The 72,089-nt window shown below is 46.2% G+C and overlaps 1 protein-coding gene across 1 annotated transcript; it reads right to left on the reverse strand.

Moving 5' to 3' along the window:
• Positions 1 to 8,807: 8,807 nt before the first annotated feature.
• LOC148136028 (beta-1,3-galactosyl-O-glycosyl-glycoprotein beta-1,6-N-acetylglucosaminyltransferase 3-like) lies at positions 8,808 to 23,701 on the reverse strand. The gene is made up of 2 exons (XM_087983928.1): positions 23,114 to 23,701; positions 8,808 to 9,344 (listed from the first exon to the last, which is right to left on the reverse strand). Exons 1-2 carry the CDS (start codon positions 23,582 to 23,584, stop codon positions 8,808 to 8,810), a joined length of 1,008 nt encoding a protein of 335 aa, XP_087840054.1. The 5' UTR covers positions 23,585 to 23,701.
• Between the last annotated feature and the right edge of the window lie 48,388 nt (positions 23,702 to 72,089).

A 72,089-nucleotide genomic window follows, 5' to 3' on the forward strand; every position in this document is an offset into this window, starting at 1 on the left:
GTCTTAACTTCTGTTTGTCCCTGTCTGACTTTTCCTCTTCTCTCTATCTGTGTCCTTTTGTCTGCCTCCCTCTTTCTATATCCCTCTCGCTGTCCTTCTCTTTCTCTCTGTCTCCATCTTTCTCTTTCTCTCTCTCTCTTCCCTATCTCTCCCTCTGCCCTTCTCTCTCTCTCCCTCCCTGAGATTCTCTAGCACTTTCTGTCTCTGTTCTTCGCTTGCTCTCCTCCTCCTCGATCTCTCTATTCTCTGTCTGTTCTTGTTTCTTCAGCCCCACTCTTCCTCTCTTCTGTCTGTCATTTATTCCCTCTGTCTCTTTCTCTCACATTCTCTCTCACCTTGTCTTTTTCTCTTAGATCTGAAATTGCATCCTCCTATTCTGTTCCCATTGTACTCCGCTCCCAAATGTTTGCCCTTCCCCAATTATTTTGCCCTCCCAATTATATTCCTCACCAAATATGTACCCTCACAAATATTTTGCTGTCCTCCATATCATGCTGAGCCCCACTTCCCAAGCGCAGAGATTAATGAGTTTGTCTGGACTAACTGGCCTGTAACTGACTGCTTTTGTGCACAGCAAGATCCCAGTCCCAGAATTATGGAAGCTTCACATCACATAGATAATCCTTTCAGCCCATCATGCTTCCCTACCACCACAACCACCAACAACCCCCCATCCTCCCCCCACACCCCCCATTAAATGATCCTGGTGCTATCCAGCTACTCAGGCCTTGCCCTGAAGGGCATTATTACTCCCCTACCTGGGGAGACCGCTCTTCCGCCCTGTCTCATACTCTGCCTCTTTGTCCTCTCACCCCTCCATCTCTCTCTCTCCGACAACAGCCCCTTCCCCCCTCAAGCCCCATCAAACACTCCCCCTCACCCTGGCTCTCTCTCACCACCTCCTTGCTTCCCATTCCTCCGCTCAAGAACTCAGGGGCATGGCTACTCCACCTCCCCTGGCAGACTCTCAACCCCTGGGCTGAAGGACATGGTGAGTATGTTCAGAGACTAACTGGTCTTTTGACTGCTGTAATGCACAGCAAGATTCCAGTCTGCAGCCACTCAATGAGAAAGGTACTTTATGCCCCTTCCACTCATCCCTCCACTCCCTGGCCCGGTTTGGACAACAGGTGAGGGTAAAACCTGGGAGCGAAAGGGGAAATGTGTATCCTACTGCATTAACTGTACAGCAACTTGTGGCACTAAGTCCAAATCTTCCCAATCCCCCTTCCCAGGGTGAAAGAGGGAGAGAAAATGCTTTGAGAGAAAAAGAGAAGAACCAACAGACAGAGAATGAGATAGTGATAGTCAGAGAGAGGGAAGGAGAGAAAGAGAGTTCAAGGGAGGAAGAGATCGCAAGTGAAAATCCCAAGGACAGAAACAAGATGTCAGGCTAATAAAAGCAAGTATATTATCTCCATTCTTTATCTACCTTCAGAGACTGGTGTACATTCACCCCAAATCTCTCTAATTGTAAATGCTTCCCAGGGTCCTATTGTTCATTGTGTATTTCCTTGTCTTGTTTGTCCTGCCCACATGCATTACATCATCTCACCTCATTACTGCTGTTTCCTCGACATGAAGGATTACTTTCTGTTTAGATATTTATTGTTAAGTTTCACCATTTTAACATGAAATTCAGTGGCAGTGCTATTACTGAGTCCTCTTTATCCATATTTTCTGGGATTGAGGGACAACTGGGGGGGTATATGGGCCAAACACAGGCAAATGGAACTATTTAACAGTGAAAACTGAGTGGCATCGTCCAATTGGGCCGAAAAGTCTGTTTCCATGCTGTAGACCTCTAGGATTCCATAAAACCTTCACAATCACAGCTCCATCTCCCTCTGCTTGACAGTGACTATCACCCACACCCCAAAGCTCACCAGCTGCTACTGAAATTTTCCACTGAATCTTGTTGAAACAAGGAAGACTCCACATCACTTCCTTTTTATTTCAGGAATTCCAGGAATTGCTTTTCTTGAGTCAGTGTAATGTCTCATGCGTTTTGCTTTATCCTTTATAGAGGTGAGAGAAATACACCACACTGTAATATCGAGTCCAAATAGTTGGCAACTTCTTGATCCTTTGATTACACAAATACTCAGACACCAGCCCTGCATTCTCTCAGTGCTCAGAGCAACCTCTTTCCATCTGAAATGAACTGAATACTCCATTATCTAAGAATGAAATAAATGATTAATAACCAACCAATAAAGTTAAAATGACAGAATCATTTGTATTTTTCCAACTGAAATGCACACATTTTGAGATCAAACTGTAGCAGCTACACAGTAACAAATGGGTGTAAGTGGTGGGGGAGAGAGAATCAAATGAGCTGTTGCACACACAGACAGTGCTGTAGGAAACTAAGGTGTTGATATTTGGGGAATAATGTAAATTGTGATGTAGTTGGACTGGGGGAACCTCACTGGACTTGTAATGCAGTGACCCAGAATACAAATACCAGCAATTGGCAGAATTTAATCTCAAATAATTAATCCATCTGGAATTGAAAGTTAGTTTCATAGTCCCATTGCAGAACCAAACACCAATTGCTGTAAATACACATCTGCTTCACTCATGTTCTTCACCAAAGGGAATCTGGGAATCTTACCTGGTCTGGCCCAGAAGTGTTTTCAGAAGACATTAAAGAGTTCTGACTGATCATTAATGCATGGTTAAAGATGTATGTTTCAGACATGAGTGAGCAATGAAAACAGGAATGCTATTCGGTTTCAGCTTCGACATTGAAATTGGCAACACACACAATGAACACAGTAAAGTACTTCTTCCTAACAACTGGTAGCAGGACAGACATGGTCTAGGTTGTTTTTGCTGATTATTACATCACTTCACTCCTAAATGTTGATTGCCCTTTAAACACTACCTCAAAGACGTGCTTCAAATGGCAAGGGCGGAGAACAGATTCTGACTGGGGAGCATCAGATTCGCAGCAGCAATACTGGGGACCAAATTCGTCAATTCGTGCGGAGATGGTCAACCAGATTAGACCTGAAACTCGCCTGAAGGGAACCAATAAGAGTGAACAACTTACTTGTGTCCCACTCCTCCAATAGATGGAGCCCAGAAAGAGAGAGAAGAGCAGTCTGGCAGACAAAGGGATGAATAATTGTGAGGCAGGGAGAAAGACAAGCTTACCATGGATCTACAGGTGAAAATGGAGTTGGCTGTGCCTGAAGCAGCCCGTGTCATGACCAGGGCCTGGGTTGTGGAGGGTCGATGCAAACTCAGTGGGCCAAATGGTCTCTTTCTGCAGTGTAGGGATTCTATGATCTTTGCTGAAAATGTGTTGTTGGAAAAGTGCAGCACATCACGCAGCATTCAAGGAGCAGGAGAATCGACGTTTCGGGCATAAGCCCGGCTTCCTGAAGAAGGTCTTATGCCCGAAACGTCGATTCTCCTGCTTCTTGGATGCTGCCTTACCTGCTTCGCTTTTCCAGCAACACATTTTCAGCTCTGATCTCCAGCATCTGCAGTCCTCACTTTCTCCTTCTCTGATCTTTGACAAGTTGAGTGACGATCACAGATAAGTACCTAATGAAATTAATCATTAAAGCAAACATTAAAAATTAGAGCTACACAAACCCTGTTAATTGAGCTAAATGTTGAACTGGGAACTGAACTGAACTGCATTGCCAAATAATTCATCAATCTTGGAGAGTTGGCAAAGGAAGATTACCAGGAGGGTACCAGAGCTGGAGAACTTTATTTAATTTGTTGGGCCGGCATTATTTTCCATCCCCAATTGCCTAGAAGGTAGTTAAAGGTCAAGCACATTGCTGTGGGTCTGGAGTCACATGTGAGCCAGACCAGGTCAAATGGCAAATTTCCTTACCTAAAGCACATTAGTGTATCAAACTATGTTCACAACAATGTTCTAATGGGGAAGACTCCTTCCTTTTCCCCTGAAATTGAATTCAATTCCCACCATCTGCCACTGTAGGATTCAAACTCATGTCCCCAGAACATTGACTCGATTTTTTCTGCTCTTGCCCAGTCCCTTCCCACTTCCACCTGTGATTCCTCTGACACCTTACTTTGGTTCTGGATGTTGCCAGGTTTATAGTGTTGTCAATCACAGGGACCCTGTTTCCAAAACTCATTCAACTTCCACGACAGAATAATCATCTCAATCCTTGTGCTCCTCATGTTGTGGCTCAGACTGGGAACACTTCACAGTTCCCATCTTCATTTCCCGCAGTTTGACCTACACTGCTGTCCCACAGGGACAAATCACCTTTGGGTGTAGAAGGATGGACTGGGCAAGGAATGGGAATTTTAATCAGTCACTAAGTTAGCTTGGAAATATCTGCTGCACATTATATTCCATCAGCTAATTCCTTCCTCAGTCAGTGAAGTTGCCCGTATCTTTGGTCGTCCCCACAGCTTTTTCTCCCACCCACTGTAGATCTTTTCGGTGAACCTGGAAACATTACATTTGTTCCCTTCAGCTACTCATTGCTATCAATTGAAAGTGTCTGTGTCTTTAGCAGTGACCCTTCAGGCAGTCCCACTTGCTACTAACTCGGAGAAAGTGAGGACTGCAGATGCTGGAGACCAGAGTTGAAAAGTGTGGTGCTGGAAAAGCGCAGCAGGCCAGGCAGCATCTGAGGGGCAGAAGAATTAACGTTTCGGGCATAAGCCCTTCTTCAGGAATGAGGCCAGTGTGCCAAGCGGGCTGAGGGGGGGGGGGGGGGGCGCTGGGAATACGATAGGTGGAAGGAGGTGAGGGTGAGGATGATAGGTCGGAAGGGGGTGGGGGCGGAGAGGTCGGGAAGAAGATTGCAGGTCAAGAGGGCGATGCTGAATCCGGGGTTTGGGACTGAGATAAGGTGTGGGGAGGGAAATGAGGAAGCTGGAGAAATCTACATTCATCCCGTGTGGTTGGAGGGTTCCTAGGCGAAAGATGAGGCGCTCTTCCTCCAGGTGTCATGTGGCCAGGGTCTGGCGATAGAGAAGGCCAAGGGCCTGCATGTCCTTGGCAGAGTGTGAGGGGGAGTTAAAGTGTTCAGTCACGGGGTGGTTGGGTTGGTTGGTGCGGGTGTCCCAGAGGTGTTCCCTGAAACGTTCCACAAGTAGGCGGCCTGTCTCCCCAATGTAGAGGAGACCACATTGGGTGCACCAGATACAGTAAATGATGTGTGTGGAGGTGCAGGTGAATTTTCAACAGATATGGAAGGATCCATTGGCACCTTGGAGGGAGGTGAGGGGGGAGGTGTGGGCACAAGTTTTGCACTTCTTGTGGTTGCAAGGGAAGGTGCCGGGAGTGGAGGTTGGACTGGTGGGGGGGTGTGGTCCTGACGAGGGAGTCGCAGAGGGAGTGGTCTCTCCGGAATGCTGATAGGGGTGGGGAGGGAAATATATCCCTGGTGGTGGGGTCTGTTTGGAGGTGGTGGGGTCTGTTTGGAGGTGGCGGAAATGACAGAGGATGATACGATGTATCCGGAGGTTGGTGGGGTGGAAGGTGAGGATCAGTGGGGTTCTGTCCTGGTGGTGATTGGAGGGGCGGGATTCAAGGGCGCAGGTGCGTGAAGTGGAGGAGGTGCGGTGGAGAGCATCGTCGACTACATCGGAGGGGAAATTGTGGTCTTTGAAGAAGGAGGCCATTTGGGCTCTTCGGGAGTGGAATTGGTCCTCCTGGGAGTAAATGCGGCGGAGGCGAATGAATTGGGAGTATGGGATGGCGTTTTTACAGGGGGCAGAGTGGGAGGAGGTGTAATCTAGGTAGCTGTGGAGTCGGTCGGTGGGTTTGTAGTAAATGTCTGTGTTGAGTCGGTCGCCCGAGATAGAAATGGAAAGGTCTAGGAAGGGGAGGGAGGAGTCTGAGACGGTCCAGGTAAATTTGAGGCTGGGGTGGTACTAGCTCACCAAGCTGGAAATGATCTTGTTTACTGCCCACCAGCTAGTCCTCCACCCTCCAGGACACAGCAAACACCGTGACATTCATGGTACAGTCTCTCTTAACATCGCAATGGTGTCATGAACCCACAGAAAGCAGAGATGAGGGAGGGAGACAGAGAAGTGAGATGCAAAGAGAGAGAGAGAGAGGAGAGAAATGGTGAGACAGAAGAGGAGAGACAGACACAATGTCTATGCCTATGAGGGAGAGAGAGCTGTGAGCGCTCACTGGGCTGAATACATCCCTAAATGATGAAACAAAATTCAGAGACAGATCTATAGTCAATGACAGTGTGGCATTTCAAACCCATGGCCAAAGGAACAGTGATGGGAACAATGTCGAGGTGAGTTCTTCCTCTGTGCCTAACACCATTCTGTCTCTGTCCTGTGAGTGTTTGATGAGGATGGAGTGAGGGAGATTTACTCTTATCAATCCCAGGATTGTTCCTGCCCGAGATGTATACAGATGGCATTACATGTGGTATTACAGAGACAACATTTCTCTTTGTATATCTTCTGCTGTCATTGCCCTGTCAATTTTGGTGGGAGACGGATAAAATTGAGATGTCTGAGTCTTTGAAGTATGAAGCAAGCTCCATTAAACAATCCCTGAATGTTAGACTAACACGAGACATTCAAACACATAGGTCAGCTTCCGTCATTTGTATAGAAACCACCGTGAACCCCTCGATTAGATTCCGGTCTGAAACTCACTCCCGCATATTCTTTATACAAACCACCCTGAGACCCTCAATTAGATGTGGACATCATTGCAGTGTTCTGATTTCTGTTCATTAAACAGCCATAATCATTCTCACTCAGTCCCATTTAGTTCCCATTTCTACAAGTAGATTCTATCTCATTTGTTTTCTTTTTGACTGTTTTCATTTCTATCTGCATCCAAATGACATCCAATGTCACTATTTCCGGTGCTAGTGTCTATAGTTAAAACATCTGACATCGCAATGTCCAGCATTACACTGTCCAGTGTCACAGTCTGATCTCACAGTATTTAGTGATAGTGTCCAGAGTGACAGTGTTGTAACCGGAGTGATAGTGTCATACAGGGAGTGACAATGTCCAGAGTTATTGTGCCTGGAGGTACGGTGTCCGGAGTGACACAGGAAAATGAAGCTGAACCAAAACCAGCCTCCCGATCACTGGATTTGCGACACAGTGACATTCAACCATTCAATGACCCTCAAAATCGTTCAATTGTTCCTAAACAGAATTTACAAATAACAGATCTTGGATATCAAGTTTATAACTTAATAAATTGTTCATTTCTGTTTATGTCACTTTAGCAGAACATAGATGATCATAAACCCATGCACCACTCCAATTCGCAGACAGTTAAGAGATAAACTTGTTCAGAAATTTTAATTTGCCAGTTGATAACAGTTTCAATGATCAATAGTAGGCCATCATGAAATCCTTTGATGCTGGGTTGTATTACAGGCACAAGAACTGTACACCATGTTTGAACTTAAAGTCACCAGTCAATGTGAACAAATTCTGCAGACCTGTGGAGACTAACACTCATTCCCGAAGACTCACATTCTCATCTCTGACCTTTTGACAAGTTAACAACTGGGGAAATAACTAGACAAAGTCAAACCAAAAAGAACACCAGACCAGTCCAGCAGCTTCCAAAGAAGCACTTTCACCAAGCCCAAAATCCAGTCAGAGCGAGGTCACTCATAGTTTTTGCTTTTTTCTCACCATTCTCTTTGGTTACCTGCCTGGCAGCATTCATCTCAATAACTGACCCATTCAATATCCATCCAGCTGTCAGTCCCTGAGCATAACGACATCTCGGTGCTGAAGCATCTGCTGTTTTCAGAGAGCAGTAATTCACCTGAATTACCTTTCCTGGCCAGATCCTAACAGCAAACATCAGTCTTTTGTCTCTCCAGTTTTTTTTTTAAAGAAGAACTAGCCACTGTTCAAAGTTCAATTCTCAATTTGGACTCAGTTCCAAACCAAAATGAGAAAAATAAAAAAAATAGTGATGGTCACAACACTGGTCTTGCAGTGTCCAGCTGTACATGCCCACTCATGCAGTGTTCCAGTAATGCAGTGCCCACTTGTGCAGTGTTGAGTATTATTGGCGGATGTGTCCCTGTGAGACTGGGCACAAACAACCCCATTGACCTGTGGCCAACCACTTCAACACAATGACACTTCCTGCACCACCAAATCCAAGCTATCCGACGACTGGAGGAAGAACACCTCATCTTCTGCCTTGGGACCCTCAACCACATGGCATCAACATTGACGTCACTAGTTTCCAAATCTCTCCTCTCCCCCCAACTCATCCCAGATCCAACCCTCCAAGTCGGCTCTCCCCTCTTGACCTGTCCATCTTCCTTCTTAACTATATGCTCGACCTTCCCCACTGAACAATCACAATCACACCCCCAACTGGATTTACTGAGCACCTTCCCAGCTACGTTCCCCAAAAGCCCCACCCTCACTCTATTTATCTCTCAACCCCCTTACTCCCCCACATTCCTGATGAAGGGCTTATACCTGAAACATCAGTTCTCTCCTGCTCCTGGAGTGCTGCCTGACCTGCTGTACTTTTCCAGCACCACACATTTTGACTCTCACAGTAACTAATGTTACAGTGCTAAGTCTCACAGTGCCCAGTGTTACAGTGGATAGTATTAAGGTATCCAATCTCCACAGTGTCCAACACTATAGTGCCCAGCCTCACACTGACTAGTGCTACAGTGGCCATGTTACAGCATGCAGTTTCACAGTGCCTGGCCTCCACAGCAGCCAGTGTTATAGTATACAATCTCACTTTGCCGAGTTTCACAGTGCACAGTCTTTGTCTTTCCTAATGTCTCACCCACCATCTCTACCACCATCACCGAGGTTTACTTTGTCCCAACCTCCAACACAGCCCCAGTTTTACCAAGTGTCCTGTTTCGGAGATATTCCTCCATGCACTGTACTGCCATGTTGTCCATGTTGGGGTCAAACTTATTTGCAAAGAAACATCTCTGACGGACCACCCAATGTAGATCTCCTGCCCCGTACACACAAACCAAATGGCGATACTTTCCCGTGCAGGGAGGGTACAGAGCACCCCTCGCAACGTCACCAGCCTCAAAGGACCACTTTACTGCCCGGCCAAGTGTCCTGGTGGCTCCTTGGGTGTACGGGATGGAGCCAGGTACATTGGGCATTCTGTGCAGGGTAGCCCACACATGCTCGTCCGGGCTGTAGGTATCCTCCGACCACTTGAGGAAGGCCTGGATCTTGGCACTGTCAAACACATGGCCGACAAACTCTCTGGAGGCCAAGAAGTAGGCGCTGCCCATGAAGATGGAGGTGCTGATGTTCGGCTGGTCTTTCAGTTGTGCCGTCAAGACGACTTGGTCGAGGGTATCATGGTGGTATTGCCAACGTTTCTAAAAGGCAAGTGCAAGAGAGTGAGAGAGACGAGAAAGTAGAAATGATAGCTTTTCAACTTCGCCTGTGGCTTTTTCCCTCCCCAACTCCTCTGCACTCTCCTCGCCCCCAGCTCCAGCAAGATCCATGCACACTCCTTCTCTCAGTTACTCACCTTACAGTGGAGAATAAGGCCATTCAGCCCCTCAGGCCTTTCTCACTCCCATTGCCTAGTGCCAGTCACCTGCCAATTTCCCCATATTCCTGCCTCCCAAACCATCTCCCAATGTTCATTCGCTGAGCAAACATAAAACTTATCCTCAAGCTCTCCCAGTGGATCTGGCTTCAAAAATACACTTCAAACTGTGCCCTCTGGTCATAAAGGTTGAGAGCACCAGAAAAATAGATCCTTGAGCCCATCGTGACTGCGCTGGCAAAACAGGCTCCTTGCTACTCCAGTCTCATTTTCCAGCACTGGAAACATCACCTTTCATGCCTCACCAGTGCAATGGAGACACTTTCCTGTGGTCATCAACTCCTGGAGTGGGACTTGAACACAGAGCTTTTGCCTTAGAGAGAAGGACATGGTGTGCAGGGATATAGTTCTTTGAAAGTTGCATTGCAGATAGACAGGGTGGTGAAGTAGGTGTTTGATAATTTACCTTCATTGGTCAGTGCATTGAATATAGGAGTTGGGATGTAATGTTGCAGCTGTAACAGAGATGGATAGAGCTCTGAAAGATAGTGGAATCAAGGATTATGGGGATAAGGCAGGAACAGGATACTGATTGTGGATGATTAACCATGTTCATAGTGAATGGTGGTGCTGGCTCGAAGGGCCGAATGGCCTACTCCTGCACCTATTGTCTATAAGTAGGAATATCTTTGACTATCTCTGATATGCCTTTGCCATTACCAAGTGTGATCTATTGTCTGTCGAGGACATTAGTGAGGCCATTTTTAAAATACTGCATACAATTCTGGTCGCCCTTCGAAAGAAAAGATGTTGTTAAACTTGAGAGCAGAAAAGATTTACCAGGATGTTGCCAAGATTGGAGGGTTTGAGCTACAGTAAGAGGTTGAATAGGCTAGGGCTATTTTCCCTGGAGTGTTGGATCCTGAGGGGTACCTTTACAGAAGTTCATAAAATCTGGAGGATCATGGATAGATGTTGAAATGATCAGCCGGATGATAGTACACTTCACACAGCTTCCTTTATCACATACATGCAAGAAGACTCAACCAGCCGGGTCAAAGCCCACCCTTGCCTGGAGAGTCTGAAACAGGCAGTTGCAATCACACTTTTACACACAAATCGGCGTTCCCCTTTCACAAATTACATTTTGATTCCAAGCCTTAGCAACACAACTGATCAATCAGATCCTGATCTAGGTGCGTGACGTTTAGCATTAGATCATTGATCTTAAACTTCTACAACACCTGTTGAGTGTTGTTTCGGTCTTCCTGTCTTCTCACTTAACTGGAGCCAGTTTCAGTAAGCTAGCTCGCGTACGTACGTGCTTGGCTGCACTTTTCTGTTGCTGGTCAGAATTGTTTAGCTGACCTCCTTTTCTGTTCTTGCCCCATTTTGATTCCTTCCATGTCAGCTGTATAGCCAAACGTCTTTTCCCGAGGGTGGGGGAGTCCAAAACTAGAAGCATAGGTATAAGGTAAGAGGGGAAAGACCTGAGGGGTTACTTTTTCATGCAATGGGTGATGTGTGCTTGGAATGAGCTATCAAGAGGTGGTGGAGGCAGCTGGTACAATGACAATATTTAAAAGGCATCTAGATGTGGACATGAATAGGAATAGGTTAGAGAGATATGTGCCAAAGGCTGGCAAATGGGACTCAGTCAGATTGGGATGACTGGTCAGCGCAGACTGGTTGAACTGAATGGTCTGTTCCATACTGTATGATGTTATGACTCCGTGCTCTCTGGTTATTGAGGTTTAGAGGACTAAAATAATAAGTTGCCCTTCAGCCCATCATGTCTGCACTGGTCAAAAAGACAAGCTCCGAGCTATTCTCATCCCATTTTGCAGCACTTGGCCCATACCCTTGAGTGTCTCACAATAGCAATGAAGACACCTTCCTATGGCCATCAGCTCCTGGAGTAGGACTTGAATCCAAAGCTCCTCCCTCAGAGTGAAGAACACCACACATTAGATTCTCTACAGTATGGAAACAGGCCATTTGGCCCAACAGGTCCACACCAATCCTCTGAAGAGCAACCCATCCACACCCATTACCCTACCCGATATGAGCAATTTAGCACGACAAATTCACCTAACCTGCACATCTTTGAACCGTGGCAGGAAACCAGAACACATGGAGGAAACCCACGCAGACGTGGGGAGAATGTGCAAACTCCACACAGACAGTCGCCCAAGGTTGGAATCGAACCCAGGTCTTTGGCGCTGTGAGGCAACAGTGCTAACCACTGATCCACAGTGCCACCTCTTCCGCAAGACACGACACTTTATTCATATTGTGTCAAAAGATATCTTTTATCCTCGGTCCTTGTGGCATCATGTATGGGAGATATGGATCCTTGGTTACCAAGGGGAGGATAGATTATCGATGGTATGCAGGATGTAGATGGTGGAACAGGATCAAAAGGGTTAATGGCCTACTCTTGTTCCTTGTATGTATGGGAACAGATCTCTTTTTTTTAATCCAACTAATAGCGGAACTTGCCATCATCTCATACGAATGTAGTTTAGGCTTCATTTGCGTTTCAATTCCTCAGATCTCCCTACCATGCCTCTAACCGAAAATCTTACATCTGCATTCCATTGCATTTTTACAATCGGTGAACAGTGAAGTATATTTCCTTGTCTTCATTACCGAGTGCTCACCCTTTACCCATTGAATAAACCTCACCCCAATCTCCTTTGTTCCATGGGAGCATCGTTGACCTTTCCAACTGAGCCATCCAACTTAAACCCTGGCACCATTCCGCGAAGTCACCTCTTCTCCCTGTCCTGAGGGCCCTCACATCATTTTATAGTCACCGGAAATGACCACAACAATCCAACTGAGGCTAAACCAATTTGACATGCAGCATAACTCAACCATTTATTGGCATCAATGCCTCTATTTATTAAGCCTTCTGCTTTTCTATCCTCTTACGGCCTCGTTCATGTTCTAATGTTGATGAATGTTTATTGCCAGATCCCTCTAATCCTGCGCACTCTTTACGATCATGCCATTACATTTCTATTACCTCTCCACATCCTTCTCCCAAAACATATCACCTTACACTCTTCTGTATTCCCCTCTGACTGGATGCTGTCTGTTCACTGTGGTGACTCTGGACAATTCACATCATCCTCACCATTTGCCAATCCTCCAGGTTTATCATTGCCCCGAATATGGGCATTTTTCCACATACTCCAAGATTGATATAAGACCATAAGACATAGGAGCGGAAGTAAGGCCATTCGGCCCATCGAGTCCACTCCGCCATTCAATCATGGCTGACGCGCATTTCAGCTCCACTTACTAGCGTTCTCCCCGTAGCCCTTAATTCCTCTAGACAACAAGAATCTATCAATCTCGGCCTTGAAGACATTTAGCGTCCCGGCTTCCACTGCACTCTGTGGCAATGAATTCCACAAGCCCACCACTCTCTGGCTGAAGAAATGTCTCCACATTTCTGTTCTGAAATGACCCCCTCTAATTCTAAGGCTGTGTCCATGGGTCCTCGTCTCCTCGTCTAACTGAAACAATTTCCTAGCATCCACCTTTTCCAAGCCATGTATTATTTTGTACGTCTCTATTAAGTCTCCCCTTAATCTTCTAAACTCCAACGAATACAATCCCAGTATCCTAAGCCGTTCCTCATATGTTAGACCTGTCGTTCCAGGGATCATCCGTGTGAATCTCCGCTGGACACGTTCCAGTGCCAGTATGTCCTTCCTGAGGTGTGGGGACCAAAACTGGACACAGTACTCCAAATGGGGCCTAACCAGAGCTTTATAAAGTCTTAGTAGTACATCTCTGCTTTTATATTCCAACCCTCTTGAGATAAGAGACAACATTGCATTCGCTTTCTTAATCACGGACTCAACCTGCATGTTTACCTTTAGAGAATCCTCGACTAGCACTCCCAGATCCCTTTGTGCTTTGGATCACTGACATATTGAATAAAAGCAGTCGTCTATTTAGGGCTGAGATGCAGAAACATTTCTTAACTTATAGGATAGTGAAGTTATGGAATTCTGTACCACAGAAAGCTGTGGAGTTTGAGGCTTAGGATACTGGGATTGTATTCGTTGGAGTTTAGAAGATTAACAAATATTTACGTTTCAAAAGCATCAAAGGCATGGGAGAAAGTCTTAGTATGTCATTGAGATAAAGGATTAGCCAGGATCATATAGTATGGTGGGCCTCATGTCGGGCCAAATCATCTTCTCTTGCTCCGGGTCTTGATGTTTAAAATGTCCCAAAACCCATCATTCCCACCTACCAACCTGCCAACCTCTCGTCCAAAACAAAATCCATGAATCAGGGCTTGTGTTGTCAATTTTGTTGTCCTGCCATTTTTATCTAGTGCCTAGTGAAACACTTCATTGAATCCAGTTCAGATGATGTTCTCTGCATTCAAATTCTCAGCTACTTCATCAATGCATGATGCGAGGTTGGAGACTTATCTTTTGAAAACATGCACTGGCTTCGCTTCATTAATTTGATCTAAGGCTGCAAATTGCAGCCATAACTACCAGCATCAATGTCAAGTGCATGATATAAAGTAAACTAGGATCCATGTAGTGTGAGCCTCGGAGACCCAGGTTCAAGTCGCTTCTGCTCCAGAGTTGTGCGATAACCCCTTTGAACAGTTTCATCAGTAAATGTAAGACCATTAACAAGTCGGGACAGGAGTTGGCCATTTGGTCCCTCAAGCCAGCTTCACTCGGATCATGGCTGATTCAACATTCCTCAAGTCCATGTTCTTGCCCTGTCCCCGTAACGCTTAATTCACCAACTGAGCAAGAATCTATCCATCTGAGCCTTAAATATATACAAGGACAACTCTCTGTGGCAAGGAATTCCAAAGATTCACAACCTTCTGAGAGAGGAAATTCCACCTCAGCTCAGTTTTAAACTGGTGCCCCTTTATTCTGAGACAATACCCTCCCTGGTCCTGGACTCTCCCATGAGGAGAATCATCCTTTCAGCATTTACCCAGTCAAGCCCCTTAATCCTGTCCATTTCAATGAGGACATCTCTCATTCTTCTAAACTCCAGTGAGTAGAATCCTGTTTAGCCTTTTGTTTTTAAGACAATCCCTCCATAATGGGGGCCATCCTAGTGAATATTCTCTTAACTTCCACCAATGAAACAACATGTTTTCTTAAATAAGGTGACCAGAAGTGCTCACAGTACTCCAGATGTGCTCTCACAAGCACCTTGCACAGTTGCAGTAAGACTTTCTGACTTTTATACTCCAACCCCCCTTCAAATAAGGGCGAACACTCCACTACAGTTCTGAAGAAAAGTCACCAGACTCAAAACATAGACTCTGTTTTCTCTCCACGAATGCTACCCGACCTGCTGAGTCTCTCCAGAAATTTCTGTTTTCGTCCAATATTCCATTAGTCTTCCCAATTACCTGCTGCCCCCGTGTGCAAGCTTTCCATGTTTCATTCACTAGTTGCCCCAAGTCCCTTTGTGTTGCAGCTTTCTGAAGCTTTCTCCATTTAAATAATATTCTATTCTTTTGATTTCCCATCCAAATGAACAACTTCACATTTTCCCACATTGCACTCCATTTGCCAACATTTTTGCCAACTTAACATATCACTATCTGTTTGTAAAGCACATAAGACAACATTTTTTACTGTAACTTGATTATACATGACAGTAATATATCACCAAGGTTTGAGAAGGTTTGTAGCTCAGGTTGAGGTTCTAGATGTAGGTTTGCTCGCTGAGCTGGAAGGTTCACTGAAGATGTTGCCTAATATGGTGACAAAACATTTGCTCAACGGGCAAACCTACATCCAGAGTAATATTTCAAGTCAACCTCAGAGTACAACGGGATCTTGATCAGATGGGTTAATAGGCCAAGGAGTGCCAGATGGAGTTTAATGTCGATAAATGTGAGGTGCTCCATTTTGGTTTGGCAAATCAGGGCAGGAATAATACACTTCATGGTAAAGTCTGGGGAGTGATGATGAAACAAGAGATCTTGGAATGCAAATTCATAGTTTCTTGAAAATGGAGTCGCAGATAGACAGGGTAGTGAAGAAGTCGTTTGCCACGCTTGCCATTATTGATCAGTGCATTGTGTGTAGGAGTTGGGAGGTCATGTGGCTGAACAGGACATTGCTTTGACAATTTCTGGAATACAGCATGCAATTCTGATCTCCCTGCTATAGGAAGGCTGTTGTGAAACTTGAAAAGGTTCAGAAAAGATTTACAAGGATGTTGCCAGAGTTGAGTGTGGAAATGCAGGAAATTGGTACTAGATGTGGAATAATTACAGACATGATGGGCTGAATGGCATCCTTCCGCAAGAATTCTTTAATTCTGTGACTGGCGCAGAGGGAGATTAACTTCAAGGTTCATGTTATCAGGAGGAACACCAAAGCCCTTAGCTAAGTGGTCAGAAAATTCCCCAATCTTTACTTGAACTAAGGCATAACCTGTCTCCACCAATATCATAGCAAAAGTCAGCCATTCGTCCCTTCAAGTCTGCTCCACCATTCAAGAAGATCACTGCTCTTCTGGTTGCAATTTCAATTCCACATTTCTATCGGTTGCCCCGGGGTCCTTATCTTTTTTTAAAAAAAGTTCACCTTGCTCACCCTTTCATAACTTCATCATCTCAGCCTTCACAACTTCGTACAGAAGAGATTTACACAGTGCAACAACCCTCTCAGGGGAAAATAATTCTGCAAGGCATTGGTGAGGTCACTTTTGGAGTGATCGCCCTGCTGTTGGAAGGCTGTTGTTAAACTGCAAAGGGTGCAGAATAGATTTACAAAGATGTTGCCAGGACTGTGAGGTTTTAGTTATAAGGAAAGGCTAGATAGGCTAGGACTTTTCGCACTGGAGTATTGGAGGGTGAAGGGTGACCCATCAATCACCTTATCATGTCCCCTCAGAGAAACTTATTCATTTCAAAAAGATCTCTCAGATTTCCAAACTTAAATGTGTAAAAGCCAATTTGTTCAACCTTCCTTCATAAGATAAACCCTTCATCCCAGGAAAAAGGCAGGTGAAACTTGCTGTCAATGTAATTATTTTATGTTTTAAATGAGAGAAAAATGTACAGACTGATTCTGATGTGGTCTCATCAAGGCCTTGTATGGCACTCTCTCCACCCCTCAGGCCTGGAAATGGGCTCTACATTTTGAAGAAAAATGTCTGTACTAATGGACTCTGGACTAGAAAGGACTCTGTTTGTTGGTAATTAACTGTCATATAGTTTGTTGGGCTTATCACCTGCACTGTCTTGTGTATCCCTGGGTCTGTCAGGTCTTACTGTGAGCTGGGAGGCTCATGGGTCGACCTGAAAGCTGTCACCCCGAGAACCGGCGAGTGGGTAGGCCATCCTGTGAACCTGAAGGTTGATAGGCTGTCCCGAAAGCCACATGGTGGGTAGGCCACCCTGATGACAGTCTCCCCGAGAGCTAGATGGTGGGTAGACCATTCTGAGCACAGTCATCCTGAAAAGGTGTAATCGGGACGGGCTGTCCTAGAGGTGGTCGAAAGCTGTGTCAGAGCAGCTGAGAGCCAGAAAGCGCATGGGGCGGGCTAAAATCCAGAAGGCTTGTGGGCTGCCCTGCACGCTGTCAACCCAGGGAAGGGGACAGGCTGTCCTAGAGGTGGCCGAAAGGTGTGCCAGGATAGGCCACTGGCCAGATTGGGGTGGGTGAGAGCCCAATGGTACGTAGGGGCAGACCGAGAGCTAGAAGGTGTGCAGCCATCCTCAGCGCTGTCACCCCAGGTGGGTACTGGGGCGGACAGTCCTAGAGGTGGTCGAAAGGTGTGTCAGGGCGGACCGAGAGCCGGAAGGCGCGTAGGGGCGGGCTGCCTTAGAGTGGTTGGAAGGTGGGAGGGACGGGGGCTTGCTGGGTCTGTATTGTCTGCACTTTGTCTCGTCCTTAAGCATAAATGTCATTGTTGCTGTCTTTTCATATTTGAAACTGGGATTTGTGGTTTGTCCTCAATTCCCTGTAAATTGGTTGAACAGGATGGCTTGAGGCCTAGCTTTGCTGCTCCTCTCCCTTGTAAAATTGCTGTTGTATACAGCTGTAAATGTTAACTGTTGTGCTGTAACCTCTTTTTTGTACTTGTTTAATAAATTTTTTAAAAAAGGGGAATGCTCCTCTCCCTTGTAAAATTGCTATCTCTTGTCTACAGTTGTAAATGTTAACTGTTTTTGTAAACTATTTTGTAACTGTTTAATAAAATTTATAAACAGGAGATTCAGCGGTCTTCTCAATTTAGGGGACTGACTCTGTGCTGGCTGGGTCACAGTCAGTGTGTTACTTTGGTTTCTGCTTGTATTTTGTGTGGGGGAAACCTGATTCCTGAACTGGCATTCCTTTCGGGAGGACTAATTGTTAAACTCCTGATGTACATAATGTGTTTCAGGTGTAACTCAGTTCTCATTAGGCGATTGTTGTTTCACTGGCTGGTTATAGTCTGTGTGTTATTCTTTTCTTCACTTTTGAGAAAAGGACAATGTTAATATTGTGGTAGGGCTTAGCCCTTGGACACTAGTTTTCTTTGTTTTTTGTATGTGCCCTCACTGTTTTTGGTGTTTGGACTGAGCCCTTGTGGAAGACTGAGCCCTTGTGGAAGAGGAGCTGTTCCTGTGGGGAGGCCTAGCCCTGAGACTGGGCCTCTGAAGATTGAACATCTGTGTGTGTGCTGGGAGGTGAGCACTTGCTGTATCCTGGAGTTTGGGAGAAGACCTTCCCTTCAGGAGTGGACCAAAACCCCTGTGAGTTAACCACCTTTACAATGTACTGTGTTCCTGTGAGTGGGCCTGGCTCTCCAAGGATGTGCCAGGACTCCATGGAGACTGGACACCTGTGTGCTGTGGGGTGTGCAATTGCTGTCTTTGGGAGTGGACTCTGCCCTTGGTTGTAGACCCTGTTTTTAGCAGTGGACTCTATTTCTGCACTGTCTTGTGTGTTCCTGGGTCTGGCAGGCCTTACTGTGAGCTGGGACATTCATGGGTCATCCTGAAAGCTGTCACCCTGAGAACCAGAGGGAGGGTAGGCCACCCTGATGCCAGTTGCCCTTAGAGCCAGTAAGTGGGTAGGACATTCTGAGCGCTGTCGTCCTGAGAAGGGGTAATCTGGATGGGCTGTCCTAGAGGTGGTCAGAAGGTGTCTCAGACCAGTCAAGAGCCAGAAGGCGCATAGGGGCGGGCTGAGATCCGGAAGGCTTGTGGGCTACCCTGCACTCTGTTGTCCCTGGGAAGGGGACGGGCTGTCCTAGAGGTGCCGGAAGGTGTGCCGGGGTAGTCCACTGGCCGGACGGTGCATTGGGGTGATGAGAGCCCAGTGGTAAGTAGGGGCGGACCGAGAGCCAGAAGGTACATAGGGGCGGGCTGCCTTAGAGCGGCTGGAAGGTGGGAGGGATTGGGGTGGGGGTGGGGGGGGAGACTTGCTGGCTTTTTGAGGGTCTGTATTGTATGCGCTGTTTCTTACATAAGTGGACTGTCTTATATGTATGAATGTCATTGTTACTGTTTGTAATGATTGAAATTGGGATTTGAGGTTTGTCCTCATTTCCCTGAAAACCCGGTTGAATGTCAGGGTTTGGGGCTTGGCTTTGTCATTTCCCTCCCTTGTAAAATTGCTGTTTCTCTGTATACAGCTGTAAATGAAATTGTTTGTATAAACTGTGAATTGTTTAATAAAATATAAATAAACAGGACTGTCTGTTTCCTTTCTTCCTGGTGATGGAATATAAATTGTGAGGAGCAATTATAACTGTTATCTGCAAAAATCACAAAGCTGAATCATGAAAGAGGAAGGGGAGTGTAGGTTAAGCTCGATATGCTTATACAAACAGTTATAAGCATCTGTTTCCCGCTTCTGCAAAAACAAAAACCACAATCAAGAGGTCATAAGGCTCAGTGTGGACGAAGAATTAGAGGAAATGTTGCTTTAGCAAGCAAGGAAGCAGATGGCAGTGATAGGATATACGCTAACAATAGACCACAGAGGGATATGGTGAAATGGCCAAGCAAAACCTGTACTGTTACGCACAAGGCCAGATAAGGCAAGAGATAAACAAGAGGAATGGGCACTGGGTTTAGAGTAGTGGGAGGAGGGAAAGAGAAATGTAATTGTACCAAGGTTTTGTACTGTGCGCCTACCTTGTAGACACCACTCTTGCAAGAGTATATCAAATGATACTGCTGCTGCAGATCTTGTCTTGGACTGAAATTATTGAAGTGAGTAGGTTCTATTTCCCACATAAATTAAGATTTAAACACTTGTTTTTCACTGCATCTGACACCTACACACATGACATGGGTACTAGGGAAAAATAAGCATGACTGCTGTCGGGTGGTAATGGAAGAAAAATAAACAGGCATGTCAAGGGATCTGCTCACTGAGAGCTGGCTCTAGGGAAGCTGGATCAGCATATGAAGGACTCTTCAATCCTCTTGAGGAGCGGAGACTGACTTCAAAATAGCCTCAATGTGTCTTATGTGCTGCTGTTGGTGTCTTCCTACTGAGGAGTTTATTTTTAATTTTTTTTTCATAGTTTGTTGTGATTTGTTTTCTGGGGTTTCTTTCTGCTTATTTCTGTTAATTTGAAGCTGTGCTCAGCTGCACAGGCAGCTACTACCACCACTGCTGCTACAGTCTGGTCCAGCTCCTGCTACTGAAGCCTAGGCCTCGCCTGCACCCCTGCTGCTGCTGCCTGGGCCTACCTACACCTGGGGACGACTTCGACCGCTACTCCTGAGGCTGCTTCTGAAAAAAAAATAAACAGGATGATCAGAGCTGGCTCTGAGGAAGCTGGATCTGTGTCAAGGACTCCATGTGTAAGCAAAAGGGTGAGTTGGTGACTGGATAATGGCCTCTGTGAAGTTATTCCTGATGTCGGGGTTTCCTGCTCCTCGAATGCTGCCTGACCTGCTATGCTCTTCCAACACTGTTCTATTTTGCCTGTAATCTCCAGCATCTGCAGTACCCACTTACAGTCATAGACATGTACAGCATGGAAACAGATCCTTCCATCTTACTAGATATCCCGACCCAATCCAGTTCCACCTGCCAGCACCCGGCCCATATCCCTCCAAATCTTTCCTATTCATATACCCATCCAAATGCCTATTAAATGTTGCAATTGTACCAGCCTCCACCACATCCTCTGGCAGCTCATTCCATACGCGTACCATACTCTCCATGAAAATGTTGCTCCTCAGGTCTCTTTTATATTTTTTCCCTCTCACCCGAAACCTATGCCCTCTAGTTCTGGACTCCCTGACCCGAGGGAAAAGACTTTGTCGATTTATCCTATCCACACCCCTCATAATTTTGTAAACCACTATAAGGTCACCCCTCAGCCTCCGACACTCCAGGGAAAATAGCCTCAGCCTGTTCAGCCTCTCCCTATCGCTCAAATCCTCCAACCCTGGCAACATCCTTGTAAATCATTTTGGAATCCTTTCAAGTTTCACAACATGTTTCCAATAGAAAGGAGACCAGAATTGCACGCAATATTACAACAATGGCCTAACCAATGTCCTGTACAGTCGCAACATGACCTCCCAACTCCTGTAATCCATAGTCTGATCAATAAAGGAGCATATACCAAACACTGCCTTCACTATTCTATTTACCTGCGACTCCGCTTTCAAGGATGTATGAACCTGCACTCCAAGGTCTCTTTGTTCAGCAACACTCCCGAGGACCTTACCATTAAGTGTATAAGTCCTGCTACGATTTGCTTTCCCAAAATGCAGCACCTCGCATTTATCTGAATTAAACTCCATCTGCCACTTCGCAGCCCATTGGCCCATCTGGTCCAGATCTTGTTGTAATCTGGGGTAACCCTCTTCGCTGTCCACTGCACCTTTAATTTTGATGTCATCTGTCAACTTACTAACTGTACCTCTTTTGCTCGCATCCAAACCGACTAATCGTGGACATCTACTACAAACCCACCAACTCCCACAGCTACCTGGAATACACCTCCTCCCACCCTGCCCCTGTCAAAACACTATCCCTTATTCCCAATTTCTCTGCCACTGTTGCATCTATTCCCAGGAGGATCAATTCCACCACAGAACATCCCACCTGGTGTCCTAGCATAAAAACTACAATTTCCTCTCTCACATGGTTGACAATGCCCTCCAGTGCATCTGCTCCATTTCCTCTACCTTGACCCTTGAACCACACCCCTCCCAATGCAACGGGGACAGAACCCCTTTGTCCTCACCTTCTACCCCACCAACATCTGGATACATTGCATTATCCTCCACAACTTCTGTCACTTACAAACAGACCGCACCATTAGGGACATATTTCCCTCTGCACTCCACCTGCATTTCAAAGACTATTCCCTCTGCAACTCCCTTGTCAGATCCACACCCCCCACCAACCCACCCTCCCCTTCTGGCACCTTCCCTGGCCTCTGAAAAGTGCAAAACTTGCACCCACACCTCCGTCCAATGCTCCAAAGGATCCTTCCACATCTGACAAATATACTTGTACCTCCACCAATGTCATCTACTGCATCCATTGCACCCAAGGTGGTGTCCTCTACATCGGGGAGACAGAACTCTTACTTGCGGATTGTTTCAGAGAACACCAACCAACCTCACCACCCCGTGGCTGAACACTTTAACTCTCCCTCCCACCAAGGGAATGCAGGTCCAGGGCCTCCTCCATCACCAAACCCTTACCAGCTGATGCCTGGATATTCCACCTTGGAACCCTACAATCAAGCGGATCAATGTCGATTTCACTAGTTTCATCATTTCCCCAACCCAACTTATCGCAGTCCCCAGCCTCCAACTCAGCACCACCCTCCTGACTGGTCCATCTTCCTTCCCACCTGTCCACTTGACCTTTCACACCCCACGCACACCCCTTCCGCATACCTTCATCTATCACATTCCCATCTACCTTCCACCCCCAGCCCCACACCCATTCCGCTTCTCTCTCGGCCCCCTGTTCCACAAGCCTCATTCCTGATGAAGGGCTTATGTACGAAACATTGATTCTTCAGATGCTGCCTGACCCGCTGTGCTTTTCCAGTGCCACACTCTTGACTCTGATCTCCAGCATCTGTAGTCCTCACTTTCTCCTGCACTCTTAACCTACCGACATTCCTGTATACTCTCGTAATCAGTTTATATCCCTCCTTATCCCAGGCCCAGCCCTCTCTTTCTAACCCATCCCTTTCACCTGCCCATCTTCCCTTTCGCTCATCTGCTCCACCCCACCCACTGTCTAATCACAGCCACCTTCGCCCTGCATCCACCAATCGCCATCCCACCCACCTTTCCCCAGCACCACACCCCCATTTATTCTGCAGCCCCTTCCTCTCCCGGATTCTGATGAAAGTTTCCGACCTGAAACGTCAATTGCTCTTCTATTCTGTTTGCAGCTCAACTCTCCAACTCCTCTATATTCCTTTGTACATTCTGAACCTCCCTCCATGCAATTGAACTGTTTTAACAACCCTGTCTCTCTTTGTACAGGCAGGAGTGAAGGACTGGAAGAGAGAGAGAGATGATGGAGGGAGGATGGAAAACACTTGGATGAAGAGAGGCCCAGCAGACAGGAAGGCGGTTACCTTTTTGAACCCTGGTGCAGGATCCGACTCAATCATGTTGGAGCCATTCAGAGCTCTGAGGCTGCGGACTCTCTCCCGGTTGGTCTTCAGGGGGATGTCTTGGCCACACACATTGATGAAGTACCTCCAGGGGACAGGGCTCTCCAACAGCTCCTTCATGCAGTTGAGATCCGCCTGAACTCTGCTCCAGCCAGCATAGGTGACCCACTCCAGCTTGGCTGCGACAAAGACATTGTGGAAACACGAAGCGATGGCCCAAACGGCCGCATGAAATTGACTCGGGGATTTGCGGTCCACGTGGATACAGTAGACGTTCTGTGGGGTGTAAATGCTCCGTAGAAGCCTCTTGAACATCTCAATGCTCTGGTGGATGACCATGGAGTAAGCCAAGGGGAAGTGTTCCTCCTCAGGGCTCAGGGGGACAGTGATATACTTGCGGGCCCTCAGAAACGATCTGCAATTTCGGGTCATGTTCAGATAATCTCCCTCAGTGACGGCTTGGTGCTTGAGGGAGACAGTAATGGAGTTGAGGAGGGCCCTTTCCACCTCCTGCCTGTCACCCTGGATGATCTGCCAGCAGGTGGAGTTCTCCTCGACCAGGAGGAGATGTTCCTGCATTGGACTGGCACCTGGTTTCACCAGCCTAAGGGTCAGCCAGCCCCCTCCTTTCTGGACCAGCAGCCATTGGCACAACAAGACCACACTGAGCACACACAGCGTTGATCTGACGCGCGACCAGTGGGCACAACGCTGGCTCAGCTTGGGCATAGCACTTTCCAGGGGGCAGTGTCCCCAGCCTATAGGCGATAGGCAAATGCAGAATGGATGCTCTCTGTGCTGGGCAGCACTGCCTCCACCAGGCCGTGGGGAAGGAGTGACTGCAATTTGCTGGAGAGGTCGCAGCAGTCAGTCCCCTCCTTGTTAGACTCTTGTCTTCCTTTTCCCCAAGATTCAACAATGACTCGACTTTCACTCCCTCTCCCCTCGGAACTGCTCTCCCTCTGGAATTCCTCTCCCACTTTAACACCCCTCCCTCTCTCTGTGACCCCTTTGTAACCCCTCTCCCTCTAATAATCCCTATCCCTTTGTAATCCCTCTCCTCCACTAACTCATCCCTCTCCGTCAGTAACTCCTCTCTCCCTCTGTAACTTCTCTCTCTCTGTAACTTCTCTCTCTGTAACTTCTCTCTCACTCTCTCTCACACACACACTATCGTCTCTCTCTCTTTCTCTGTCCCTCAGTAACTCCTCTCCTCCCTCTCTCGGTAACTCTCTCTCTCGGTTCCTCCTCTCCCTCTCTCGGTCTCTCTCAGTAACTCCTCCCGCCCTCCTCTGGATGAAACCCAGTCAATGTTCCGTTGTTCCTCTCTCGGAGTCCGGGCTCCTCTCGCTCCTGTCTGCCTGCCTGGCTACAGGCGTTTCCTTCCCCGGTCTCTGCTTCTCTCCGGCCGTTCCTGGACCGATGTTGCCGGGTGGAGTAAACGAGAGGATCGCGATGGTGTGCAGTCTGGATCAGAGAACCTATTACCAGAGAGAACACAGAGCCAGCCAAGCCCAATAACCCACGTCCCAGCCTGAGCTGAGATGCTCTTTCAACAATGTGGGAGGGGTAACCCTTGCATGAAGAGAGGACCAGGAGACGGGAAGGTGGTTACCTGTTTGTATTGTGACTCTTAACTGCCCTCTGGGCTATTAGGGATGGCCAATAAACACTGGCCTGGCCAACGGTGCCCCCATCCCATGAATTTATTGGAAAAAAAAGTGACAATAGTAAGTCAAATTAAATCAAACTTCACCACTCGTCATCTCTCTCTCTCTCTGATGCGAAATTGGAATTATGCTGATTTGACCGTTCATAATAAAGCTGTGAATCTGAGCACAGCAAGTTGATATGAATCAAAAAAAATTCCCCAGCCGAGAGTGACTCAGAGGTTAGCATTGCTGGAGCACAGTGCCAGGGAACCAGAGCCTTGGGTGGCTGTGTGGAGTTTTGCATGTTGTCTGCTTGGGTAACCTTTGGGTGCTCTGATTTCAAAGATGTTCAAGTTAGGTGGATTGGCCATGCTGAATTGCCCATAATGTCCAGGGATGTGCAGGCGGTGTGGGTTACCATAGCCACACACACACACTCCTGCAGGTTTAGGCAATGCTCAATCTAATGCAACATCCTGGTGGATCTTCTTTGCCCCCCCTCCAGTACAATCACATCCTTCCTATAAGGTGGTGCCCAGAACTGCACACAATATTCCAGCTGTAGTCTCACCAAAATCCTGTAAAGCTCCAACATGACACCTCCCTGCTCATGTATTCAGTGGCTTTGACCCTTCTTAATTCCCTTACCTGTCTATCCTGCCGCCTTCATGGATGGCTGGACACACAAATCAGGATCCGTCTAATCTTCTGTGCTTGCCAGGGTCCTCCTATTTAACATGTATTCCCTTGCCATGTTAGTCCTCTGGAAATGCACGTCGCAGAAATTTGGGCATTCAGTAGCACAGAATGGAGAAAAACAAACGACTGGCTCAAGAGCTGGCATCTTTTAAACATTGTAACTGTGCCCACATACATTACTTCATCTGGAAGTTCATTCCATCACAAACCACTCTGGGGAATAAAGAGTTGCTCCTCAATCTTTAAATCTTTTTCCTCTGACCTTACAAACGTGGCCCTGAGTCTGAACTCCCCCACACTAGGGAAAAGACCCTTCTCATTCACCTTATCAATCACTGTCATGATTTTATAAACCTCAACAAGGTCACCCCTCAATTTCCTATGCTGCAGTGAAAACACGTACAGTGCTGATCACCACCCAACCAGAAGGATGTGGATCCTTTAGAGAGGGGACAGAAAATGTTTACCAGGACATTGCCTGGAATGGGGGATTTTACCTGTGAAGAAAGATTGGAAAAAATTGGGCTTGTTTCCACTAAAATGCAGGAGGTTGAGGGGGCGACCTTATAGAAGTTTATAAGATTGTGAATGGCATAGATACCGTGGAAAGTATGAGGCCTTTTCTCAGGGTGGAAGAGTCAGTTACTCGGGGACACAAGTTCAAGGTGGAGGGGTCAGGGGGGTGTTTAAAAGAGATATGCGAGGCATGTTTATCATGGAAAGGGTGGTGAGTTCATGGAACACACTGCCAGAACAGACAATGGAAACAGACACAATTGTACTTTCAAGAAGCATCCAGCAGCAGGCATGAATAGGAAGGGAACAAGGGAATACGGATCCTGTAAGCGAAGACAGTTTAAATATGGAAGGCAAGATGTGTCAGTGTAGGCTTGGAGAGTTGAAGGGCCTGTTCCTGTGCTGTAATGTTCTTTGTAAAATGTCCCCAGATTCTCCAGTCTATTTTTATATCTCAAACCCTGCACTCCTGGCAACATCCTGGTGAATCTTTTCTGAACCGTCTCTAGTTTAATAATATCCTTCCTACTGCAGCGTGAGCAGAACAGGACACAATCTTCCAGAACTGGTCTTACCAACTTCCTGTCCAACCTCAGCACACCATCCCAACTCCAATATTCAGAGACCTGAACAATGAATGTCATCACTCTCCAGCAGGCATTGTTTCACCCTGACTCCCCTTGTAACTGTCCACATCTCGCTGGGACACTGATGTGAAACATCTTGGCTCTTTGACTGATTCGACCAAGTCTCATTTCCTACTGTTCCTGTGTATCCCTCAGAACAGGAATGTAATGTGCATTCCCATGGCAACATCACGATGACATACTTGTTTGTGGATTCACATGAAACGGGCATCACTGACTGGGACAGCCTTGTTAGCCATCCCCCTAATCTCTACGGCATAAATGATGAGGAACTCTCCTCTTTAAACTCACTGTCCTTGTGTTTTAAGCACCCTGATCACAAATGCAAAGTCACATGGGAGAGAGTTCCAGGATTCTGTCCCAGAAAAACTGAAGGAAGGATGATTAATTTCAAAGTTGGGATTAAGGGTGAAGTGGAGAGTAACTGCAGAAGAAGTAGTGTTGAATCATATTGCTGGCCTTGTCTTCAAGGTGATATTGATGTTGGGTTTACAAGGTGTGGTTGAGGGACCCTTCCTGAATTACTCTAGTAAATCCACAACAGGTATAACATTGTTTCCAGGAAAAAATGGACAGACTTCATCAGAGAAGGGAAATGCAAATTGCTCAAAGTCTTCTGAGATGATAACATGGAGGGCCCAAGCAGCTGAAGGCCGGTGGAGTGATGGAATTAGGGAATGGTCAAGAGGCTGGAATCGCAGGAGGGCTAACATCATGGAGTGATAATGAGCATTGATGTTACAGCCAAGAGAAGATTATTGAGACTGGAGGAGGTTTCAGAGATAGGGTGGGGTATAGGGGGTGGAGGAGGTTCTAGAGATAGAGAAGGTGTCAGGGCTGAATGAGGTGACAGAGATAGGGAGGAGTGCACTGGGTGGAGGAGGTTATAGAGATGTACAATGCAGAAACAGTCCCATCAATCCAACTTGTCCATGCCTACCAGTTCTCCTAACCTAATCTTGACTCAATTGCCCGCACTTGGCCCATATCCCTCTGCACCTTTCCTCGTCATATACCAATCCAGATGCCCTTTAAATGCTGTAATTGTACCAGCCTCCACCACTTCCTCTGGCAGCTCATTCCATACATGCACCACTCCTCAGCCCATTGGCCCATCTCATCAAGATCCTGTTGTACTCTGAGGTAACCTTCTTTGCCATCCACTACACCTCTAGTTTTGGTGTCATCTGCAAACTTACTAACTGTATGCCCTATGTTCACATCCAAATCATTGTATAAATGATGAAAAGCAGTGGACCCAGCACCGATCCTTGTGGCACACCACTGTCACAGGCCTCGAGTCTGAAAAGCAACTCTCGGCCACCGCCCGTCTTTTACCTCAAAGTCAGTTCTGTATCCAAATGGCTAGTTCTGCTTGTACTCAATGAGATCTAACCTTGCTAACCAGTCTACAATGGGAATCCTTTTCGAGCGCCTTACTGATGTCCACATAGATTGCGTCTACCGCTCTGCCCTCATCAATCCTCTTTGTTACTTCTCTGAACAAACTCAGTCAAGTTAGTGAGACATGATTTCCCACACACAAAGCCATGTTGACTATTCCTAATCAGTACTTGCCTTTCCAAATACATATAAATCCTGTCCGTCAGGATTCCCCCTAACACCTTGCCCGCCACCAATGTCAGGCTTCCTGGTCTATAGCATCTCTCAGCTTTAAAGCATCACCTTTTCATTCTGAAGCTATGTCCTCTGGTTCTAGTCTCTCCTACTCGTGGAAACACCTTTCCATATCCAGTCTACCACGGGGCCTCAGTATTCTGTAAGTTTCAATCAGATCTCCCTCACTCTTCTGAACTCAATTGAGTCCAGACCCAGAGTCCTCAGCCACTCCTCATGTGACAAATCTTTCATTCCTGGGATCATTCTTATAAAATGCCTCAGGAATGCTCTTAACTTACTATTGTGAGAGATGACATTACACTGAATTACATATTTTGACTGCAGGCTATAAAACCACCGAACTTTAGCAGCAAGCTATGTTAGTGTCCCTTTCTCACTGACTGCTGCTATCTCCTCAGCAGTTTGAAGGGTCTATGATATGTAGATACACGACAGTACAAACTGAGCGGACACATCTCTCTGCAATGAGAACAACCATGTTCTACTCAGATTATGTGGACTTTACCTTTACCTTCACCAAGCATATGTTAATATGATTAAGAAAACATTTACTCAACAACAGAAATGTTGGATGATTACAAAAATAACTTGGTCCACATATATTTTGCCTGAACCATGGTTGCTACCATATAACCAAAAACAATTATACATGAGGAAGTCTAAACCCAGTTTATTCATCCAAGACGTGTGTTGCAATTAAGTGCTTTCTGTTTTCTTGTCTTTGACAGTGCATTACCCTATAATGTCGGTATGTCTGCTCTCATGTATGTTCACCCTGTTCAATGTCCTTGCTTTTATCTTCATCTTCACTCTCAGAAGATTACTGCTGATCCCCTATTTCCTCTGCTGACAGTCCACACTCTGTTTGTCAACTGCACTTGAGAAAGGCATAGTGCACCATTTCTGATCTATACTGCAATGCCCCACTGGAGCTTCCAACTCAGCTTGAAGTGGTTGAGTTATGATTGTTCAACTATGGCCCTGGTGGAAGCATGGGCAGTGTTGTATCTTCATTTTCCCGTTGCCTCAGGGATGCACTACCCCCTTGATAGCATTCATAGGCCCTTATTTCAAGGAGATTGGAGTGTAAGAGTAGCGAAGACTTACTGCAACTGACAAAGGTACTGGTGAGACCACATAGAATCATACAACATGGAAACAGACCGTCCATTCCAACAAAGCCTTGCCGAACATTATCCCAAACTAAACTAGTTCCACCTGCCTGCTCCTGGCCTATAGCGCTCCAACCCTTTCCCACTCAAGTACTTATCCAAATGTCTTTTAAACCTTATAATTGTACCCACTTCCTCCCTTTTCTCAGGAAGTTCATTCCTCTGTTTGTTTTTTTAGCCTTCCCAATCTTCTGATTTCCCAGTGCTTTTGGCCACTTTATAGGCTCTCTCTTTTTCTTTGATAGATTTCCGGACTTCCTTTGTCAGACATGGCTGTCTAATCCCTCCCCAAATAATCTTTCTCTTCTTGGGGATGAACCTCTGTACGGTGTCCTCAATTTTACCCACAAACTCCTGCCATTTTTGCTCTACTGTCTTCACTGCTAGGCTCTGCTTCCAGTTTATTTTCGTCAGTTCCTCTCTCATGCCCTCATAATTACCTTTATTAAACTGTAACACCATTACATCCGATTTTGCCTTCTCTCTTTCAAACTGCAGACTGAACTCTACCATATTATGATCGCTGCTTCCTAAGTGTTCCTTTACTTTAAGATTTTTTATAAAGTCTGTTTCATTACATAGCACTAGGTCCAGAATAGCCTGCTCCCTTATGGGCTCCATGACAAGCTGTTCCAAAAAGCCATCCTGTAAACATTCCATGAATTCCCTTTCTTTGGATCCACTTGCAAAATTATTTACCTAGTCCACCTGCATATTGAAGTCTCCCATGATCACTGTGACCTTGCCTTTCTGATATGGCTTCTCTATTTCCCGGTACATGTTGCGTCCCTGGTCCTGACCACTGTTAGGAGGTCTGTACATAACTCCCATTATGGTTTTTTTGCCTTTGTGGTTCCTCAATTCCACTCACACAGACTCCACATCATCCGATACTATGTCATTCAGCACCATAGATTTAATTTTGTTCTTAACTAACAAAGCAACCCCTCACCCTCTGCCCACCTCCCTGTCTTTTCAATAAGTTGACAACCCTTGGATGTCCCCCCTGTAACCACGTCTCTGTGATGCCTACCGCATCATAATCATTCACGATGATCTGTGCCATTAGTTTGTCTGCTTTGTTATGAATGCTACGAGCATTCAGGTAAAGTGCCTTAATGTTAACTTTCTTATCATCAGAGATATTGGAAGTCATAAGATGTCCTAAGTTATCCTTCCTTTTTGCTGCATTCCCAGTCTATTTCAAGTTTAAATCTGCCTGCACATATGCTATCTTGCCGCTTATCTTTCCATTTAACTTCATACTCCCTGTCGCTTTCACTTTCCCTCCCCCCCCAACTCAGAAGTTTAAAGTCCTACTGACCACCCTATTTATCCTCCTCACTAGAACATTGGTACCTGATCGGTTCAGGTGGAGACCGTCCCAATGGTACAGATCCCCCCTGTTCCAAAACTGATGCCAAGGCCCCATGAAGTGGAATCCCTCTTTCCCACACCAATCTCTTAGCCACGTATTTACTTCCCTAATTTTCTTATCCCTATGCCAATTGGCACGTGGCTTGGGCAGTAATCTGGAGATTATGACCCTTGAGGACCTGTATTTCCATTTCCTTCCTAGTGCTCGATAATCCCCAAACAGGTCCTCCACCCTAGCTTTGCCTATGTTGTTGGTCCCAACGTGCACCACACAACTGGATCCTCCCCCTCCCGCTCCAATAACCTTTCAAGCCGGTCAGAGATGTCCCAAACCCTGGCACCGGGTAGGCAACACACCATGCGAGACTCCTGATCCAGCTTGCATAGGATACTATCTGTCCCCCTAATTATAGAATCCCCTATAACAACTACTTATCTTTTTGCTCCCCCCTCTTGAATGACCTTCTGCACCATGGTGCTGTGGTCAGCTGGCTCATCCTGTCCAGAGCCCTTTTCCTCATCCGTACAGGGAGCAAGAATCTCATACCTGTTGGACAAGGTCAAGGGTTAAAGCCCAGCTACCAAGCCAAACCAAGCTACAATTGAAAATAATGCACTTCCATTGGCTCAGAACAAGGCAAACAAACAAAATAAATTGATTGCAAGAATGTTTGATCATTGAGGTTAGTCTGCCCTTCCCTCTGAACACAATAAAACTGCAACGAACAATGCACCTGTTTCTAGAATTTGTTTTATTTCAACAATAAATACTTTGTACAGTGAGCAATAAAGTCTTGCTGAGGACACAGGACAGTGAAACACAGATGGAAGTGATATGGGATATTTTGGAACTATCATTGTCCCTGGATCACTAAACATTAGATATGTGAGTAAGATAAATACGGAAATCCTGATGATATGACTTGCACGTTTCAAATTCCCATGACCTTCTGTCGACCCCTCTCCCTGACCATCAAGGACATCCAAGGCTTAGCTCCCAGCTCCCCTGTGTACCAGCTCCCCAGCCTGTGATATCTTACCTTGGTTTATTTAGACATTTCAAAGAAATCCTCTGCCTTCGGCAGTGAGTTTCAGTCACAGACATTGCAAAGTCCTCGTTCGTTTCCTGGTAGCTGTTTGCTAAATCTAGGCTTCAACCACCTCTTGGGTAACTAAACTCACACACACTGAATCTCCTTTCCCATCTATCATTCTGTTCCATTGTCCATGTGATTACTATCCAAACCCACACATTACCTTCTGAATACCCAGTGACCGAGTGAGTAAGCTAACCTCCAGATCCAGTCCCACAAACCTCCAGACCCTCTGAACCCTCTGAAACTACAAACATACATCATGGATCATCCGATTTCAGCCCCACCCCTTACCCTCCCCTTATCTGACCTGTCAAACACCTTGACTGTTAGAACCATCCTCCAAACCAGAACTGACCAGAAAACACCACCACCCACACATTCTAATTACTTCCACCAACTGGACTCTGCAATTCAACCTCAACCATCCAGCTTTTGCCCCCAAACAGATACAATTACCCCCATTGAAATGCATTGACACAATAGAGTCAGGCCCGATTATACTGCCCCTTTTCCCAACTATCCGGATACACTCAAGGCAGAATGACCAGCTCATCCTTGTACCAGCTCAGCAATCTGCATTATCCAATCTTTGTTTATTCAACCATTTCAAAGCCATCCTCTGAAATGTGAAGGAAGGATGAGACTCAGGAAACACATAGATTTGACAAAAATCTTCTGTGAAGATTGCAGCTCTGTATCAGCTAAGTGACAGAATTTCATGATTATGTGCGATGAATCTGTCACAATCACATTCGATCAAGTTGCTCTGGAGAGTTTCAGAGATCCGAACTCTGGGTTGGGGACAGAATTGTCACATTTGATGGATTTCCAAACAGAATTCTTAAGACCAAAGTTTGGTTTCTGGTCACTGGATTCAAAATGTTAACTCTGATTTCTCTTCACAGATGCTGCCAGACCGCTGAGCTTTTCCAGCAATTTCTGTTTTTGTTTCTGATTTACAGTATCTGCAGTTCCTTCCATTTTATTTGATTATCAATGACCTGAATGCTCAGCATTTGTCCAATATAAAATGTTCAAATAGCCAATCACTATGACTCAGAGACTAACAGTTAATAAGTCTGTTGCCCACCTGTAAACTTGTGAAATACTGACTCTCTTTGTTGCTGTGTTGCGTAACTGACTTACTCAAGGGCTAATGCAACAGGCCAGACAGTAAATCAGGTGGCATGTGAGACAATATTGAATACCCATTGAATGCTCATTGGCATTTGGTGCTAAAAGTTTGGATTATGATGCAGTCTGGATAAATTAGATATTGCAAACAGGAGATAATCAAATGGACAGTCACTATTTTCAATACTATAAAGAAAGAACTGTGGATGTTGGAAATCTGAAACACAAATAGAAGTTACTGGATATTTCTCTCTGCATTCTCTCTACCAATGCTGCCAGACCCGCGGAGTTAACATTTTGACCCTTTTGCAGAATTGGACTTGAAATGTTAACTCTACTTTCTCTCCACTGGCTTCAATAAGCAGCTCTGCCACCCCCATTTTGGAGCAGATATTTTAATCTTCATTTGCTGAGTAACATCAACTCAGACAGCTCAGTTTCCAGACATGAAAGTTTGTATTTTGGAAATGTGCATGCAATTTAAATCCCTCTCATTTGTCCTGTTAAAAAGGCTTTGGCTTCTTTTGATGGGCAACATAAAGACAGACTGTTTTCCCAAGATACAAATATAAATTGTTTCTGTTCATATGAGCCTGTCCAATATGTTTGTATTTAAACAAATCAAAATAATAGCTCTGTATCTGAACGTGGGCAGCTTTTGTGTCAACTTAAATCAATCCATAGCACACATTGATGTAAATAAATACAGCATGAGGGGAAAGTTCGGGGAAAGCAGCCACTCAAGGGGCTGATCGATAGGCCCTCTGATGTTAGACATGAAGAGATATTGGCTGCTTGTGATAGTGAGATGGCAATCAGCATTGCTGATTTGAATCTACACAAAGACTGTGTAAATCAGGTTGGCAGCAGTAACGTGGATGAGAGGTTATTGATGACCTTCGAGAAAGTATCTTAGAGCTGCGTGTTCTGAAGCAACCAGACAGAAGGCTATGTTCTTATCATCTTATTGATACTGTGTAATGTGACAGGATTTATGAAGCAATCTCAGTGTAAAGACTCTCCTACGTAGCAGCCATCACAATATAATTCAATTTTACATCCAATTTGAATGGAAGAAGATTGACTCTGAGGTAAGTATTTCAAACTTAAACAAGATCCACTCTGAAGGCATGTAAATTAAACCAGCTGAAGTGAATGGTGTAACTGGCTCGGAGAGAGATCAGTAGAGACAGTGATGGCAGAGATTTAAGAGGATACCTCAGAAGAAGTATATTCTGATTGAAACAAGAGACTTTAAAGGGAGGACTCGCTTTCTGTGGTTGACTGAAAAGTTGAAGAAACCGTCCAACCTGAGGATATTGCAAACATGGGTGGCAGGTCAGATGATTGATTAGAAAATAAAGTATGGCAGAGAAAAAGGTTAATTAGGAGGAAATTAGAATCTCAGAACCCAACTGAAAATGTTAAAAACAACAAAGGAAGAGTTTCCATGGGTATTTAAAAACAAGGAGAAAGTGAGGTCTGCAGATGCTGGAGATCAAAGTTGAAACTTTATTGCTGGAACAGCACAGCAGGTCAGGCAGCATCCAGGGAACAGGAGATTCGACGTTTCGGGCACAGGCCCGAGGAAGGGCCTGTGCCCGAAACGTCGAATCTCCTGTTCCCTGGATGCTGCCTGACCTGCTGTGCTGTTCCAGCAATAAAGTTTCAACGTATTTAAAAACAAACCATGTATGCAATGTGAGTGCCATGTTTGGGCGGCTCGGTGGCACAGTGGTTAGCACTGCTGCCTCACAGTGCCAGAGACCTGGGTTCATTTCCCACCTCAGACTGACTGTGTGGAGTTTACACATTCTCCCCGTGTCTACGTGGGTTCCTCCGGCTGCTTCCGTTTCCTCCCACAGTCCAAAAATATGCAGGTTAGGTGAATTGGCCACGCTAAAATTGCCCGTAGTGTTAGGTGCAGGGGTAAATGTAGGGGAATGGGTCTGGGTGGATGCGCTTCGGCGGGTCGGTGTGGATTTGTTGGGCCGTAGGGCCTGCTTCCACTCTAAGTAATCTAATCTAATCTAATCCTCTAGGGAGTGAGAATATGGGAGTTATTGGTAGATGTTAGGGGGCAAAAAGTGCAGAGCTGGAAAAGCACATCAGGTCAGACAGCATCCAAGGAGCAGGAGAATCGATGTTTCTGGCATAAACCCTTCATCCATAGATGTTAAGGAATGGCAAATTAAATGAATAAGTACTTTGCTTCTATCTTCACTATAGAAGATACAAAAAGCATTTCAGTAATCGTGGTAAGACACTGTTTTGCTGACATTGAAACTTCAGGCCAACTGTGTCTGCATGCTGACTCAGAACTGAGCACATGCACAGTTCCAAATTGTCTGCATCATCATTCCAATCTCCCTCACCTTCTCCCCTCCTCTCTGAATCTGAACATCACCACCATTCTCTGCACCACCTCTACCAGCCCCAACCACCATCAGACTGCATATCAATCTCTCTCTTCTCCAGGTCACAATCTCTCTCTCACCCTCAGACTTTCTCTCCCACCCCCACTCTATCCCTCCAAATCTCAACATCCAGTGAAACTGAGCAGACATGGAAAGAAGATGCATGATTGAAACACTTCAACCAATCGCATTCACCCATGCATGAGCAAGCATCTCCCTAGACAATACTGCATTTACTGCTCAGTGTCAACCCAACTGTAAGTCAGGAAGTAGGAGTGAGGGATGAACACAATGTAATTACAGTCACTAAGGAGGCTGGACTCAGCAAACCGATAATAGGTCTCATCACCTTCTGTCTTCATCTCAGAGTCTTAAAAGAGGTTGTTAATTTGGTTGTAGATGCATTGATGCAAATTCTTTGAATTTCCCAAGATTCATTAGACTTCACTCAGTCAGAGATCATTTAGTCTGTCAATGTTTTGCCTCATCCCTTGTCAGTGACCATTGCCTCCCTGCCTCTAAACTTCTTCTGGCCCCAAGGCCTATCTGGAATGACTTGATGGCACTAACTGCTGTTTGGAGACTCTTGCTGACACTAACCTCGAGGATGCATAAGGTTCACTTGGTACAAGGTTCATTAATTGAAACCTGCTGTTTTTCTATTACTACAGTATAATAATGTCTATTTAACCCTGACCGTATAATTCATTTCAACAGTCCCTTATTTTGAAAGAGGATGTAAATGCATTAAAGACAGTTCAGAGGAGGTTTACTCGATGAATACTTTGAATGAGTGGCTTGTGCAATCGGGTTAGGTGCTCAGACTGAGTTTGTTTCTGCTGGAGTTTAGACGGGTTAAGAGTGATCTGATCAAACTGTATAAAGGCTCTTAATGATCTTGGAATGGATGTTTCTTCTTGTGAATGAGTTCAGAATTAGGGACCATGTTTATAAAATTCGTGAGGGGTCATACTTTTTGGACAGAGATGAAGATAATTCTTTTTTCAGGTGTGTAACTTTGGAATTGTCTGTCCCAGAAAGTGGAAGAGGTGAGGACAATGGATATTTTTAAGTCACAGGTAGATTTATTCCCTTACATAACAAGAATCTAAGATTACACTGCGTAGATGGGAATGCAAAACATAGACTTATCAGCCATAAACTTATGAAAGAGTGGAATAGGTTCAAGCGAGCAAATGAATTTGTTAAATGCATTCATGAAAGTTTCCTCAAGCAGTATATAGAGGATCCTACTCAGGAAGGGACAAAACTCGACCTACTCATGGGAAATAGGGCAGGACAGGTGATGGAGGTAATAGTGGGGGAGCATTTTGGGACCAGTCCTATTAATTTTAAAGTAGTTATGGAGAGGAACTGGTCCACAGGTTCAAGTTCTAAAATGGAGAAAGGTGAATTTTGATGGAATTAGACAGGAGCTTGCAGGGGTTGATTGGAGTAGTTTGTTTGCAGGTAAAGTGACCTCCAGCAAGTGGGAGGCCTTTAAAAGTGAGATCGCTGGAGTTCAAGGTCGATATGTTCCTATGAAGGTGAAAGGCAAGGTTGACAGGAATAGGGAACCCTGAATGACAAGAGATATTGAGGCTTTGACCAGAAAATGAATGAGGTAAGGCTGAGGTACTGGCAGCTGGGACCAAGGGAATCCCTGGATGTATACAGGGGATGCAGGGTTTTACTGAAGAAGAAATCAGGAAAGCAAAAAGGGGGGCATGGGATGGCCTTGGCTGAGAAGGTTAGGATGCGTCCAAAGAGGTTCTTTAAGTAAAAAGGAGTAAGAATAACTAGCAAAAGAATAGTTATTTCTTATTTTCTAAAGGCAAGTGTCAGTCATTGTGTTCCAGAGGCAATTCAATTGGACAAATTGATAGGCTTGAAGCAAAGCACACTTTATTCTTACACTGCAGTTAAAATAGTGATTTTAAAACAGCGACAATTCCAAGATGGAGGTGAAACAGGACACCTGAGATCGAGTTAGTCCACTCCGCCCATTTAGAGTCATCGGGTCATAGAGATGTACAGCACAGAAACAGACCCTTCGGTCCAACTCATCCAGATATTCCAACCCAATCTAGCCCCACCTGCCAGCACTCGGCTCATCTTCCTCCAAACCCTTCCTATTCATATACCCATTCAGATGCCTTTTCAAATGTTGCAATTGTACCAGACTCCACCACATCCTCTGGCAGCTCATTGCATACACGTACCACCCTCTGTGTGAAAACGTTGCCCCTTAGGTCTCTTTTATATCTTTCCCCTCTTACCCTAAACCTATGCCATCTAATTCTGGACTCCCCCACCCCATTTATCTGTTTATCCTACCCATGCCCCTCATGACTTTATAAACCTCTATACAGTCACCCCTCAGCCTCCGACGCTCCAGGGAAAATAGCCCCAGCCTGTTCAACCTCTCCTGCAGCTCAAATCCTCCAACCCTGGCAATATTCTTGTGAATCTTTTCTGAACCCTTTCAAGTCTCACAACATCTTTTTAAAAGGAAGGAGAGTAGAACTGCACACAATATTCCAAAAGTGGCCTAACCAATGTCCTGTACAGCTGCAACTAACTCCTGTGTTCAATACTGTGACTAATAAAGGAAAGCATACCAAACGCCTTCTTCACTATCATATCCTACCTGCAACTCTACGTTCAAGATGCAAGAGCCTGCACTCCAAGGTCTCTTTGTTCAGCAACACTCCCTAGGACCTTACCATTATATGTATAATTCCCGCTAATATTTGCTTTCCCAAAATGGCTCCTACCATCACTACTTTACAGTTGATAAACTTTTGCACAAACTCCCTGAAAATTTATTTTTATGTAGCTTTCCCATGAGTTCTTGACCTATAGAATACAGGCCTAATGCACTTTATGGTCTCTTAAGAATGTCAATCCCTGTGTGGCAAATTCCCAACTGCAGCATCGCCATGTGCCTTTGAAGATTAGAGGGATAATTAGTGGGATTAGTTCAGCCTTGTTCAAAAGAGGAGAATTACTTGAATATCAAAGTAGTACATACTATTCAAGCTGAATGAAGGAGGAACAGAATATTGGTTTGCTTCAGTATTGTCTCATATGCTGCCGATGGGAGCTCTGTGAGTATTCCTTCATTTGAAAAGGGGATTTTCAGACTAAATGAGAGAGAATAATTGTATTAGATGAAATCAATCAAGTCCCATTTGCCAGCATCTGGCCCACACCCCTTCAAACCTCTCCCACTTTGGGGACAGTGACCACAATTCGGCAACTTTTACTCTAGTGATGGAGAGGGATAAGTGTGCACTGCAGGGCAAGAGTTATAGCTGGGGGCAGGGAAATTATGATGCGGTTAGGCACGACTTAGGATGCATGGCTTAGAAAAGTAGGCTTCAAGGGAAGGGCGCAATTGATATGTGGAGCTTGTTCAAGGAGCAACTATTGAGTGTCCTTGATAAGTATGTACCTGTCAGGCAGGGAGGAAAGGGTCGTGTGAGGGAGCCGTGGTTTAATAAGGAATTATAATCCCTTGTTAAAGGGAAGAGGGCAGCCTATGTAAAGATGAGGCGTGAAGGTTCAATTGGGGCGATTGAGAGTTATAAGGTAGCCAGGAAGGATCTGAAGAGAGAGCTAAGAGCAGCAAGGAGGGGACATGAAAAGTCCTTAGTTGGTAGGATTAGGGAAAACCCAAAGGCTTTCTACAGGTATATCAGAAATAAAAGAATGACTAGGGTAGGAATAGGTCCAGTCAAGGATAGTAGTGGGAAGTTGCGTGTGGAGGCTGAAGAGATTGGGGAGACACTGAATGAATACTTTTCGTCAGTATTCACCCAGGAACAGGGAATTGTTGCCGATGTGAATACTGAGTCATAATTAATTAGAATGGATGGCTTTGAGGTATGTAGGGAAGGGGTGTTGGAAATTCTGGAAAGGGTGAAAATAGATAAGTCCCCTAGGCCTGATGGCATTTATCCTAGGATTCTCTGGGAAGCAAGGGAGGAGTTTGCAGAGCCATTGGCCTTGATTTTTATGTCCTCGTTGTCTACAGGAATAGTGCCAGAAGACTGGAGGATAGCAAATGTGGTTCCCTTGTTCAAGAAGGGGAGTAGGGATAACCCTAGTAACTATAGGCCGGTGAGTCTCACTTCTGTTGTGGGCAAAGATTTAGAGAGAATTGTAAGGAATAGGATTTATGAACGTCTGGATAGGAATAATGTGATCAACAATAGTCAGCATGGTTTTGTGAAGGGCAGGTCGTGCCTCACAAACCTTATTGAATTCTTTGAGAAGGTGACTCAGGAGGTGGACGAGGGTAAAGCGGTAGATGTGGTGTATATGGATTTTAATAAGGCATTTGACAAGGTTCCCCATGGTAGGCTACTGCAAACAATACGGAGGTATGGCATTGAGGGTGAGTTGGAGGTTTGGATTAGGAATTGGCTGGCTGGAAGAAGACAGAGGGTAGTAGTTGATGGTAAAAAGGTTCATCTTGGAGTGCAGTTACTAGCGGTGTTCTGCAAGGATCTGTTTTGGGACCATTGCTGTTTGTCATTTTGATAAATGACCTGGAGGAGGGGCTAGAAGGTTGGATGAGCAAGTTTGCAGATGATACGAAATATGGTGGAGTTGTTGACAGTGAGGAAGGATGTGTCAGGTTATAGTAGGATATAGATAAGCTGCAGAGCTGGACAGAAAGGTGGCAAATGGAGTTCGATGTAGGTAAGTGTGAGATGATTCACTTTGGTAAGAGTAACAAAAAGATGGGGTACTGGGCTAATGGTCGGATACTTGGTAGTGTGGATGAGCAGAGGGATCTTGGTGTCCATGTCCACAGATCTATGAAAGTTGCCACCCAGGTAAATAGTGCGGTGAAGAAGGCATATGGCATACTGGCTTTTATTGGTAGAGGAATTGAGTTTCGGAGTCCTGAGGTCATGTTGCAGTTGTATAAGATTCTGGTGCAGCCGCATCTGGAGTATTGTGTGCAGTTTTGGTCGCCATACTATAGGAAGGATGTGGAGGCACTGGAACGGGTGCAGAGGAGGTTTACCAGGATGTTGCCTGGTATGGTAGAAAGATCATATGAGGAAAGGCTGAGGCACTTGGGGCTGTTTTCATTAGAGAAAAGAAGGTTTAGGGGTGACTTGATAGAGGTGCACAAGATGATTAGGGGTTTAGATAGGGTTGACCATGAGAACCTTTTTCCACGTATGGAGTCAGCTATTATGAGGGGGCATAGCTTTAAATTAAGGGGTAGTAGGTATAGAACAGATGTTAGGGGTAGATTCTTTACTCAGCGAGTCGTGAGTTCATGGAATGCCCTGCCAGTAGCAGTGGTGGACTCTCCCTTTTTATGGGCATTTAAACAGGCATTGGATAGGCATATGGAGGATAGTGGGCTAGTTTTGGTTAGGTGGGCTTGGATCGGCGTAACATCGAGGGCCAAAGGGCTTGTACTGCGCTGTATTTCTTCTATGTTTCTATGTTCTAGGACATTGGTTAAGGCACTGCTGGAATATTATGTACAATTCCAGTCTCCTTCCTATTGGAAAGATGTTGTGAAACTTGGAAGAGTTTAGTAAAGATTTGAAGGGATGTTGCCAGGGTTGGAGAATTTGAGCTATAAGGAAAGGTTGAATAGGCTGGGACTTCTTTCCCTGGAGCGTCGAAGGCTGAGGGGTGATCTTATGGAGGTTTATAAAATCATGAGGGGCATGGATAGGATAAATAAAGTCTTTTCCCTGGGGTGTGGGAGTACAGAACATAGGAGGGCATAGGTTTAGGGTGAGAGAGGAAAGATATAAAAGAGACCTAGGGAGCAACTTTTTCATTCAGAGAGTTTTACGTAAATGGAATGAGCTGCCAGAGGAAGTGGTGGTGGCTAGTACAATTGCAACATTGAAAAGGCATCTGGATGGGTATGTGAATAGGAAGGGTTTGGAGGGATATGTGCCAGGTGCTGGCAGGTGGGACTAGATTGTTTTGGGATGGCATGGATGAGTTGGATGAAAGGGTCTGTTTCCATGCTGCGCATCTCTATGATTCTATGACACTGTGACACTGCCACCTTTAGTGATCTGTGGATGTGTACACCCAGATCCCTCTGCATGTTAATGCTCCGAAGGGTTCTGCCATTCACTATATAATATATTTAACCTTTCAAAATGCATTACCTCGCATTTGTTGAGATTAAACTCCATCTGCCATTTTTCTGCCCATGCCTCCAACTGATCTATGTTCTGTTGTATCCTCTGACAATCCTCCTCATTATCCGCAAATCCACCAATCTTTGTATCGTCCCAATCTTTGTATCTTCCACAAACATACTAATTCGACTCGTCACATTTTCCTCCAAATTATTTATAAAGGCCATGAACAGTAGAGGTCCCAGCTCTGAACCCTGTGAACACCTCTAGTCATAGCCCTCCATTCTGAAAAGCATCCTCCATCATCCCCTCTGTCTCCTATGATTGAGTCAGTTCTAAATAGGAAAATCCATCTTGCCAGCTCACCCCGATACCATGTGACTTCACCTTTTGTACCAGTCTGCCATGAGGGACCTTGTCAAAGGTTTTACTGAAGTCCATGGAGACAGCATCAACTGATTTTCCCTCATAAATCATCTTCATCATCTCCTTAAAAAACGTGGTCCACTTAGGAAGGCACGACCTCTCCCTCACAAAACCATGCTGTCTGTCACTAATAAATCCATTTTCTTCTCAATGCAAATAGATCTTCTCCGAGTGAATATTTTCCAATCGTTTCCCTACACTGACATAAGGCTCACAGCTCTGTAATTCCCAGGATTATCCCTGCTACCCTTCTTCAACAATGGGACAACATCAGCTATTCTCCAGGCCTCTGGGACCTCACCTGTGGCCAGAGAGAATACAAAGATGTCTGTCAATGCTGCAGCAATTTGTTCTCTTGTCTCCCTCAATATTCTGGGATCAATCCCATCAGGACCCAGGGACTTATTTACCTTAATACTTTTTAAGACACACAGAATGTTTCCGTGTCCATGTTTAACCTGATGTCATGAGGCTTCATGGGGTCTGGGACATCAATGCTGAGCACTTCCAGAGCACAGCCCTCTTGACTGTATCCCACGGAGCTGTTCCCTCTGCTGGATCTGTCCTGCCAGTGGGACAGGACCTGCCCTGAGATGGTCATTGTGTTGTCTGGGACACTGTCTGTAAAGTGGGATTCCGTGAGTGTGACCATGTTCGATTGTTGCTCGATTCGTCTGTGAGGAAAATACTGCAGGTCAGTTTTAAATGTTATACAAGAAAGAGTTAACACCTTTTTTCCTGTAAAATCAAGCTGAACTAAATTTAGTTTTCGTTTGCTTCAATAATCAGAGTACACACCCGATTATTTCTCAATTCAGTAACTGCAGTAACCAGCTGGGTCACCTTCCCATCACACTGCCCAACCAAATACATTGAAAACGGCTTCGGAAAGGCCTGAATTCAAATATAGTGCTGCTGCACCTCACTGTCCCTCCAATAAAGAGTGAGTCAATGATGGGATCTGAAATCTGTCCAGAGAGCTTCCAAACTGGGTCCAGGCAGTTATTCAAATATCCCCTCACTACAGACAATTCAGAACTATCTCAGAGAGGGTGCAGAATATTCCCAAAGGGGAGAGGGACCAGCAGGGTGTTGCTGTACACATTGGAACCCATGATACAGGATGGGAAAAGGATGAGGTTCTGAGGAGAGAAAATAGGAATTTAGGCAGGAACTTAAAAAGTCGATCCCGGAGGGTAGTTGTAGGAGGGGATGAGGGTGTGAGTCCTTTTAGGGTAGAGAGTCCGGGAAAGAATACCAGGCTTATATGATTTAACCAAATCAGAAATTATAATGTACTTAATAAAAGCAGAGGGCTCAGTAAACGGATTCCCGCGGCTGGGTTTTGAGATTTCACTCCCTATTGCCGGTCTCCTCCCTCATTCATTCCATTTCACGGAGGCGCTGTTTGACAGTAACTTTCTTAAAGGGGGCAGGGACCCCATTCAATTTGTATCTAACAGATCCGTGCTGATGGAGACAACTTGTTTGATGTCCTGCAAGCTGTTCAAGTCCCGGTAGATGGTTCTGAGGGGGATGGGTATTCTCATGTTTTCATAGTTTCGGGTGAGATAGTGCGCTGGGGAGTGGGGAGACCACAGTTTGATGAATGACTGAATGAAATGCGGAAGGAGTAAATACCGAGCGATTGTGAGTGGGTTGGCAAATAAAGGGACCTTAATATAAAAATAAAGAAACACATAGTACAATATCTCACACAACCATAGAATAAGATGTTTGAAGGTGATTGACTCTCTGCATCAGTAAAGACACGCCAGCTCGCCCACGGAGACATTGGGAATGATTAACTGATATGGGTGAGCAGGGCAGATCCTCAGCAGATCACAGGATATTCAGGGACAAAGGTTACAAGATAAACAAGTGACCACATCAGCGAACAGGCACCGTGTGTTTGAATCTGACCGGGAGATATGTAATAGACAGTGACCTGATGTCATCAAAATGCCGAGTTAATTGGATTATTAATTGGATGTAATTAATTTACAGACCTGGTGTAATTAACTGCCTGGCCAACTGATTTACAGACCTAATGGAATCATCGCCCAGTTGGTTGACTTGTGGACTTGATATGACCAACTGCACACGAACAGTTAGTTTGTAGACTGACATAACTTTGATGTCAGAAAGTGTAAGATTGGTATTGTGCGGGTGTTTGACAGAGAGAGCTGGATTGTCCTGTGTGATGTTCTGCAGTTCCTCTCCTGGCTGTAATCGATTCCCGCTGGAATAAACTGCTGTTCCTGCTGAATTGCCCAGGCCTGCAGAGTCTTCTTGCCTCAGAGACAGCGGTCACTCCTCCAACAGTAATATCTGGATTACTCCCAGTGCCGTGTCCCAGTGGGAGTAGGAACAGGAGGGTAGAGCAGATGAATGTGTAGCTGAGGAGCTGGTATTGGGGAGAAGGATTCATATTTTTGGATCATTGGAATCTCTTCCAAAGCAGAGACTTGGGACTGCCATAGCGTTAAGGGTTTGGATAGAGAGGAATTTGTGAAGTGTGCACAAGCAAATACTCTGATTCAGTATTTGGATGTACTTACGAAAGAAGAAGCAAAACTTGACCCACTCTTGGGAAATAAAGCAGGACAGGTGACTGAGCTATCAGTCAGGGAGCGCTTCACGGCCAGTGACCCCAATCCTATTAGATTTACAATAGTGATGGAAAAAGACAGAGCAGGTCTAAAAGTTAAAGATAGTAATTTAGAGGAAGGCCAATTTTGATGATATTAGGCAAGAACTTACAAAAGTTGATTGGATGTGGGTATTCACAGGTAAAGGACGGCTGGAAAGTTGGAAGCCTTCAACAATGAGATAATGAGAGATTGTACATTCCTGTTAGGTTGAAGGGCAAGGCTGGTAGGCGTAAAGAAAGACAGATGACTAGAGAAATGAGGTTTTGTTCAAGAAGAAGAAGGAAGCATATGGACAGCAGGGATTGGGAGAATCTCAAGAAGAGTATAAAGGCAGGAGAAGTATACATAAGGGGGAAATCAGGAAGGTTAAAATGGGACATGAGATAGCTTTGGCAAATAAGATTAAGGAGAATCCAAAAGGATTTTATAAATACATTAAAGACAAAAGGGTGATTATGGAGAGAATAGGGTCCCTGAAAGATCAACAAGCCCACCTGTGGATCAACAAGCCCATCCTGCATCAGTGTTTATTGTGAAGAAGGAGATGGAAGCTAGAGAACTTGGGAAAACTGTAATAAGGACATCATCAAAATGCCCATATAACAGAGGAAGAGGTGATGGACATCTTTAAACATATAAAGGTTGATATATCCCCAGGACCTATCCAGGTGTACCTGAGAGCTCTGTGAGAAGCTCAGGAAATGATTACCGGGCCCCTTGCTGAGATATTTATATTATCAATAGTCACTGAAGGCTGGGGGTTGGCGAACATGGTGTCATTGTTCAAGAAATGTGGGAAGGAGAAGCCAGGGAACTATAGATCGGTGAGCCTGACATCGGTGGTGGGCTATATGTTGAGGGGAGATCCTGAGGGATCCTGAGGATTTACATAAATTTGGAAAGACAAGGACAGTCAACATGCTGGGAAATCATGTTTCATTAACTGAATTGAGTTTTTTAAAGAAGTAATGAAGAGGATTGATGAAAGCAGGGTGGTGAATGTGAGGCATAAAACAAAGTTCTGAATGGTCAAATGTTTAGAAACATGAGGTCACGTGGAATACAAGTAGAATACTAGCCATTTAGATACAGAAGGTAGGAGACAGAGGGTGGCGATGGAAACCTGTCAGACCTGTGACCAGCGATGTGACACATTGATTGGTGCTGGGTCCACTGCTTTTCATCATTTATGTATCTCCCTCATTGACACTTTGGGCTTGCTCTGACCATGTTAGGCTCGGGCCCACAGCCACATCCACGACTCGATGGGCCGAATGGCCTTTTTCCACTCCTATGTCCTGTGTCTTGTGGTCACACCCCAGATGGTCATCTGACAGCACTCAAGACACACGGCTGTTGCCACACTGTCCACAATGCATCACCAGTGCTGCCTCTCGACAGAACTCCAGAAATGAAGGAAAATATATACTAGAAGGAGAGAGAGGGAAAGGAAATATGGCCAGCCTGGAGCAGATGGGCCGAATGTGCCTCTTCCACAATCTTGGATAACTTGCCCAATCTCCCACTCACACTGCCCGCTCCCACTCTCTCCCTCACTCTGCCCGCTCCCACTCTCTCTCTCCCTCACACTGCCTGCTCCCACTCTCTCTCTCCCTCACACTGCCTGCTCCCACTCTCTCTCTCCCTCACACTGCCTGCTCCCACTCTCTCTCTCTCTCCCTCACACTGCTCGCTCCCACTCTCTCTCTCCCTCACACTGCCCAATCCCACTCTCTCTCTCACTTGGCCCACTCCCACTCTCTCTCTCCCTCACACTGCCCGCTCCCACTCTCTCTCTCCCTCATACTGCCGGCTCCCACTCTCTCTCTCTCTCTCCCTCACACTGCTCGCTCCCACTCTCTCTCTCCCTCACACTGCCCAATCCCACTCTCTCTCTCCCTCATACTGCCCAATCCCACTCTCTCTCTCACTCGGCCCACTCCCACTCTCTCTCTCCCTCACACTGCCTGCTCCCACTCTCTCTCTCTCTCCCTCACACTGCCCGCTCCCACTCTCTCTCCCTCACACTGCCCGCTCCCACTCTCTCTCCCTCACACTGCCCGCTCCCGCTCTCTCTCTCCCTCACACTGCCCGCTCAGACTCTCTCTCCCTCACACTGCCCGCTCCCACTCTCTCTCTCCCTCACACTGCCCGCTCCCACTCTCTCTCTCCCTCATAATGCCCGCTCCCACTCTCTCTCTCCCTCATCCGAAATTGATTTTCCTGCTCCTTGGTTGTGCCTAACCTGCTGTTCTTTTCTAGCACCACTCTGCTTTTGACTCTAAACTCCAGTATCTGCAGTACCCATTTCTGCCGAATGGAAAAGACTGGCAGCTCAGTGTTCTGGGTTTGAGATGGTGCAGAAGGGATAGAAAGAGGCAAGGCAGGGGGAAGGCTGGCATTTCTGATTAAGGAAAATATTACTCCTGTAATTAGAGAAGGTATTTCTGAGGGATCATTTAGTGAAAATATATAGGTTGAAGTTAGAAATAAGAAAGGGATGATCACCTTGGTGGGGTTTTATATCGGCTCCCCAATAGTCAGAAGGCAAATGAGAAGCAAATATGTCGAGAGATCTCAAATATATGTAAGAATAATAAGTTTGTAATAGTAGGGGATTTTAATTTTCCAAACATTGACTCAGACTGCCATGGTGTGAAAGTTTTTGATGGTGAAGAACTTGTCCAATTGCAAGAAAATTTTTGCAATAGATATATAAATCTTCCTACGAGAGATGGATCAAAACTTGACCTTCTCTTGGGAAATAAGGCAGGGCAAGTGACTGAAGTGTGAATCAGGGAACAGTTTTGGACCAGTGATCATAATGCCAGTAACTTTAAAATAGTTGTGTAAAATGATAAAAGTTAAAGTTCTTAATTGGAGTGAGGCAAATGGTTATGAAAGGGTATGAAACAAGAACTTTCAAAAGTTGATTGGAGCAGAATGATCGCAGGGAAAAGGAGGACTGACAAGGGAGGCCTTCCAAAGTGAGATAACAAGAGTTCAGAAACATTCTGTTCCTGTTAGAGTGAAAGGCAAGGCTGGTAAGGTTAGGGAACAATGGATGAATAAAGATGTCGAAGTTCAAGTCAAGAATAAAAAATATACAACTATTAGAGAGACAGTTAGGATCAACTGAATGTCTTGAAGAGTGTAAAGAGTATAGGGACATTCTTTAGAAGGAAATGAGGAAAGCAAAGAGGGGACAGGAGACAGCCTTGGCAGATAGGGTAAAAATTATCCAATGAGGTTCCATAATACATTGAGTGGGGGAGCAACTGGAGAGAGAGTAGGACCCCTTAAAGACCAACAAGGTTGTCTTTGTGTTGAACCTCAAGAGATGGGAGGGATATAAAAAATATTTTGCATCCATTTTTATTGTTGGGAAAGAAATGGAGGCTGGAGAAATCAGGGATATAAATATTGATGTTTTGGAAACAGTTCACAGAAAACAGAAGAGGAAGTGCTGGAGATCTTAAAAAACATAAAGATAGATAAACCTGATCAAATGTGTCCCAGGACACTGTGGGAAGTTAGAGAGAAGATTGCAGAGCCCCGAGCAGAAATATTTGTATCATCAATAAACACAGGTGAAGAACTGGAGGACTGGAGTGTGGCTAATGTGTCATTGTTTAAGAAGGGATGTGAGGAAAAGCCTGGGAACGATCGAACCGTGAGTCTGTCCTCGATGGTGGGTAGGTTTTTAGAGATGATCCTGAAAGATAGGATTTACAGAGGTTAGAGAGGAAAGGATTGATTAGAGATGGTCAGTCTGATTTTGTGTGAGCAAAATCATATCTCCCATTTGATTGGGTTTGTTTTTGGAAGTAACCAAAATGATTGATGAGGGCAGAGTGTTAGATGGTGTTTGCTTGGCCTTTAGTAAAGCCTTTGATGAGGCTCTGCATGATCGACTAATTGGTATAGTTAGATCACATAGGATTCAGGGTGGACTTGCCAACTGAATACAGAACTGGCTTTTGGCAGAAGATGGTGGATCATTGTTTTTCAGACTGGAGGCCTGTGACCAGCGGTGTCCCACAGGGAGCGGTACTGGCTCCACTTCTGTTAGTCATTTATACAAAGGATTTGGGTGGGAATGTAGGAGGCAATGGTTAGTAAGTTTGTGGATGACACCAAAATGGTAAAATAGACAGTGAAGAAGGTGACCCAAGATTACAAAGTGATCTTGATCAATTGGGTCAATGGGCTGAGGAGTAGCAGATGGAGTTTAATTTGGATAAATGTGAGGTATTGCATTGTGGTAATACAAACAAGGTCAGGACTTAACGGTAGGCCCTGGGTAGTGTGGGAGAGCAGAGAAACCTCAGGGTTCAGGTACATAGTCCTTTGAAATTTGCTTAACAGTTAGACAGGGTAGTTAAGAAGGTGTTTAGCATGCTTGCCTTCATCGCTCAGACCTTTGTGTGTAGGAGTTCTAACATCATCTAGAACTTGTACAGACAGTGATGAGGCCTCTTCTGGATTAATGTGTGCAATTCTCATCGCCCTGTTATAGGAAGGATATTATTAAACTGGAGAGGGATCAGGAAAGATTTACCAAGATGTTGTCAGGAATGGAGGGTTTGAGATATAAACATGGGCTGTTGCACTGGAGGGTGAGGGGGTGACCTTATTGATGTTTAAACAATCATGTGGGGCACAGATAAGATGAATGATAAGGGTCTTTTCCCTCGGGTGGGGAGTTCAAACCTGGGGGTATATTTTTAAGGTGAGAGGAGAAAGATTGAAAAAGGACATGAGGGGCAATGGTTTTAGAATGTTGGATGTGTAATGAACTATCAGGGGAAATGGTGGATGCAGGTACATTAACAGTGTTTAAAATACATTTGGACAAGTTCATGAATAGGAAAGGTTTGGAGGGACATGGGCCAAGCGCAAGCAGGTGGGAATAGTTTAGTTTTGGAACATGGTCGGTGTGGCCGGGTTGGTCTGAAGGGTCTGTCTCCATGCTGTATGACTCTATGACTCCATGACATTACTGTACGCAGTCAAAAGACATGTTAGTCTCTGCCCTTTACCCTCCAGCCCAGGGGCTGGGACACAGCAGGGGGAAGGGTATTGTTGATGGATGGAGATACCGAAGAGCTTTTATATGCAGGGAGTGCTTAATGGAGGGACTACAGAGAGACAGATCAGGATTGATGAAGCTGCACAAGGGAGGCAATTAGACAGGAGCCATGGAGGGGACAGGGGTAATGGAGGGGGACAGGGGCCATGGAGGGGACAGGAGTAATGGAGGGGAACAGGGACCATGGAGGGGACAGGGGTAATGGAGGGGGACAGGAGCCATGGAGGGGACAGGGGTAATGGAGGGGGACAGGGGCCATGGAGGGGACAGGGGTAATGGAGGGCGACAGGGGCCATGGAGGGGGACAGGAGCCATGGAGGGGACAGGGATAATGGAGGGGGACAGGAACCATGGAGGGGACAGGAGCCATGGAGGGGACAGGGGTAATGGAGGGGACAGGGGCCATGGAGGGGACAGGGGTAATGGAGGGGGACAGGAGCCATGGAGGGGACAGGGGTAATGGAGGGGGACAGGGGCCATGGAGGGGACAGGAGTAATGGAGGGGAACAGGGGCTATGGAGGGGACAGGGGTAATGGAGGGGACAGGGGTAATGGAGGGGGACAGGAGCCATGGAGGGGACAGGGGTAATGGAGGGGACAGGGGCCATGGAGGGGACAGGGGTAATGGAGGAGACAGGGGTAATGGAATGGGAGAGGGGCCATGGAGGGGGACAGGAGCCATGGAGGGGACAGGGGTAATGGAGGGGGACAGGAGCCATGGAGGGGACAGGGGTAATGGAGGGGGACAGGGGCCATGGAGGGGGACAGGAGCCATGGAGGGGACAGGGGTAATGGAGGGGGACAGGAACCATGGAGGGGACAGGGGTAATGGAGGGGGACAGGGGTCATGGAGGGGGACAGGGGTAATGGAGGGGGACAGGAGCCATGGAGGGGACAGGGGTAATGGAGGGGGACAGGGGCCATGGAGGGGGACAGGAGCCATGGAGGGGACAGGGGTAATGGAGGGGGACAGGAGCCATGGAGGGGACAGGGGTAATGGAGGGGACAGGGGCCATGGAGGGGACAGGGGTAATGGAGGGGGACAGGGGCCATGGAGGGGGACAGGAGCCATGGAGGGGACAGGGGTAATGGAGGGGGACAGGAACCATGGAGGGGACAGGGGTAATGGAGGGGACAGGGGCCATGGAGGGGGACAGGAGCCATGGAGGGGACAGGGGTAATGGAGGGGGACAGGAACCATGGAGGGGACAGGGGTAATGGAGGGGACAGGGGTAATGGAGGGGGACAGGAGCCATGGAGGGGACAGGGGTAATGGAGGGGACAGGGGTAATGGAGGGGACAGGGGTAATGGAGGGGGACAGGAGCCATGCAGGGGACAGGGGTAATAGAGGGGGACAGGAGCCATGGAGGGGGACAGGGGTAATGGAGGGGGACAGGAGCCATGGAGGGGACAGGGGTAATGGAGGGGACAGGGGTAATGGAGGGGACAGGGGTAATGGAGGGGGACAGGAGCCATGCAGGGGACAGGGGTAATGGAGGGGGACAGGAGCCATGGAGGGGACAGGGGTAATGGAGGGGGACAGGAGCCATGGAGGGGGACGGGGGTTAAATTTGCAGTGGGTGGGAGGTTGTCCAATATTGAAGGGGGGAATGCAGATTCAATCTCAGGATTGAACAAGAGAAACAGGGAAGGAAAGGAAGAGAAGGGAAGAGAGAGAAAAATGAGAGAAGAAGAAAGAGCAAGAGAGTGGGAACGAACACAGTAAAGGTGGGAAGGAGAGACAGGAGAGAAAAATGCAAAAGAAAAGGCTGTCCGTAAAAGAGAGAGAGAGAGAGAGAGCAAAAGATTGAGAGGGAGAGAGAGAGAGATGTAGAGTGATACAGACAGAGGGTGAGAGACAGAGGCAAAGAGAGGGACAGAGAGAGAAAAGAGGAAAAACCAGACAGACATAAGCACGTGCTAAGGAAAGATATAGTGAGATTTAACAATTGATATTCACCATTCCGGTTGGTCTAAGCTCTCGCGATGGTCTCTCACACTCTTTCTCTCCCATTCAGGACAGACTCTGCTCCAGGAGCTTGCTTTTGAGATTGAACCATTCCCTACACTCTCACACACAGAGACAGGCAGAAACCCACAGAAACTCACCCCCTGCTCAGTGCACACGGTGAAAGTTGAGTAGGTGAGGATAGTTTTCATTTGAAAAAAGGAGATTGGGGGGGATCTGATTGAGGTCTACAAAATTATGAAGGATATAGACAGGGTAGACAGAGATAAGCTTTTTCCCAGAGTGAAGGATTCAATAATGAGAAGTCACGCTTTCAAGGTGAGAAATGAAAAGTTAAATGGGGATACACACAGCAAGGACTTCACACAGAGAGTGGTGGGTGTCTGGAACACGTTGCCAGCAGAGGTAGTAGAGGCAGGCACGGTAGTTTCATTGAAGATACGTCTGAACAGATGCATGAGTAGAGTAGAGGGAGACAGATGTTTAGGAAATGGGCGATAGGTTTCGACAGAGGCTTTGGATCGGCTCAGGCTTGGAGGGCCGTGGGGCCTGTTCCTGGGCTATAAATGCTTTTGTTCTTTGAAGGGAAAATGGCTGCCAGAACCTGTTTGAAATATCCCCAAGTCTCTCACTGAAAATCCCTTCTCTGCCCAAGTCCCAGCTCATCCAGTCAGCTCCCAGCTCCCCTCTACCCAGGGCATACCTCCCCCAGGGATGGAGCACAGCCAGAGTCACCTTAGTGGGATTAGAGGGGGGAGGGAGTGAGGAGGTGTGAGAGAATGCAGCAGGCAAACAGTTTCATCCAGTCTGCCTTTGTCTACTCCTACTTTGCATTTTATTGTCTTGGAACAAAAAACAAATGTATTTTCAAACTGATCAAATTCCTTTTGTCTTTGGGGTTTCCTATTGATCAATGTGACAAATCTCAACTTGCAATTGTCAGGAATCTAACCCAGGTCACCTGTTTGGAGGACAGCTACACTAACCATGATAGCACCATCAATGTGCACTTTACCACAACACAGTCCCCAAACACAGTTAAAAAGACCTTTATCATGACAAATCAAACAGAGTTCATATTGATTCACTGAAAGTGATATTCGGTCAGGTGACGATAGCTTATATGAAGAGGCAGATTTGAAGGAGCATCTGAAATCGGGGAGGGAGCTGGGTCATTGGGCAGGTGCAGGAGGGAGTCCAGAAATCCCTCTGGTTGGGCTTGGAGTCCCCCAGCAATGCCTCAGCTGGTTCATGGAAAGGAACAAATAAAGCAACGGAATGATATCAGAGAAATAGTTTAGTCCAGACTGCCTTAGTCTCCTCCTGCTTTGCATTTTATTGTTTTAGAATGAAAGCCACATGTATTCACAAACTGATCAAATTCCTTTTCTCTTTGGGGTTTCCTACTGATCAATGTGAAAATCTAAAAGTGCGATTGCCAGGAACCAACACGAGGAATTGAATGGAAACAAAGTAAATTATTGTGAAAATAAAGGTGCAATCAAAAGACACAGAATCTTTTCAATATTTTATTTCCTTTCTTAACAGGAAACTTCTCATTTTTTAAAAAATTGTCCAGATGTGTGGCTCAGAGTATTCAGTGAGGAAGAGTGGACAGGGGCCTGTCGTTGCATTTCCCTCTCTGGCCTGCAGTGAACGATTACACCTTCCTCCACATCATTTATTTTTCTACCCAATTCACTCACTGAGAACAGATTACTTGGGATGAATACCTCTTTTGGATTTGCTTTTGTTCCTCCACTCCATTACTAACAGCACTTTACACTGGCTTTACACCTCCAGTCTCTGTCATTTTGCCCCTCAGATGGAGTCATTCCTTGCCCATGAGGAAAGGAGTGTTATCATGTTGCTGCTCCTCCTTCTCCTTTCAGTCCATTCCTCCCGTGGACTCCTCGTTCCGTTCTCTGCTGCACCTAATGTTGGCTCTGAGTTACTTGGATTGATTCACCAATTGAATTATTGTTCTAACTGGATATGTCATGGCGTACTTTAACTGGTCTCGGAAATGTTTCTGTGTCACCACATAAATAAGGGCATTTGTGCAGCAACTTAAGTTCCTCAGCATGAATCCAATCTGAACAAAGAGATCAAAAGAAACATTATCCAAGGAATAACCAGCATTAAAGAAATATAAAATATGCAACAACCAGAGAAGTATGAAACTGGCAGATATGGCAAAGAGTAAAATCACAGAATTCTTCCTGCTCTCTACCTCTGGATCATCCTGTGTTTTTCTCTGACCTCTCAGTTCCTTCCGCACCTTAATGGCCTCGAAGATATGTCTGACAGTCAGAATGTTGATAAAGAGAATAAAAGTGAATGGGAACATTGGTGTCAAAAAAGTCTCAAAATATCTAAAACCTATCCACCGAGGGTCTTCATAATAACCAAACCTGATATAACAGTACCTTGGAATACTGTTGATCATCTTTCAAGGTTTATACACAAAGGAGTTGGGAATGTTCTTTAAACAAAAGAAGATGCAGATTGTTGCTAGAACCCTGGTTGCAGTTTTCCCTGTGCAATACTTAGTTTTCATCTCATGTAAACAAATGGTAACAAATCGATCAAAGGAAAAAGCAATGGTGAACCACACAGAACAATCAATGCTCAAGTGTTTGAGGACATTGATAACACCACAAACAGGAGTGATGTGCAGGAAACACAGTGGATAATAATACTGTCGAAATTGGTGAAAGATGAGATGAAAAACAATGAACAGTAGATCTGACGTTGTCATGGCCACCAGGTAGCGAGTGCTGCACACAGAAAGACCACATTTGCCCCGAGCTAAGATTAAAATCACCACGAGACTAACTGTAAGAAAAAATAGATTTGAAGTTATTAATGAAACGTTCTCTGTGCATGAGCCCAGACTGTAAGTAATGACACAAAGATAATTGTTGTTCCATGTTATATGAAGTTTAAAGAATCTCACTCAATGAATCATTTGCTCTTTTAAAGGACATAGGGAAGAACATGAGCAGCAGATTACTCACAAAAACATGATCATATACTCAGGATGTTTTTGAGTTAGCAGCAGTCGATTTCGCCTGCTCCTCAGATGCTACCTTGCCTGCTGTGCCTTTTCCAGCACATCGCCTTATCAGCAGTCCCCATTATTTCCTAATGACCGGCTGAACCCACCCATTGCCCTGCTGTATCTGGGCTCCCATTTGGAGCGAGCTGCCTGAACAAGATCCACCAACACAATCCCTTTCCATCAAGGAATGGGAAACACCAGGTGTCACTGAGAGGTGGGTTGTTACAAAACCCATCTGACCGATAGCAGGCTGTGAACTACCACAGAGAGAGGGTGGTCTTCCGAAACCCGGAAGTGTTCAGCCAAACTCCATCAATGTGGCCAGGGCCAGTGCTCAGCCAAACTCCATCAATGTGGCCTCAGTGTAAACCCATTCTGCACAGTATAGGGAAAAACACAATGCTGTTCATTACTGAGGAACCTCCGAACGGACAAACTATTCAATTTAAACTAAATAAGTGAGGACATTATTGTCAGACATCAGGATTTGCCTTGCTAAGTGGAAATATAATAATTTATCAGTTATCTGTAGAAATAAGGATGATTCAATGCAATGGTTTATATAAGTTGTTCCAACACTTACCAGGAACACCAACGACAGCCAGAATGGTCTCATACACTCTACCGATCCTTTCCCTGAGAAGATGCATTTCATTGTTTGTGACACAACCTTTCCCTTCCTGCTGCTGGGAATCTGTTGGAATTGGAGAATTCTCTCGGAGATGGAGCTGACACAATTCCAGATACTTTGTTTTATATTGTATGGTATCTATACTGGGAAACTGTGATTACATCTTCAAATTTTTTAACGCATTTTGAACAAACAAGTTACGACAGTAGGTTTATTTTAATGATGTGACAGCATTGAGATTTACAGCTATATTTGAATACCCCAAAGGCTGGATTGATCTGATCCTGTTCAGTCTCAAACATTCATGTTTTCAAGTAACAATACTTGCAATATTTCACTCACTATCAATCCTATCGATATCTAAATACTTTTTCATATTCTTCGCTCTGCTGAGGTTATTCAGTCATTCAATGCCTCATGCTGTTGACGTTTTTGAGAGCTGTTCTCCTGCCCAATGTTATCCCACTGCTTTCCTTGTTAATACAACTGATTTGGGAAACTCTCTCTGTGAATGAGCACTCTAATACAGAACATGAAGCTGATACTGACCACACCTATAGCTGGAACTTCCACTCAGTCACATTTTCTCAAAACAAACACAAAAATAATCAGACCCTTCAGTTCAAAATCGAGAATGATGACATCATGCAGGACAGAGATGGCCCTTCGCTCCATCGAGTCTGTATCTCTAAACTCACACTCAAAGCTACTCAGGGCTGGACAATGGGAAGCCTTCAAACATGAGATAACGAGAGTCCAGAGACAGTATGTTCCTGTTCGGGTGAAAGGCAAGGCTGGTAGGTGCAGGGAATACTGGATGGCGGGAGAAATTGAGGTTTCATTTGAGAAAAAGAAGGAAGCATATGTCAGGTATAGGCAGCAGAGAACAAGTGAATCCTGATTGGAGTATAAATGCAGTAGGAATATACTCAAGAGGGAAATCACGAGGGCAAAAACGGAACATGAGATAGCGCTGGCAAATCGGGTTAAGGAGAATCCAAACAGATTCAATAAATACATTCAGGATAAAAGATTAACTAGGGAGAGAACAGAGCCGCTCAAAGATCAGCAAGGCAGCCTATGTGTGGATCCACAGGAGATGGGAAGATACTAAACAAATATTTTGCATCAGTGTTTACTGTGGCGAAGGTCATGTAAGATATAGAATGTGGGGAAAAAGATGGCGACATCTTAAAAAATGTAGATGTTACAGTGGACATCTCAAAATGCATAAAGATGGATAAATCCCAGGACCTGATCAGGTGTACCCTAGAAATCAGTGAGAAGCAAGTAGAGTGATTGCTGGGTCTCTTGCTGAGATATTTGTATCATTGATAGTCATAGATGAGGCGCTGGATGGCTGAATGTTGCCTAACGGGGTGCCACTATTTAAGAAAGGTGGTAATCTGCTCCTGGGCCTGGCCAAACTGGCCATCAACAGGTCCAGGCATCGGGCCGTGGAGGGGGTGGTTAGGGCCGACTGCCTGCCCCTCTTCCGCGGTTACTTTAGAGCCCGGGTGTCTTTGGAGAAGGAGCACGTGGTGTCCACCAACACCCTGGAGTTGTTCAGGGAGAGGTGGGCGCCGCAGGGAGTGGAGTGCATCATTTCTCCCTCCAACTCTATTTTGATTTAGTCCCTACCCTCCCCTTCACTGTTTTGATCAGACAGCACTGTCCTTTGATGTGAAGGGCAGTGTTTGTCACTGGCCATCCGGGTGTTTTCCTATCTTCCTGGTGGTGGAAATTGAATAAAAAATTTGTGCACTTAAAAAAAAAGAAAGGTGGTAAGGAAAAGCCAGGAATCTATAGACCAGTGAGCCTGATTGATGGTGGAAAAATTGATGGGATAGGGTTTATATATATTTGGAAAGGCAAGGACAGTTTAGGGATAGTCGGCATGACTCTGTGCGTGTGAAGAGGATTGATGAGGGCAGAGCAGTGGCCATGATCTACATGAACTTCGGTAATGCATTCAACAAGGGTCTTCATGTGGACTAGTTAGCAAGGTTAGATCTCATGGAATTCAGGGAGAACTAGCCATTTGGATGCAGAAGGGGCTCAAAGGTAGAAGACTGAGGTTGGTGATGGAGGGTTGCTTTTCAGACTGGAGGCCTGTGATCCATGGTGTGCCACAAGGATCAGTGCTGGGTCTTTTGCTTTTCATCATTTCCATAAATAATTTGGATGTGAAAATAGCAGGTATCATTCGTAAGTTTGCAGATGACACCAAAATTGGACGTTACCTCAGAGTACACAGGATCTTGTTCAGATGGGTCAATAGGCCAAGGAGTGGCAGATGGAGTTTAATTTAGATAAATGTGAGGTGCCATATTTTGAAAAGACAAATCAGAGCAGGAGTTATACACTAATGAGTTTGTTGCTGAACCTCCTTCCAAGGCCCTAAAGGAGCCTTCCACATCTATCAAAGTTTTACCTGCACATCCACCAATATCATTTATTGTATCCGTTGCTCCCGATGCGGTCTCCTCTACATTGGGGAGACTGGACACCTCCTAGCCAGAGTACTTTCGGGAACATCTCCGGGACACCTGCACCAATCAACCACACCACCCTGTGGCCCAACATTTCAACTCCCCCTCATTGAGGTCCTGGGCCTCCTTCACCGCCGCTCCCTCACCACCAGACATCTGGAGGAAGAATGCCTCATCTTCCGCCTCGGAACACTTCAACCCCAGGGCATCAATGTGGACTTCAACAGCTTCCTCATTTCCCCTTCCCCCACCTCACCCTAGTTCTGAACTTCCAGCTCAGCACTGTCCCCATGACTTGTCCAACCTGCCTATCTTCTTTTCCACCTATCCACTCCACCCTCCCCCGGCTCCTGACCTATCATCTTCATCCCCTCCCCCAATCACCTATTGTACTCTATGCAACTTTCTCCCCACTCCCACCCTCCTCTCATTTATCTCTCCACAAAACCCTTGTCAATTGTTGTTAAAACCCATCTGGTTCTCTAAGGCCCTTTACGGATTAGGGCTGTCCTTGTCTTGTCTGGGCTACATGTGACTCCAGACCCACAACAATTGGTGCGGTTGGTGGAGGTCAGCCATCTAAGCTCCAGGGCCTCACAGCAGGAGATCCTCAAGATTGTATCCTAGCCCTAACTATCTTTAGTGACTGTATCACTGACCTTCCCTCAGGCAGAATGTCATGGGTCAGAGGGTTCGCTAATACTCACTCAATGTTCAGCAGCATTCTTCCCTCCTCAGATACTGAAGCACTCCATGTGGCTCTGCAGCAAGATCCTGGCAACTTCAGCTCCTTGGAAACGGCGTTAGGGAAGTGGAGCCGGAGCTGGATGAACTTCGGATCATTCGGGAGGCTGAGGGAGTAATTGAGAGGAGTGACAGGGAGGTAGTCATACCTCAGGTAGAGGGGAAAGGTAGATTACAGTCAGGAGACAGAGCTGAAAATGTGTTGCTGGAAAAGCACAGCAGGTCAGGCAGCATCCAAGGAACAGGAGAATCGACGTTTCGGGCATAAGCCCTTCTTCAGGAATGAGGAAAGTGTGCCCAGCAGGCTAAGATAAAAGGTAGGGAGGAGGGACTTGGGGGATGGGTGTTGGAAATGCGATAGGTGGAAGGAGGTTAAGGTGAGGGTGATAGGCCGGAGTGGGGTGGGGGCAGAGAGGTCAGGAAGAAGATTGCAGGTTAGGAAGGCGGTGCTGAGTTCGAGGGATTTGACTGAGTTAAGGTGGGGGGAGGGGAAATGAGGAAATTGGTGAAATCCGAGTTCATCCCTTGAGTTTAGAGGGTTCCTAGGCAGAAGATGAGGCGCTCTTCCTCCAATCGTCGTGTTACTATGGTCTGGAGATGGAGGAGTGGGAGAGGGAGTTGGAGTGTTGAGCCACGGGGTGGTTGGGTTGGTTGGTCCGGGTGTCCCAGAGGTGTTCTCTGAAATGTTTCGCAAATAGGCGGCCTGTTTCCCCCCTATAGAGGAGGCCACATCGGGTGCAGTAAATGGAGGTGCAGGTGCATTTGTGGCGGATATGGAAGTATCCCTTGGGGCCTTGGAGGGAAGAACGGGGGGAGGTGTGGGCGCAAGTTTTGCATTTCTTGTGGTTGCAGGGCAAGGTGCCAGGATTGGAGGTTGGGTTGGTGGGGGATGTGGACCTGACGAGGGAGTCACGGAGGGACAGGTCTTTTCGGAACGCTGATAGGGGAGGGGAGGGAAATATATCCCTGGTTGTAGGGTCCATTTGGAGGTGGCGGAAATGACGGCGGATGATATGCTGTATATGGAGGTTGGTGGGGTGGTAGGTGAGGACCAGTGGGGTTCTGTCCTGGGCCGGTTGGAGGGGCGGGGCTCAAGGGCGGAGGAGCGGGAAGTGGAGGAGATGTGGTGGTGGGCATCGTCGACCACGTCTGGGGGGAAATTGCGGTCCTTGAAGAAGGAGGCCATCTGGGTTGTACGGTTTTGGAACTGGTCCTCCTGGGAGCAGATGCGGCAGAGACGAAGGAATTGGGAATATGGGATGGCATGTTTGCGGTGGAGATGAAGGAATTGAGACAGTCAGGAGACAGAAAGGAACAGGCAGACAGTGCAGGGACCCCCTGTGGCCGTTCTCCTCACTAATAAGCATACTGCTTTGGGGAGGGACAACATACCAGGGGTAAGCCATGGGGCACAGGTCTCTGGCACAGAGTCTGTCCCTGTGGTTCAGAAAGGTAGGATTAGAAAAAAGGAGATTGAGGGGAGACCTGATTGAGGGTATGAAGGGTACAGACAGGGCCCAGGGTGAAGGATTCAGTAATGAGAGGTCACGCTTTCAAGGTGAAAGGTGAAAAGTTTAAGGGGGGATACACACGGCAAGTACTTCACACGGAAGATGGTAGGTGTCTGGAATGCATTGCCAGCAGAGGTAGTACAGGCAGGTATGTTAGATTCATTTAAGATGCAACTGGACAGATGTACGAGTAGGTGGGGAGCAGAGGGATACAGATGCTTAGGAATTGGGGGACAGGTTTAGACAGTAGATTTGAGTTGGCTCAGGCTTGGAGGGCCGAAGGGCCTGTTCTGGGGCTGTAAATGTTCTTGGCTCTTTGCTGTTTGAAGTGAAAGAGGAGGAGAGCATTAGTCATTGGGGACTTCACAGTCAGGGGACAGATAGGAGATTCTGTAGGAATGAGAGAGAATCAGGGTTGATGTGCTGCCTACCAAGTGCCAGGTTTCATGACGTCTCAGGTCGTATTTTCGGGATCCTTGAGGTGGAGGGGGATCAGCCCCAACTCATGGTCCACATAGGCACCAATGACATGGGTAGGAAAAGGGATGGGGTTTTAAAACAGATATTCAGGGAGTTAGTGTGGAAGTTTTGAGCTGGAACAAACACAGATGTCAACTCTGGTTTGTTACCTATGCCACATGCTAGCAAGGAATAGGGAGAGAGAAGAGTTGAACATGTGGCTACATGGATGATGCACGAGGGAGGGATTTAGATGCCTGGATAATTGGGGCTTATTCTGGGGTAGGTGGGTCTTCTACAAACAGGATGGTCTACACCTGAACCAGAGAGGTACACTAACTTGGGGGCAGGTTTGCTAATGCTCTTTGGGAGGGTTTAAACTAATTTAGCAGGAGATGGGAACCTGAATTGTAGCATCAGTGCACAGGAGGTTGAGAGCAATGAGGTCCTGAACAGGGTTTCAAGGTTGCAGGAATACAGCGGCAGGCAGCAAATTGGTTTCAAGTGTGTCTACTTCAACGCCAGGAGCATCCAGAACAAGGTGGGTGACCTTGCAGCATGGGCTGGGACTTCGATGTTGTGGCCATTTCAGAGACCTGGATCGAGCAGGGACAGGAATGGTTATTACAAGTTCCGGGCTTTAGATGTTTCAGTAAGAACAGAGAAGGTGGTAAAAGAGGGGGAGGTGGGGCTATGTTAGTCAAGGACAGTATTATGGTGGCAGAAAGGACATTTGATGAGGACTGATCCACTGAGGTAGAATGGCCTGAGGTTAGAAACAGGAAAGCAGAGGTCAACCTGTTGGGAGTTTTCTGTAGCCTTCCAGAGATATAGAGGAAAGGATTGCAAAGATGATTCTTGATAGGAGAGAAAGTAACAGGGTCATTGTTCTGGGGGCCTTTAACTTTCCAAATATTGACTGGAAACACTGTAGTTCGAGTACTTTAGATGGGTCAGTTTTTGTCCAATGTGTGCAGGAGCATTTCCTGACACAGTATATAGACAGGCCAACAAGGGGCGAGGCCACATTGGATTTGGTACTGGGTCATAAACCCAGGCAGGTGTTTGATTTGGAGGTAGGTGAGCACTTTGGTGATGGTGACCACAATTAGGTTACATTTACTTTAGTGATGGAAAGGGACAGCAATATATCACAGGTCAAGTGATATAGTTGGGAGGAAGGCAATTATGCTGTGATTTGGCAAGATTTAGGATGCATAGGATGGGAAGGAAACTGCAGAGGATGGACACAATTGAAATGTGGAGCTTTTTCAAGGATCAGTACTGCATGTCCTTGATAAGTATGTACCTGTCAGGCAGCGAGGAGGTGGTGGAACAAGGGAACCATGGTTTAGAAATGAAGTTGTATCTGTTGTTAAGAGGAAGAAGGAGGCTTATGTAAAGATGAGACATGAAGGTTCAGTTAGGTGCTTGAGAATTATCAATTAGCCAGGAAGGACCAAAAGAGAAAGCAAAGAAGGGCCAGGAGGGGCAGAGGATTTGAGTTCAGAAGTAGGAAAGTTTTTACTGCAGTTATTCAAGGCATTGTATCTGCAAATGGCTTTGGTCTCCCTATCAAAGAAAAAATATAGTTGCCATAGAGTGAATGTAGCACAGGGCCACTAGGTTGATCTTGATGATAGTAGAACCATCCCATGAGGAGAGACTGAGCCTGTATTCAATGGAGTTGAAAAGGATGAGAGGGGATCAGATTGAAATGTATCAAATTGGGTGGCACGGTGGCTGAGTGGTTAGCACTGCTGCCTCACAGCTCCGGTTTCCTCCCACAGTCCAAAGATGCACAGGTTAGGTGAATTGGCCATGCTAAATTGCCCGTAGTGTTAGGTGCATTAGTCAGGGGTAAATGTAGCAGAATGGGTCTGGATGGCTTGCTCTTCGGAGGGTCGGTGTGAACTTGCTGGACCGAAGGGCCTGTTTCCACACTGTAGGGAATCTCATCTCATCTCATCAAGTCTTTGGCAGGTCACATCAAGGAAAACCTTAAAGCTTTCTATCAGTATATCAGGAAAAACAAATGACTAAAATAAGATTAGGACCAGTCAAGGACAACAATGGGAAGTTGTGTGTAAAGTCTGAGGAGATAGGAGAGGTGCTAAATGAATATTTCTCATTCGTATTCACACTGGAAAAAGACAATGTTGTCGAGGAGAATACTGAGATCCAGATTATTAGACAAGACGGGATTGAGGTTCATAAGAGGAAGTGTTAGCAATTCTGGAAAGTGTGAAAATAGAAAAGTCCCCTGGGTTGAATGGGATTTATCCTAGGATTCTCTGGGAAGCCAGGGAGGAGATTGCAGAGACTTTGGTTTTGATCTTTATATCATCATTATCTACAGGAATAGTGCCAGAAGACTGGAGGACAGTAAATGTTGTCCCCTTGTTCAAGAAGGAGAGTAGAGACAACCCTGGTAATTATAGACCAGTGTGCCTTACTTTGATTGTGGATAAATATTGGAGAAAGTTAAAAGAGTTCAGATTTATAATCATCCTTCAATCATCCAGAAAGGATGAAGTTGATTAGGGTTAGTCAACATGGTTTTGTGAAGGGTAGATCGTGCCTCACAAACCTTATTCAGTTCTTTGAGAAGATGACCAAGCAGCAGATTAGGTGGTCAATGTGGTGTATATTGGTTTCAGTCAGGCTTTTGATAAGGGTCTCCATGATAGGCTATTGCACAAAATACGGAGGCACAGAAACATGGGATTGAGGGTGATTTAGCTTTTTGCTTCAGAAATTGGTGAGCTGTAAGGGTGGTGGTTGATGGGAAATGTTTATCCTGGAGTTCAGTTACTAGTGGTGTACCGCAAGGATCTGTTTTTCGTTCACTGGTGATTGTCATTTTTATAAATGACTTGGATGAGGATGTAGAAGGATGGGTTCATTAAATTTACAGATGACACTAGGTCAATGGAGTTGTGGACAATGCAGAAAGATGCTGCAGGTTACAAAGGGACAAAGATAAGCTGCAGAGCTGGGCTGAGAAGTGGCAAATGGAGTTTAATGCAGAAAAGTGTGTGGTGATTCACTTTGGGAGGAGGAACAGGAATACGGAATACTGGGTTAAAGGCAAGATTCTTGGTGGTGTGGTGAGCATAGAGATCTCGGTGTCCATGGACATAGATCCCTGAAAGTTGCCACCCAGGTTAATAGGGTTGTTAAGAAAGCGCATAGTATATTAGCTTTTATTAGTAGAGGGATTGAGTTTCAGAGCCATGAGGTCATGTTGCAGCTGTACAAAACTCTGGTGTGGCCGCACTTGTCGTATTGTGTACAGTTCTGGTCACCGTATTAAAAGTAGGATGTGGAAACATTGGAAAGGATGCGGAGAAGATTTATCAGGATGTTGCCTGGTATGGAGAGATGGTCTTATGAGGGAAGGCTCAGGGACTTGAGGCTGTTTTTGTTAGAGGGAAGAAGGTTGAGAAATGACTTCAAAGAGACATACAAGATGATCAGAGGATTAGATAGAGTGGACAGTGAGAGCCTTTTTCCTTGGATGGAGATGGCTGGTACGAAGGGACAGAGCTTTACTGTCAGAGGTAGTTTCCTTACTCAGAGAGTAGTCAGGGCATGGAACACACTGCCTGCAACTGTAGCAGACTTGCCAACTTTAAGAACATTTAAATGGTCATTGGATAAACATATGGATGATAATGGAATGGTGTAGGTTAGATGGGCTTGAGATTGGTTTCGCAGATTGGCACAACATCGAGGGCTGAAGGGCCTGTACTGTGCTGTAATGTTCAATGTTCTATGTTCCAGGCCTGGGCTGACAAATGTCAATTAACATGTGTGCCACACAAACACAAAACAATTATCACCTCCAAGAAGAGATCACACTGATAACGCCGTGTGACATTCAAGGCTTCTTTGCTGTTGCTGAATCCCCTACAATCAACAAGCTGGGAGTTCCCATTGAGCTGAAAATGAAATGGATTTACAATGTAAGTACTGTGGCTACAAGAGCAGCTCAGGGGGCAGGAACACTGCAGTGAGGGATGTACCTCATGGCTCCAAAAGCCTCTCCACCATCTCCAAGGCACACGTCAGGAGTGTGATGGAATACTCCCCACTTGCCTGGATGGAAATATCTCCAAGATCCCTCAAGAAATGGGATCCCAGCATGACCAAGCAGCCATATAAAAGCACAATGTTGCAGACACTCAAAATCCGAAATGAAATCAGAAAGTGCTGGAGAAATTCAGCAAATCTGGCAACACCTTTGGAGAGATACATAAAGTTAAACTTTTGAGTCCAATATCACCCTCCTTTACAACAGTGCTGACAGGGTGTCATGTCGGACTAGAAACATTCATTCTCTTTCTCTCTTCATAGTTACACTAGGCCTGCTGAGTTTCTCCAACATTTTCTCTTTTATGATGAAGTAACCAGTTTGATCGGCACCACATCTACAAACCTTCAGTCCATCCACCACCGGTGTTCAGTAGCAGCACTGAGTATCATTGACAACACACACTGCAGAGACTCACCAATGCTCTGTAGACATCATCTTCAAAATCTATGACCGCTACCTTCCTAAAGATAAAGGCAGTAGATGTATGAGAACACCATGACCTGCATGTTCCCTTCCAAGCCACTCACCATCCTGACTTGGGTATGTATTCCTTCAGTAAAGTCCCTGAAGTCCCAGTGGACCATAGGACTGCTCTCTCATTAGTGAGAAACAACTGGCCGTGAGTTTAACCTGAGGGTCACCGTGCCTCAGGGGAACGGTGAGGTTGGGAAGGTAGGACCTTCATGATGATCTCAGCCAGTGTGGGGATTGAACCTGTGCTGTTAACATAGAACATACTATAATACAGCACAGTACAGGCCCTTCAGCCCTCGATGTTGTGCCGACCATTTATCTGACTCTATTGTTCTCTTCTCTATGTGCCTATCCAAGAGTCGCTTAAATTGCACAAAATACGGAGGTATGGGATTGAGGGTGTTTCAGCAGTTTGGATCAGAAGGTGGCTCGTTGAAAGAAGACAGAGGTTGGTGGCTGGTAGGAAATATTCACCCTGGAGTTTGTTACTGGTAGTGTATCACAAGGATTTGTTTTGGGTCCACTGCTGTTTGTCATTTTTATAAGTGACCTAGATGAGGGTGTAGAAGGATGGGTTAGTACATTTGTGGATAACAATAAGGTCGGTGGAGTTGTGGATAGTATTGTAGGATGTTGCAGTCTACAGAGGGATATAGATAAGCTGCAGAGCTGGGCTGAGAGGTGGCAAATGGAACTTAATGTGGAAAAGCGTGAGGTGATTCACTTTGGAAGGAGGAACAAGAATACAGAGTACTGGGCTAATGGTAAGATTCTTGGTAGTGTAGATAAGCAGAGAGATCTCAGTGTCCAGGTCCATAGATCCCTGAAAGTTGCCACCCAGTTTGATAAGGTTGAGGCTCTTTTCATTCGAAAGAAGAAGATGACGTAATTGTGAGATACAGATAATCACTGAGTTAGATGGGGTGGACAGTGAGAGCTTTTTCCTCGGATGGTGATGGCTAGCATGAGGGGACATAGCTTTAATTTGAGGGATGATAGATATAGGTCTGATGTCAGAGGTAGTTTCTTTACACAGAGTGTAGTCGGGGCATGGAACGCAGTGCCTGCAACTGTAGTAGACACCGACTTTCAGGGCATTTAAATGGTCATTGGATAATCATATGGATAAAAATGGAATAGTGGAGGATAAATGGGTTTCAGATTAACTACACAGGTCGGCACAACAATAAGGGCCAAAGGCAGTACTGCGCTGTCATGTTTATGTTCTATGTTCTAATTGTTCCTAATCTATCTGACTTTGCTACCACTGCTGGTAGTGTATTCCACACACCCACCACTGTCTGTGTTAAGAACCTACATCTGACATCTCCCCTAAAGGTTCCTCTAATCACTTTAAAATGATTCCCCCTCCCCCCCCCATGATGACCATTTCCGCCCAGGGAAAAAGTCTCTGTCTATTCCATCTGTCTGTGTCTCTCATCACCTTGTACACCTCCATCATGTCAGCTCTCATCCTTCTTCACTCCAGTGAGAAATACCCTCGTTCCCTCAACCTTTCTTCATAAGACATGCCCTCCAGTCCAGACAGCACCCTCTCTAAAGCTCCCACATCCTTTCTATAATGAGGCAACCAGAACTGAACACAATATTCCAAGTGTGGTCTAAGCAGGGTTCTACAGAGCTGCAGCATAACCTCACAGCTCTAAGACTCCATCCCTCTGCTAATGAAAGCAAACACGGTATACGTTGCCTCAACAAATTTGGGGAGGGGGGGAGGGCGCTGTGTGACTTTGAGGGATCAATAGGCATGGACCACAAGATCCCTCTGTTCCTCCACACAGCCAAGAATGCTGCCTTCAACCCTGCATCCTGCATTTCAGTTTGAACTTCCAAAATGAATCACTTCATGCTTTTCGAGGTTAAACTCCACCTGACACTTATCAGCCCAGTTCTGCATCCTGTCAATGTTCTGTTGCAACCTGGAGTAGTCCTCCACACTATCCACCACTCCACCAACCTTCATGTCATTGGCAATCTTACTAACCCAACCTTCCACTTCCTCATGCAGGTCATTTATAAAAATACACAGAGAGCAGAGGTCCCAGATCCATCCCTGCAGAACATCACTGGTCACCAAGCTCCAGGCTGAATACTTCCCATCTACTACCAGCCTCTGTCTTCTATGGATGAGCCTACTCTGTGTCCAGACAGCCAAATTTCCCAGTATCCCATGCCTCCTTACTTTCTGAATGACCATCCCATGGGGAACCTTATCAAATGCCTTGCTAAAATCCATGTGCACCATATCCACTGCTCTATCTTCCTCAGTGCATTTTGTCACATCTTCAAAGGAGTCAATAAGGTTTGTGACACATGACCTGCCCCTCACAAAGCCATGCTGACTATCTCTAACCAAGCTATGGTTTTTCAATTAATCATAAATCCTGTGTCTCAGAATCCTCTCCAATAATTTGCCCAACACAGAAGTAAAACTGACTGGTCTGTAATTCCTAAGATGACCCTATTCCCTATCGTGAATAAGGGAATAATATTTGCCACCCTCCAATTATTTGGCACTACTCCAGTGGACAATGAGGACACAAAGATCATCGTCAAAGGCACAGCAATCTCTTCCCTCGCTTCCTGGAGTAACCTTGCATATATTCCTTCCTGCCGGGGGATTTAGCTATCCTTAAAACTTTCAGCGCACCCTCCTTTTTAACACCAACCTGTTTGAGCATGTCAGCCTGTTTTATTCTGTCCTCACAAACATCAAGTTCCCTCTCAGTAGTGAATAATGAAGCAAAGTATTCATTGAGGACCAACACTACCTCCTCCTCCGACTCCAGGCACAAGTTCCCTCCACTGTCCCTGATTGGCCCGACCCTCACTCTGACCATCCTCTTGTTCCTCACATCAGTGTAGAACGCCTTGGGGTTTTCCTTCATCCTGCCTCCTAAAGCCTTTAGATGCACCCTCCTAGATCTCCTAAGCCTATTCTTCAGTTCCTTCCTGGCTACCTTATAATCCTCCAGAGCCCTGTCTGATGCTTGCCTCCTCAACCTTAAGTAAGCTTCCTTCTTCCTCTTGACTAGATGTTCCACATCCCTTGTCACCCAAGGTTCTTTCAACCTCCCATCCCTTCCCTACCTCAGTGGGACAAACCTGTCCAGGACTATCAGCAAGTGCTTCCTAAACAATCTCCACATTTCTTTTCAGCATTTCCCTGAGAACATCTGTTCCAATTTAGATGCCCCAGTTCCTGCCTGATAGCATTGTAATTCCCCCTCCCCCAATTAAATACTTTCCCAGACCATCTGCTCCTACCCCTCTCCAAAGATGTGCAGGTCAGGTGAATTGGCCATGCTAAATTGCCCGTACTGTTAGGTAAGGTGTAAATGTAGGGGTATGGGTGGGTTGTGCTTCGGCGGGGCGGTGTGGACTTGTTGGGCAGAAGGGCCTGTTTCCACACAGTATGTAAGTAATCTAATCATGAGTACAGTGAAGGTCATGGAGTTATGATCATTATCACCAAAATGCTTTCCCACTGAGAGATCTGACATCTGGCCAGGTTCGTTGCCAAGCACCAAATCCAATATTGGATGTTGGTGTCACTCCAAATCACAAACCAGCCGTCCAGCCCCCAGTGCTGCAGGGGCTCAGTTAGCACAGTTGGCTGGATGGCTGGTGTGAGATATAGAGAGGTGAGGTGGTACTTTGGTTAAACTCACCATCAGTTGTCTCTCTCCCTCTCTCCAAGACAGAACAGCCTTTTGAATTGTGCAATTCCTTCGGTATCCCTCTGTCACAATCCTGGAGAGAAGGCTGAGAGGTGACTTAATTGAGACATACAAGATAATCAGGGGGTTCGATAGGGTGGACAGTGAGAGCCTTTTTCCTCGGATGGTGATGGCTTGCATGAGGGGACATAGCTTTAAATTGAGGGGTGATAGATACAGGACAGATGTCAGAGTAGTTGGGGTATGGAATACCCTGTCTACAAAAGTTAAAGACTAGTCAACTTTAAGGGCATTTGAATGGTGATTGGATAAACATATAGATGAAAATGGAATAGTGTCGGATCGATGGGCTTCAGATTGTTCCACAGGTCGGTGTAACATCGAGGGCCGAAGGGCCTGTACTGTGCTGTAATGTGTGATGTTCTATTTTAGTGATCAGTTGATCACTAAAAGGCTGAAGGGTGAGAGCAAAGGAGAGACCCGCAGAGACCCAGAGATGGAGAGCAGAAGGAAGGCTGTGATTCTGCTCTTCACCATCTCTGGGAGCTTCACCCTCCCGTGGTTCATCATTGTTGTAGATTTCTGAGATTATGTCATTCGAGGCATCAATCCTGATGATTACCCACCGTTTCTGTTAGTGTTCAGTGTTGTTGGTTACATGCTGCAGAGGTTACGTTGTTGTACAAACAGATTTATTTATGCAGCAACGCTGTCTACGTTCAGAGGGAAGATCGGTATCACAGTAAAACCTCTGGCTACACAAATTCATTATGTTCTGAATAAATAAAACTCTTCATTGAAGCCAAAGGGATGGTCCCATTGTTCCCAGACTGTGGAATGATATTTTTCATTGACCCGTGGGATATGGGCAGCACTGGCTGGGCCAGTGTTATTTGCCCGTCTCTAGTTGCCCCTTGAGAAGGTGATGGTGAGTTGTCTTCTCGAACTCACTGCATTCCATGTGATGTAGGTAGACCCACAATGTGCCCCTTAGGGAGGGAATTCCAGGACTTTGACCCATTGACACCAAAGGAACAGCGATATGTTTCCAAGTCAGGATTGTGAGTGGTTTGGAGGGGAACTTGCATGGGGTGGTGTTCCCATGTATCTGCTGCCCTTGTCCTTCTAGATGGAAGTGATCCAATGGAGAGCAGACTGACCCCAGTGTGTCTGTGTCACTGACCCAGGGGGAGCAGACTGACCCCAGTGTGTCTGTGTCACTGACCCAGGAGAGCAGACTGACCCCAGTGTGTCTGTGTCACTGACCCAGGGGGAGCAGACCGACCCCAGTGTGTCTGTGTCACTGACCCAGGAGAGCAGACTGACCCCAGTGTGTCTGTGTCACTGACCCGGGGTGGAGCAGACTGACTCCAGTGTGTCTGTGTCACTGATGTAGGGGAGAGCAGACTGACCCCACTGTGTCTGTGTCACTGACCTAGGGGGAGCAGACTGACCCCAGTGTGTCTGTGTCACTGACCCAGGAAGAGCAGACTGACCCCAGTGTGTCTGTGTCACTGACCCAGGGGAGAGCAGACTGACCCCACTGTGTCTCTGTCACTGACCCAGGGGATAGCAGACTGACCACACTGTGTCCCTGTCACTAACCCAGGCGGAGAGCAGACTGACCCTATTGTATCTGTGTCACTGACCCAGGGGAGAGCAGACTGACCCCACTGTGTCTGTGTCACTGACCCAGGGGAGAGCAGACTGATCCCATTTAATCTGTGTCACTGACCCAGGGGAGAGCAGACTGACTCCATTGTATCTGTGTCACTGATCCAGGGGAGAGCAGACTGACCTCCATTGTATCTGTGTCACTGACCCAGGGGAAAGCAGACTGACCTCCATTGTATCTGTGTCACTGACCCAGGGGAAAGCAGATTGACCTCCATTGTATCTCTGTCACTGACCCAGGGGAAAGCAGACTGACCTCCAATGTATCTGTGTCACTGACCCAGGGGAGAGCAGACTGACCTCCATTGTATCTGTGTCACTGACCCATGGGAAAGCAGACTGACCCCAGTGTGTCTGTGTCACTGAACCATGGGAGAGCAGACTGACCCCAGTGTGTCTGTGTCACTGACCCAGGGGAGAGCAGACTGACCCTATTGTGTCTGGGTCACTGATGTAGGGGGAGCAGACCGACCCCAGTGTGTCTGTGTCACTGACCCAGGGGAGAGCAGACTGACTCCACCGTGCCTCTGTCACTGACCCAGGGGAGAGCAGACTGACCACACTGTGTCCCTGTCACTGACCCAGGGGCAGAGCAGACTGACCCCAGTGTGTCTGTGTCACTGACCCAGGGGAGAGCAGACTGACCCCACTGTGTCTCGATCACTGACCCAGGGGAGAGCAGACTGACCCCACTGTGTCTGTGTCACTGACCCAGGGGAGAGCAGACTGACCCCATTGTATTTGTGTCACTGACCCAGGGGAGAGCAGACTGACCCCATTGTATCTGTGTCACTGACCCAGGGGAGAGCAGACTGACCCCAGTGTGTCTGTGTCACTGACCCAGGGGAGAGCAGAATGACCCTATTGTATCTGGGTCACTGATGTAGGGGGAGCAGACCGGCCCCAGCGTGTCTGTGTCACTGACCCAGGGGAAAGCAGACAGACCCCAGTGTGTCTGTGTCACAGACCCAGGGGAGAGCAGAATGACCCTATTGTATCTGGGTCAATGATGTAGGGGGAGCAGACCGACCCCAGTGTGTCTGTGTCACTGACCCAGGGGAGAGCAGACTGACCTCCATTGTATCTGTGTCACTGACCCAGGGGAGAGCAGACTGACCCCAGTGTGTCTCTGTCACTGACCCAGGGGAGAGCAGACTGACCCCACTGTGCCTCTGTCACTGACCCAGGGGAGAGCAGACTGACCCCATTGTGTCCCTGTCACTGAACCATGGGAGAGCAGACTGACCCTATTGTGTCTGTGTCACTGACCCAGGGGAGAGCAGACTGACCCCATTGTATCTGTCACTAATCCAGGGGGAGCAGACTGACCCCAGTGTGTCTGTGTCACTGACCCAGGGAGAGCAGACTGACCCCAGTGTGTCTGTGTCACTGACCCAGGGAGAGCAGACTGACCCCAGTGTGTCTGTGTCACTGGCCCAGGGGAGAGCCGACTGACC

Source organism: Chiloscyllium plagiosum, unplaced genomic scaffold (genome assembly GCF_037043375.1).
Source record: "Chiloscyllium plagiosum isolate Xiang-an unplaced genomic scaffold, Cpla_swu_hap1 HiC_scaffold_47, whole genome shotgun sequence".
In the NCBI taxonomy this organism is placed as follows: Eukaryota; Metazoa; Chordata; class Chondrichthyes; order Orectolobiformes; family Hemiscylliidae; genus Chiloscyllium; species Chiloscyllium plagiosum.

Coding starts and splice junctions, on each gene's coding strand:
- LOC148136028 (XM_087983928.1), bottom strand. CDS start 23,584: ATGACCCGAAATTGCAGATCGTTTCTGAGGGCCCGCAAGTATATCACT. Junction 9,345..23,113: donor CTGCACCAGGGTTCAAAAAG/GTAACCGCCTTC, acceptor CTTGCCTTTTAG/AAACGTTGGCAATACCACCA.